General features: G+C 40.8%; 2 protein-coding genes across 2 annotated transcripts in view; one reads left to right on the forward strand and one right to left on the reverse strand.

Annotated features, from left to right (window-relative positions):
• The first annotated feature begins 8,657 nt into the window (after window positions 1–8,657).
• Window positions 8,658–53,734, forward strand: CCDC93 (coiled-coil domain containing 93). Its single transcript, XM_054176793.1, has 23 exons — window positions 8,658–8,958; window positions 10,133–10,246; window positions 12,178–12,272; window positions 14,612–14,723; window positions 18,698–18,796; window positions 19,946–20,002; window positions 22,998–23,098; window positions 26,346–26,385; window positions 27,776–27,868; window positions 28,343–28,393; window positions 29,296–29,382; window positions 32,972–33,088; window positions 38,242–38,304; window positions 38,497–38,570; window positions 39,117–39,198; window positions 40,485–40,556; window positions 41,850–41,921; window positions 42,209–42,317; window positions 45,100–45,182; window positions 47,013–47,050; window positions 48,506–48,590; window positions 51,710–51,823; window positions 52,821–53,734. Exons 1-23 carry the CDS (start codon window positions 8,917–8,919, stop codon window positions 52,872–52,874), a joined length of 1,854 nt encoding a protein of 617 aa, XP_054032768.1. The 5' UTR covers window positions 8,658–8,916; the 3' UTR covers window positions 52,875–53,734.
• A 6,616-nt stretch (window positions 53,735–60,350) lies between these two features.
• LOC104303755 (5-hydroxytryptamine receptor 5A-like) overlaps window positions 60,351–71,854 on the reverse strand; it is a 12,040-nt gene continuing 536 nt past the window's right edge. Inside the window, exons 1-2 of the mRNA XM_009904428.2 lie at window positions 71,562–71,854; window positions 60,351–62,149 (exon numbers count right to left, since the gene is read on the reverse strand). The exon at window positions 71,562–71,854 is cut by the window's right edge and continues 536 nt beyond it. Coding sequence (XP_009902730.2) covers window positions 61,817–62,149; window positions 71,562–71,854 — 626 coding nt within the window. The 3' untranslated portion in view covers window positions 60,351–61,816. The remainder of the gene's footprint in view (window positions 62,150–71,561) is intronic.

The following is a 71,854-nucleotide window of genomic DNA, read 5'->3' on the forward strand; positions in this document are numbered from 1 at the left end:
AGTGGTTTTGATATAGAATTCGGGGGGGTGGGGGGGTGGGGGGGTGGTAGGAAATAAAGCAGCATAATGAACACCAGCATGACAGTTCTCAAGTAGAACAACATCCCTTACGGCAACCAGAATTGTATATAAAAAGTATTGTCCAGTATTAGGTTACCTGTTAGCAGGAGGGTGTGTTGTGGTGGACAGAACATACTAACAGTCATACTCATGTCCAGATTGCCTGAAAAAAACACTGTATGAGCCATAGAACAAAATACTCTTGAAAGAATTAAGTAAAACAATTTGGAAAGATATTGGTCTACAGCTGACCAAGGTCAAAGGGCAGAGATTTAATCCTACCTTCAAAATCAGAAATTTTTAAGATTTTCTCCTGCTATACAAAGGGACAGGCATCGTGGAAGGACTGACTACAAGGCAGCTAGGCAAGGAGAGACTGACAAAAAAAGAAAATGCATTGCCAGATTTTTCTCTAACTCTGCAGTAAAAAGAGACCTGGGAGTGATGCTAGCCAGAAGAGATGAAGGCAGTGAAGTAACCTCAAGCTCAGTAGGACAATAGTCAAAGTAAAAGGTTAATTATTCTCTCTGTGGAAGTTCTAGTCTCTGAGCTAAAGGCAGCAACTGCATCTTCCACCCAGAAGCAGTTACTGGATTTGATCATTTCTACTCCACACAGCCTGTGCAGACACTGCTAACAGCACTGTTCAATGCAGTCACAGGTTGTCACAGCCAGGGGTATGGTTCTAAAGGAGCACCAGTAAACTCTAAGAGCAGGTCCAAGAGATAGGATGTTGGAAGAGATTATATTCCCTACACAAAGGCCAATTTAGGAAAGAAGAGATCTTGCATATCTACTTCTGACACCAAGCAAAAGTAACATGGATCCCAAGAAAAAAGGTAGGAACAGCAGCAGCAATAGGAAGCAGAGCTTGATGGAGATTTTAGTGCTTGCTTTGTGAATGAGACACCATTTGAATAGCCATTCCAAACAAACACAACTGGACATCACACAGCATAGCCCAGATGCTCATGTACCTGTAGGAACCTTGTTCCTAGCTTCAAGCCATGGAAGTTACAAGGCATCCTTTTCCATCTTCAGTTTCTAGAAGGTGTGATCACTGATAAATGGGCATACTTTGCAGATATGCAGCATAACTCAAAAAGAATTATTATTTCCATCCTTTCAAACTCCCAAGAATATGAACTGCTGGAGAGAGTGGAGAAATTGCTAGGAGAATTCTACAACAAAAAGACCTCATTAGCCTTGAACTATAAAAAATTCCAACATAATCACTGGAGTCAGGCAAACTGCTCCTTTTCAGTTGACTGATAAGAAAAATGCTAACCACCTTAGAGGTAAATCTTTGTCCTAAGTGGCCCTGCATAAAGGATGTGAAGCAGTGTAATAAGGCATTGCCATTTTTCCCTGTTTTATTATGGTCCTCACAATATTTGATGTTTGTTTAAGCCCCAGCTCCCAGAATCAAGAGACTGGGAGGCAGGGGCGAATCTCTGTTTTAATTAAGAAACAAACAAGAAAGGTTTTCTGCATTTTGTGGTTGCTGTTAAAAAAAACATCTCCAAAGGTGCAAAAGTGCAAAAAAACCCCAACAAACAACAAAACAAACAAAAAAGGCAGATAGAAAACTCTTCATTTCTATATATGGTTTAGATATATTAAATCACCTGATTTAAGCTGATTACATTATTTACAGAGACTGAATGACTAGATTTTTATTCATTGTTCAGTAACTAATGTTGTTCAAACCAAAAGGAGGTTTGTTTTCTGAATGATCTATCCTTTAGTTAGCAAAAAAAAACCCAGCTTCAAAGAGATCCAAGTTCAAGTCATCACAGAATCATAGAATTTTTGGGGCTGGAAAGGAACTCCAGAAATCATTCAGTCCAACCCTCCTGCCAAAGCAGGATCACCTAGGGCAGGCTGCACAAGAACACAGCCAGGTGGGTTTTGAAAGTCTCCAGAGAAGGAGAATGCACAACATCTCTGGGCAGCCTGTTCTAGTACTCCATCATCCACACCATAAAAAAGTGTCTCCTTGTGTCTCATGAGATAGAACCTTATGTGCTCTAGCTTGTACCCATTTTTCCTAGTAGGTGGCTTTTTAACAACTGAATTAGAATCTGGGTCTTCTGGACTTGGGTTTCTCTTGCCTTCTATTTTTGATGACTTCTTCTCTAAGAAGGCTTCAAAGCCTTGTACAAATTGGAAAGTGAAGGTTTTGGAGATGTTTTCTAAGTTACTGTTTAGTATGAATGGTTATTCTCTGACTCAACAATTTCTGCAGTCTTCCTCTATATTCCTCATGGCACAAAACAGTAGACACCAGCTGGATGTTTCTGCTGCAGTATGTTCACCATTGAAACAAACTTCATATTTTTAGATGGCATCACAGGCTGAAGATTCACCATCCCACTGCTGTGAGATGGTGGGAGGAAGCAGGGCATACCACTTTTCTTCAGGATCACCACCATACACTATCAGCAGATGTAATCAGACATGCTGTACAGTTTTATGCTAGATGACATTCTGATGGTTGTCTTTACACCATCTTTGGAGATGTGATGCATTATTGTCTCATTATATAAAAGATCCAATCAAAATGATGTGGACCAGAATCATCATATGAGAAAATAAAAAATAACTTGGTAACATGTTTTTCATGAATTATATGCTTGAGTCCCATGTAACAGTTAGGAACTTCCATGGTTCTTGACCTGTATCTAATGTTCCCCGACACCTAGAGGTTTTGCACAGCTTTCAAAGTGTGAGAGGGTTAGTCTGCACAAACCACAGCATTGGAAAAACTACATTTTTCCAGACTAAAATCCCAGGAAGTGTTTCCTAAGCCTATTATAATAGCTAACTGCTTTTGTTATTCCCTAGGTCAGGTCACATTAACCTTAATGAAATGGGTGCCATCAGCATTGTGGGGAAAAACTGAAAGAACCTATGGAGAAAAATCACATATTTTATTTGTTAGCATATTCAGGTTCAATTTGTGCTGACATTAGCTGTGATTTGCAAAAAAATAGTCAGGTTAAGATCTATTCTTTTCCTTACCCCTGAACATCTAGAATGGTAAAAGAGAATTCATTTTTCTTAGTAATTGCTTCTGTGGAAAAATCTTTGAAAAGACAGCTAAGCCAAGTTTCTTGAACACTGTAAGAAAATACTTGGATCACACAGAGAAAAACCTTGAAATATCCAGTGCAATAAAACTTGGGACTGCATTTCATGGTGCCCATAAAATCTGCTCCAAAGCCTAAAAAAAAAATGGCTCAGAACAATTCAGAAAATGTTGATTCAAATTAAAAGAACTTCCCAGTGATTTAAGGGGCAGCAGAGAAAAGGCGACAGTCAGCTCAGATTGGTTGTCTAGAAGATCACTCTTGTACTCCTTATGTGTAACTGAATAATGAATTAAAACAGATTAAAACACATTGAGACAGGCTTTCAAAACACAGGCTCGACACCATAAACGTATCTTGTAATGGTGGCAGAATATAGTGATGTGCCTGGTGTCACCAGATGGTGCTCTTCCACCATTTGTCAAAGTGTTTGCTGCAGTATAAGCAAGATTTGATCCTTTAAAAAGATACCTTGTTGGCAGTTTTGGATTATGCCAGAATCCACTGTGAGAAGCAGTCTGAAGATGGAGGAAGTAGAGTGCCTGGTAGTAAACGTCTTTTGATTTAGAGTCAAGCTGCAATCAGGCTAAAATTCCTAAAAATCAATGCTGTATGAGACTGTTTCATTTCAGAACATAGAATCATAGTACCAATAAGGTTGGAAAAGACCTCAAAGACCATCAAGTCCAACCTGTCACTCAACATCTCATGACTACTAAACCATGGCACCAAGTGCCAGGTCCAATCCCCTCTTGAACACCTCCAGGGATGGTGACTCCACCACCTCCACAGGCAGCCCATTCCAAGGGCTAACAACTCTCTCTGTGAAGAACTTTCTCCTCACCTCGAGTCTAAACTTCCCCTGGTGCAGCTTGAGACTGTGTACTCTTGTTCTGGTGCTGACTGCATGGGAGAAGAGACCAACCCCCTCCTGGCTACAACCTCCCTTCAGGGAGTTGTAGAGAGCAAGAAGGTCTCCACTGAGCCTCCTCTTCTCCAGGCTAAACAATCCCAGCTCCCTCAGCCTCTCCTCATAGGGCTTGTGCTCGAGGCCTCTCACCAGCCTTGTTGCCCTTCTCTGGACACATTCAAGTGTCTCAATGTCCTTCTTAAATTGAGGGGCCCAGAGCTGGACACAGTACTCAATGTGTGGCCTAACCAGTGCTGAGTACAGGGGCACAATGACTTCCCTGCTCCTGCTGTACATGTATAAATTATTTAAGTTAAGCTTGATATCTACCAAGACAGTATGCAGCTAATTTATTCTTTTCTGCCTGCAAGCTGCATTGTAAAGCTTGTCGTAAGAGATCCTGGATATCTTAAAGGTGTGTTATTAGCGTCATAATGAGTCATTAGTAGAAGATGATGGAGTATTTATTAAAGATAACATTTTTCATCCAAGATTTTTAATTTAAAAACTACTGTAGGTTATTTTAAACTTAATGACGTAAAATACTTGTTGATGCAGTGCTTGTAAGTCACGGAAAAGGCAAAATCCTATTTACTTGAAGAAAATAGAAGGCACATAAGTGGGAATGTGTTTGTTCAGTACTTCAGATGTCTTTCCACTCAGTCTTCTGTAAATTTTGCTTTTTGTTTAGCTCTGTTCAAGGTTACTCTTCAAGTGCTTGCCTTGTATCGCTGCCTTTCTGTCTTTTCCACCTCTGCATCACTGATATTTTCTCTTGTTCCTCTTAAGAATTCTCTGCCTTGTCAATTCTCTTTCACAAAGACTGAAATGAAAGAAGAAAAACCAAAGAAATGCCTCCACCTTCTATCATCCTTCCTTTGGGAGCAAGGTGTATCTTTGAGAAGCCTGCTGCAGTTTCAGATTACCTGGCTCTGTTGGAGAAATTAACTGTTCATTCTTACAACTGTTTTAACTGAATCACAGAATACATATCTGGTTGGAAGAGACCTTTAAGGTCATTCAGTCCAACCTTCAACCCAGACGGGGTCATACCTGTCACCATACCAGTAGAACACATAAAAAGTAAAGTCTCAATCCACATATATTGTAAAAGAAAAAAAACTCATGGTGAAAATACACACTTCTCTGCCCCTTTTTAAGATTTTGTTCCAAGACAGCCAGTAACCCAACATCCTATATTATATTGTTCTTTGAACATCCAAAAAGAGAAAAAAATCTTAAAGTGTGATTCTGTTCAGAAAAGTTTGACCTTTATAAAAGTATATTGTAAGTTCTTGGGCTTTCTCCCCTGCCCCCAACATTTCCCAATCAGAGTTTCACAGTCTAAATATAAAACTGAAACAAAACTCTTCTTCCGGGTGCTAGCACCACAGACACAGCTGCAACCTGAAATTTAATATCCTGGCCCAAATCAAGAACTCTGTGATATGTTTACAAGGCAATTGTTCTCATTTTCTTTGTGCCTTCTCAGGTAAAGGCTTAATGACTCAGACTTAATTAGTCCTTTCATGGATGGTACATGAGTCAGAAAAACCCACTTCATTCTCCATAGATTAATTTCTCTTGACTGCAACAAGTACAGATGCCCTGAGACTTTCAGAAGAGAAGAATGTGTAACATCACTGACCCAGACAAACTCCAGTATGGGTAATTATATATTAGGGTGCACTATGCCTGTCCTTCCCTGGACTTTACAAAGAGTAACCCAGTAAAAACCAAGAAACTACTCAGTAGTCTGATATTCAAAGAGGGAACAGTAGGCACTTTCTGAAAATCAGGCCTCTAAAGCAATCCCTGGGATTCTTTCCACTTACTTTGAGATCTGTCCACCACACTTTGTTTTGTAGTAGACATAAAAGAACTTTGTACTCTAAAAAACAGATGCAGTACAAAGGACCATTGTGCAGAGATTTATACTTACTTTATCTTCATTTTTATGTAACTTGTGGAAATAAATCCAGTTTTCAGACCTTATCAGCATAGAGAACATTGGAAAATTACTCAAGTCTATCTATTTATGTAACTATGTCTGTGCAACAGAGAGTGAAGCTCTTGCTGTTGCTGTTACAACCCCATCTCATATTTCAATTCTTGTTACAAGAAAAAGCAAATATGTGTTAAAAGATAGTGAAACCTACTGCCACATTCTCAGTTGTGACCAAGTCTGATGATGTCAGAAGTCCAGGCTGAACAGCAAAATAAATAGTGTGGTTGTAAAAAAGGAAAGGATCACTTTAGCTCAGCTTCATGGGGTCAAGATTAATGAAACTGAAAAATCAGGACAAGATTGTTCAAAGCAGGTACACCAAGAGCCAGACCTTTCTTACCTTCACAGATCAAAATAGAGGAGGGAAAGGGAACACAAAGACTAAAGCTAAACCTGCTAGAGATTTGCAAGCATAAAAGCTAAAGATCTGAAGGAAGGGAGATTTTTCTTTTTCAGACGGTACCCCTCTTGGGACTTCTTAAAAACCTAATTGGTATTTAGAAGATTGATTATCCAAATGTCATAGGGGACAACGGCTCTGTCTGGATAACGGGGTGAATTTGCATCACAATCAGGCATTGGGAAGCAATGCCTTTGCAGAGTATTTTATTGAGGTTCAAGTCATCAAAGATGAGTTGTAATTGCAACAGGATTGCTTTTTTTATTATTATTTTCATGCATTTAATTTTAATTTTATAACCATATACAAGGGGAAATTCCAGCATTCACTGTAGAGAAATGTGTCCAATCCTCATGGTCACAGTGACATAAAGCAAATTAAAGGAACTTACTATATTTCTGTAAGCGTATCATTTCAAGCCAGCTTTCTGATTTAGGAGGTCAGTTGCATGTCAGTTTTAAAGTCTGTAGGACTTTATAAGCCTTGCCTCCCTCCTTTTCTTTAACTATGGTTTTAAAAGCCAGAGAAACAGTAAAGTTATCCTGCTCCAGTTTGATACTCAGTTATTACTTAAGACCCTAGTTTATTGTACCCTTGCCTTTTTATTTATCCTTTTTCTTTAACATGTTTCTTAGAAAAGGTGTTTTATGACCACATCATGGCTCAGGAAGCCTTTCTCCAAGATGATATTTGTTTTCAGCAGTTACCTTACAACCTGAGCTGGTGGCTGCATCTGAAGGTCACATGCATCCCTTCCTAATACTCTTCTGTTTCAACCCCTCTTGTTGTCCCTGGGTTGGTTTGTTTGAGTTTTCCTCTCCATAACAATCAAATCAGAGCTGTAGAGTCCTCTGTGAGAAGGCAGACAAAAAGCAGAAAGCCTGAATTGCTCTAGTGAGCATGTTAGTCTCTGGGGCTGCATAACAGTTTTCTGCAACTCTAATTAAGACGTGGCCTGTGGTTACACCAGTAAGTAGCCTGAGCCAGACTGGCATATTTTTTTGCTTTTATTATTACTGTTTTGACTCTGTCAGGGCAGCAGTCGGAATGGACTGGCTCGCGTGTGATCTGCTGCCCTCCGATGGACGGAAACGCTCCAGTATGGCTTTCCATGTACCTTCACCTTCTGACACACCTCTAGTCTCAGCCTAACAGCTTCATAGAATCATAGAATTGTCAGGGTTGGAAGAGACCTCAAGGATCATCTAGTTCCAACCCCTCTGCCATGGGCAGGGACCCCTCACACTAGACCAGGTTGCTCTGAGCCACATCCAGCCTGGCCTTAAAAACCTCCAGGGATGGGGCTTCTATCACCTCCCTTTTTTATGCTCTGTGCATGGTGAAGAGGCTAGAAATTGAACACCTGTGGCAGATTTGGAGAGACTGCTGTCAGGTATTTCCAAAGTCGTCATTGACAAGAAAGGCTACTCCACTTCCAATCTGTGGATTATTACCAAGTTATCACCCAGTAAATCCTTCATCAGTATAATTTAATTCACTAGTCCAAAGTGTGATGGAGGTGGAGCAAGGTGTGGGCAACTCGACTGGTGCCCGAGTGCGGCTTTCCAGCCCCTGGCCCTTGCCGAGGTGCTGCCATCATGTCACATGGTGCCGGTGTGGGATGGGGCACTAGGCTCAAGCACACCATATAGATACCAAAGATGTGCCCACTGCCAGGAAGCCAAGGTAGCACCAGATCAAGAGGGTGCAAGGGGCAGCACCAGATCAAGGAGGTGCAAAGGTTCCCAAGCGATGGGACCGGCACACAGGACAGAAAACATTGTTAACACCCCCCCACCTCGGCTGTTAGGTCGCTCAACGAGACCTTCCTGCTAATGAATGGTGCCAGTGCCCTGTGTGGCGTGAGAAGCTGTGAGGCATCCCTCAGGCCACAGAGTACTCAGCAGCTTGTCCTCCATGCTGGGGAGAGGCCCCAAGTCCCATTGCAACACCGAAAAGAAGAATTAAGAGAAGGACAAGCGCCAGCGTAAATCAGCGGAAGTGCCCAGGATCGGCGGGTGCAGGCGGGGAGGAGACAGACTGAGAGGGGACGCCTACGCGGCCCACCCCGAAGCCCAGGCGCGGCCCTGGGAACGGGGACACCCAGAGGGACATCCAGAGAGGCCCCCAGCGGCGCCGCCCGTGGGCACGGACGAGAAGAGAAGGGGCGGGCCGGCGCTCCGGCGGTTGCGCTCCATGCAGTCAGTCACATGAGCCGCCGGGGAGTCGTGCAGCCCCCGCCCTCCTTCCCCCGCACCCCTTTGGCCGTGAATGGCACGGCCCGGATGAGCTTGTACGCAAGGAGGGTACGGGCGAACCATTGAGCGGGGGCGGGGGAACCCGGCAGCCACCGGCGTGAGACTATCCCTTCGCCCGGGCGTTGCGGCGGGGGGAGCGGACGTGACAGGCTGAGCGGCTGGGCGCAGGCTGCCGGAGACGGAGGGCGATGGTCGTCCCGAAGGGACAGGAGTACCAGGCCCCCCAGGAGGTACCGTAGCGGCGACTCTTCCAGTCTCCTCCGCCTCAGGCGCAGCGTTGGCGAGGCGCGGGCCGCCCGCTGTTCCTCTGGCCCCACTGCACTGGCTTCCCCGGGTTTCCCCTTTGCTCCTTCTCCTCCTTGTCTCCCCGCGGACTGGGCGCTGACCAGCCCTAGGCGCCGCGCCGAGGCTGTGCCGGGAGCCCTGGGGTCAGCACTGTACCGCGGGCCCGACCCTGCGCCCTTCCCCGCGGGCAGCCCACGGCCCCGCGAGGTGGGGTCTCTCGGGTATGAGGAGCCGGGCCCCTCTCCGCCCAGGGCTGGGGGAGGCCCTGTGGGGCTGCAGGCAGCGCCTGTGTAGGTCGCCTTCTGTACACCTCTGCGTTTCCGCGTCCCCTCTGCTTGCGAGGCGTTTCAGGTTTCCGTGCGAAGGAGAGGAGGATGGTGAAAAGCTGCGGAACAGGGGAGAAGAGCGGGGCGGGGGAGGGGGTGAATGGGAGTGGGTCCCTGCAGCCTCTGAGGAGGAGACCCAGAGCCCCATTAGCTGTCCCTCTCACCTAGGTCTGAGGTTTTTGGGTGCTCTGTGGCTCCAGTAAATCATGTCTATTCTTGGAACTGTGAGGTTTCATCCTGTAACGTGGGGACAAAGGCACTCTGACAAGATTGCTGTGCTGATAAAGCTTGGGAGCATTGAAGCTGTGCAGGCTGCCCGTCAGAGTTTGCTTTTTGTTGCTGTCAGACTTTGAGTATGCTTAAAATTGCATTACCCAACAGTGGAGTTCCACGTGAATTTCTGCCCCTGTTGTGAAAAATTATAGAAGCATTACATTGAGATGTATGATTTTTGTGAACCCTGAAATGGGAAGAAGTGTGCAAAATGGAGAATAAATTAACTGTCTTTTGGCAATAGGAGCAATCTGTGTAGCCGGAGGCAAGCAGGGGACTAGGAGCTTGAACAATAAAATCAGATTAAAGTATTTAACTGGGTGAAAAAAAACCATAATATTAAACCCATGTAGAAATGCATTGCCTATTTATTTAATGTCTTTCAAATTAACAGCCAAGTTGCTAATGGAAGTCAAGGGTTTCCCTGATACGTCAGGTATGTTAGGATAAAGTTTGGGAAGTATCTTTGTGAAGAATGAAGGAGAAATACTGAATTAGTTCTGCATTGTTTGTTTGTCAGGTTGAAACAAGAGAAGATGAGGAGCAAAACATCAAGTTGACTGAAATTTTGGAACTCTTGGTGGCTGCTGGGTATTTTCGAGCAAGAATCAAGGGGTTATCGCCCTTTGACAAGGTGATGCATTTACATATTTTTTGCTAATTAGCTTAGCAGTGTTAAGTGATTTTTTTTTTTTTAATTTATTTGTTTTCTTAGGACACTTGCAATGCATGAGACTTTCCTGTGTAAATAATTCTTCAGGTGACCTGGTTTCAAACAGTCTGGAAAACTGATTTTGTGCAGCAAGGCCTGCTTTAAAGAGGATAGTTGGATGCAAGCTTATTGCTGATGTGCTTTCTGATGGGTGTTAGGGCCTAAAGCATAGTTATACATGGGGAATTTTGCCCCTCTTCCAACTGCAGTCAAAATACCTAGGAAAGACTTAATACTTGGAGATAGCTAGAAATGAGGAAATGCTTGTCTTGAGGGGCTCTATGTAATAATGGAACAGTTAGTCTAGTGAGATTATTTTGGGGCTGTTTTTATGTATCTTCAGAATGTCATATATGTTAACCTTTCATTGTCCTGGACAGGAAGTATGTGATGCAGACAGTGAGCAAAGTCCAGGTTGAAAAGAGACTTCCGAAATACTTATTGCTGATTCTGTGAGAAATTCCTGAAGCAAGGTTTGATAACACAGAACTACAGCAGCCTTGACATGAGCTCTTCTGTTTTCTGCTCTTTCTGTGATCATAGCACAGCCTCACTTTGCAAGGCAATTTTAGTTTCTTTAGACTCCTTGACATGAGTGATCTGAGCTGCTTGGGAGGCTGTGCACACAGATGCTAAGCAGTTTTGAGGGAGACAGCCTTAGGATATAATATTGTTGCATTGCATTTATGTGTAGGAATGGATGCATCAGGTTTATACTTGCCCAAATACAATTGCAAAGTTACCATTTCATGACAATGCCCAACCTTTGCTCGAATGAGCATTGCTATTGAAAATGATGTAGCTGCTAGTATAGAAGTGATACTGGTCACCTGTTTCAGAGGGGAATGTGAGAGGAGTAATGCATTGGGAAACTTTGTACAGAACACCTTAATTTGCTGTGTGACATTGGTAAGTTATTCCACATTTTGATTCCTTGCTCTCTTCTTTGCCTTTGTATACATCTAGATTATCTTGCATGTATTTGTGCAAGGTTGTCTTTAGATGTTTATGTAGTTCATGTGAAGTTGATGAAATGGCCCAAGTTGCCTAAGCATCTCTAGGAATAGGGTCTGAAACAAAGATTTCTACAGAGCTGGAGATTTCCACTGTAATATTGATGCTGTGCCTATCAGTCAGTGTTGCACATGTCAACAAGCAAAGAACAGGAGTGGCAAAGGAATATATATAAAGGTAAATGTATGTATGTAAAAATTATGGTCCTTGATAAAATTTTGATACAGTCAAGTTTTGCAGGTCATGACATTTAACATACTATTGTGTTTCATCTATTATTTGTTGGTTTCTTTTATTTTTTTAATCTGGCAACTGTTTCAAAACTGATACATAAAGCTAAGAGAGGGATTTGGAATGTTACTAACTGCTGGAGTTTGTGTCTTCTATAGAATAGAATAGAATAGAATAGAATAGAATAGAATAGAATAGACCAGGTTGGAAGAGACCTTCAAGATCATCATGTCCAACCTATTATCCAACACCACCTAATCAACTAAACCATGCAACCAAGCACCCTATCAAGTCTCCTCCTGAACACCTCCAATGATGGTGCCTCCACCACCCCCCCAGGCAGCCCATTCCAGTGGGCAATCACTCTCTCTGTGTAGAACTTCGTCCTAACCTCCAGCCTAAACCTCCCCTGGCGCAGCTTGAGACTGTGTCCTCTATGTGTATTGTACATAGAAGTTGGTATATGTATGCTGTCTGTGTGTATTTCACTCTATATAATACTAAGGATGGAGAAAACACTAAGCTGTAGTTTCTAAAACAAAGCCTTTAGGATGTGTTTGGTCTTATCTCTTCAAATGAAACTGACCATGCTGTTGCTCTTTTGCTAGGTGGTAGGCGGCATGACGTGGTGTATCACTACTTGCAACTTCGATATCGATGTTGATTTATTGTTTCAGGAAAACTCTACTATTGGTCAAAAAATGTAAGTTGATTAAATGGCAAGTGTGATTATTTTTTTGTTTTGTTTTGTTCTTCTTTTTCTCAGGTGAAGTGGGTAGGTGGGAAGTTACTTGGTATTTGCTTGTTTATAAGAGAGATTCTTAGTTCATGTTTCCTGCTTCTCAAGACCACTCATCTGCAAAACGCTGCACTGCTTTCAGGGTTTCTTGACCTCTAAAACCAGGAAGAAGCTTCTTCCAAGAAGTAAAAAGAAACCCAATAAATACATTTTAAAAAGACAGTGCTAGTTCCCCCTGGGCTGCCATGTTCTTATGTACATACTAAGCAGAGAAAGCATTTATGTGGCCTGACATTGAACTGGTTTGGGAACTGATCCAGATTAAAACCTACTGGAAAAAGAAGAAAAATAAGGAAAATAGTTTTAACGTGAATCAGTTCCTGGATCCAGTTCTCTATGCAGCTGTACACATGCTTGTGCTGGCACAAGGGGATGATACAGAGGCCAATACAAAGGGCAGATGGAGACCACACTGCTGGAAACTACAGTGCAACATTAGAGGACCCTCCTTGAGTCTTCTGCCTGCAGTTCTGCTTTGTAAATAATCTCCGAGTCCCTTTTATGGATCTGGGTTGGAAGTGTAGGCATCAGCAAACAGAAATTAAAGCATGGCACTGTTGCTGAAACCGTTACCTTCCCCATACTGAGGGTGACCTGATGACACCGTTTTGGTTTGATGAATTCTTTTATGCATAGAATTTTCTCATAAGGTAGCCAGTTCCTCTATTAGGGAGGTTGTAAATATTTTTTTTTTGTACTGAGAAAGGGAATATGTTCTCAAGTACAGCATTTCTTTATGCATTTCTGTGATCAGTTAAAGAATGAAATTTTGGAGGAAGAATAAGCTGTCAAGTTACAGTTTTATGAAGAGACTTGTTTTCTCACTGTAGTCGAAAAGAACCTCTTTCTGTGCTGTTTTCTTGAAAGTCATTTTTGCATCAGCCAAACTAAGGCATTTTAAAAAATTGGTAGCTATTGCCATTAAACTTGGAGACACTCAAATCATCATAGATAGTAACTACATAAAGCATTGTTAAGTGCACAGAATTAAGTAGAGGGTAGGAATGAAGGTGGTGGCAGTTTTTGCAATTGCCAAGTGTTTATAATTACTTTCTTTGTTACCCTTAGCAGTAGCAGGATAGGAAGCAGTGAAGGTGTTCTCTTATCTTTCCAGCTGACTGGATGCAAAATTGGCAAAACAGAACCCAGGCTTCTCTCCTAAAACAGCAGCAGGGATTTATTTGTAGTTCTGAAGTGTTCAGAGTTGCACAGGCATGTGCTGGTTTTGATGTCCACATATTGTTTATATTGGTGGTGGCTCGGTGGTTCTGTGATGTTCTCAAGAGAAGGAAAAGTAAAGTTGTGTTTTCTCAGTATTATTCTGAAGGCATTTTGATGGTGTCATGTTATTGCTGGGTTGAAATGAACATAAAAGTATCTATTAGGAGAGATCTTGCTTCTGTTGGGTAAATAAGATTTTCCTTGGGTTTTTTTATATTGTATTTACTCTGGCTGTGCAGAGTCGTGCTACTGTTTCCATGTTGTAGAATATTGTTGTAGTGCCATAGTGGAAATTGCCTTACAAGAATTACATCCAAGTTTTCACTTCTTAAGGAAGTGTAACTTTTCAGGCTCTCTTCCCAGAGTTTGCCCTCTGTCTTCTATCTCCTGCTCCCCTTTTGTTGTCCATTTAGACAGCGCTGAATACCTCTGAGGTCAGTACTGGAACAGTTTTTGGGTTTTTATTTCTTTCATGGAAAAATAATTCAAGTTTTGCTAGTAGTGGTCATCCTCACTGCTGACACCTGCTTTAAAAGCATGCTTTGACAGCATTGGCAGCAAAAAAATACCTTGCTGTAAAATAAGGAAACAGGGTGATGTTCTTGCAGATGAACCCCTGGCATTAGGATATTCCTTTCCCTTTACTAGCTCTTACCTCAAAAACCTTCAAAAACATGTGAAGTGTAATATTTGTTTAGCTTTTAGGTGTAATACATATTTAAACTCATAAAGTTTCAGTAATAATGTCAAGATATATTTTGGGAGTTCTCTTAATTTGATTCTGGACATGGAGTGCCTATCTTTTACTTACTTATTCTAACTTTATATATATATATATATGTATGTGTGTGTGTGTATATATATATATATATATATGTAAAAGTTAGTTTGTGAAAGCTGTATACAGTGGAAGCCACTAGAGGGAACCTTCTAACAGCTAACTGTTTTTGCAAAAATAATTTGTAATTTACAAAATAAAATCATGGCATACATACATGTGTGTTTTTGTTGTTTTATAATAGTGCCTTAACTGAAAAAATTGTGTCAGTATTACCCAAAATGAAGTGCCCTCATCGTTTGGAACCACATCAGATCCAGGGACTGGATTTCATTCATATATTTCCTGTTGTACAGGTAATCATTTTGTTGACTCTTTGCTGAAAAAGGCCATAGAACTTGCATTCAAATTTTAACCAATATTTATTCAATTTTGGAACGAATAATCATGGAGAAGTTGTTTAAATGAATGCTTTTAAAGAGTTTAGTGGTGTTTTGGATGATAGAATTTTTAAGTATTGTTTGATCCTGTTTCATGAAAATGCAAAAATCCCTCTTTAAATTCTTTTGAATGCAGTTGGATTCTGCCTTTGTGGAATCACTACTTAAAGAAACTAAAGTTCAAGCTTGTTTTTTGAATCTGCTAATATACTTTGCCAGACTAGAAAATTGAGCAAATATCTTACAGTTCATGTTTAAGCTTATGGAGTAAGTTCTGCAGATATGAATAAGGTGAAAGCCAGTTGAGGCTGTTTCATTAGGCATAGTTTGTCCTTCATTTATATCACTTCATAACTGTATGGATGGAAAAATAAATGGCTCTGACATGCAAACCTAATACTGTGTCTTTCTTGAGCGCCTCTCACTGACCGTGTGCATGCTCATAGTTCTCCATTTGATTAAGGTTTAAGCTAGCATGTGATGTGTTCCACTTCTGTGTGGCATCTTAAGAATCCTTGGCATGTCATTATCAGGTTTGTTTATTTTCTTTCAACTACACACAGAAATATTACCTGGATAAATAGGGAAAATAGGCTGTTAAGGAAAATGCCTTTTCATGAAATGTCTCCTTGCCTTTTGCTTATGAAAGAATTCAGCAAGTAAGACTTTACTCTAAATTGCTGTTTGTAAGAAATGGGGAAAAAAATCCTTCTCATTATTCTACAGTAGGAGGCTCCTGAAGAAGCTAAACTGCAGTCCCCACAAAAAGTTGTGGTGTGTGCTACTGTTACACAGCTTTCAAGCTGTGCTGATGGTGCCTATGTGGAAAGGATGTATCATCTTAATGTGAGGTTTTTAATTCTAAACCTGTATTTTCCTACCAGGAAAAAAAAAAAAAGAAATCCCAACCCAGGTTAATTTTCTGCCCTGTTCACTTGGTGATAATAATGATGACAATGAATGATTACATTTGTCAAATAGGGGACTTCTCATTCAGGAAAAATAATTCCTCTTCTACAGTGAGAATATGAACTGTTATTCCTGCTGTAAAAACTAGAGCACTAAGTATTTTATTTCTCTGACTAAAATCCTGATTTGGTATATTACCTCTGGAACGAAGAAACATTAATTCTAAGCAGGGACAAAATTTGCTTCTAGATTTCTCTCGGAGCAGTGATTCTCGATATTAGTAGCTGGCCAGTAGGTGGTATATTTAATGCATATTTGATGAAGAAATATTTCTTGGTGAGCTTAGTTTTTTGTATGTAGAGGATTTGGTTTTAGAAATTGTAGCTTTCTGTCAGGTCCCTGTGAAATTCTACCTGCTCCAAATACTGATGATTCATAATTTTATCCTGAGATGGGCTTTCAAAAAACCCTTTTGTTGGTGTCCACAGTTCACTGTGTTCTAAAAAATACATGCAAGAGCTGTAACAGGCTGATAATGATGTTTTCCTCAATACTCTGTTAAACTTGAGATTTTACTTGCTATCTGGAGATCTCAAATAAATCCCCAAATGATACAGAAGCTCTTTTCTCCACCTGGTATGTGTCCCAATAGGACTAGCACTGTGCAGGCTAGTCCAGTGAACGTGACATGAGGAATTTAGATGAATCCTTCCCTATAGGAAGAAATGAGATTGATTTGGCTCTCTGCCATAGATGGTAGCAGAACTGTAAAAAAAAAAAATAAAACAGTAATAAAAAGACTGACAATTATTCCAGTGTGCATAAATGATGCTGTTCTTCCTAGTAAGTTCTGCTTATGTTCAAAGAGTATGCACACACTCTTGTGTTGAGATGTGCTTCATAATAGTCTCCATTTTCATTTCTCTCCTTGTCATCATCATCCCCTCACTTTCCAGGGGTTCATGGTTATAACACAGAGAACAGTTGCTGGCTCAAACATGGATTGTGAGATTGATCTGATCTTTTATATGACCTCCTGCACAGGCTGTCAACAACCCACAAGATTTATCTTCTCCAGTGTTGCTTAAACTGTACTTCAATCTTTTGTGGCTTTTTGTGTGGGCTTATAAATGTCAAAAGAAGCCTTTTCTTCTTATATGAGCATGTGGTTCTTCTTCAACACTTCATAGCCTTGCAGATCTGTTTTCTCACAGCAGAACTATGGTTTTTGAAAGCAATAAGTGATCTATGATAGGAAAAATTGATATAAATACATATAACCAATGTATGGATGTTACTAATGGCTTCCTCTTGGGGTACAGCTTAATTTTAATAAGAGGTCATGTTTCACGTGGTGTCTTCCGTGAGAGTATAGTGGGCATTGCTGGATCCTGGCACTGAGAACCCAGAAAATTTTCTATTCAACTTTGAATTGCTTCAAATTCCAGCAGGCCTCCAGCCTATCTCTTCCCACTCAGACTGACAGAGATGGGTGCTGTGAACAGTTCAGACTTGCTTTGTAGAAGGATGACCATGCCATAACTCACAGGCTGTATAAAAACCACCTGGACAATGCATTTGTTTTAAAGTACGCTGCCGTGGGCTTTTTCAGAGTAGAGAGGGATGAACCTGTGTGAATGGAGACTATGATTGCAGTTTTTTATAGGTAATGTACATCCAATGCTTCCTACAGCTGAGGGATTTGATGCACAAGCATGACAAGGCTGACAGCTTTTAGTGTACAGCAGAGTTTTGAGGGTTTTGAACATGGACTAGGATGTATATTTTGCAAGCTCATACAGCTCAGCTCTTGGTCTGGTGAGTTGTGAGGTGTGCTGGCAGTTCCATTGTATAGCTGAAAACAAAAAGCCAGAAAATGAACATTCCTTTGCTTTGTGACCTACTGCTGTCTATTTTTCTGTATTATATATTATTCTGTATTTTGGTAACAATGTTATTAATGGTTAACAAATAATAACAATGAATACTACCCATATATTTTGGGCTTTGTTTTTTAGCCTAAGTAGTACATTTCTTCTGCTAGGATGTAGGGTTTATGCAACTTTGATTTTTGGGAAGACACTTTAGGGTTGGGTTTCTTTGAGGGTGGCAGAAGTACTTTTTAAATTACTTTTTACTCCTTCTTGACGATGCAAATTAAATATGGTTAAAGTGGCCCACATCCAGTTTTATTCCACAGATGCTCTTAATTTTCCTCTCTGGAATGGTTTTATTGAAGATGCAAATAGTTGAAGTACAGAAATGTATATGGCAAGATTCCATTGAACTTTGCCTATGCTTGTAAAGATTTCATATGTTTTTGTTTATAAATGAATTTTTTCAACTAAGAATTCCTAGTAGGTGAAATTTACAATCAGATTTTCTTTCCATACTTACTGATTAGAATGTAAAAGGAATTGGTATATAAGAAGCTACAGTGCAACCTAAATAAAGGGGAAATTATAAAACAAAATAATTTTGCAGTATATTATTTACCAATAACATTGAGAAAAGTGGATTTTTTTGGGACACCAGGCTCTACTCCAAGACTCTTTTAAGGGAAGGCTGTTTTATCTCCTTTGGACTATTAAATCCCACTGTAGTGTGAGCAATATGACTCATTGAGATTTATCTCGTTCAGTATAGGTCAAGAATAGGAAGAATACATGGGGTTTTATTTCTAAAACTTTGATTACAGCAAAACCCACATGGTTTCTTAGCTTATGCATTATCTGAGTGCTCTATTGAGCTTCTAGTACAAAGAGGTTTCTGAAGTAGCTAATGCTGAGTCATTTCTTAGAAGTACATCCCTGAGTTACCATGTTTACAAATGAATATTCTTGCTCATGTACATAAAGTGTGCTTACACCTTTGACCATGTATTAAAAACAATTGTGCAGTAGTTACATATTTTCTGTTGTTATTCCTCCTCTTTCCACTGATAAAACTTTACAACCCTCTTTTTTTTTCCCCCTCCCCAGTGGCTGGTGAAACGTGCAATAGAAACAAGGGAAGAAATGGGAGACTATATCCGTTCCTACTCTATATCACAGTTTCAGAAAACTCATAGGCTACCGGAGGTAAGATCAAGCTGCTTCTTGTTTCTGCTAGAAAGTGTCCAATGCTCAGGTGCAGTACCAGCTCCACAGCTGTGAAATCTGCATAGGGTATCACAGTAGTTTTTCCATGGCTATCATTTTGTTAAATCAATCCTAAAGGAATCCATGTGCAAATTCATCCAGGGGAAAAGAATTGAAACATTATTATGACAGAAAGTTCATAGGTATTGGTTAACTTTAGCTTAAGAGGAGCCTTGTTTTTTCTGCAATATTTCTGGGTCACTCAGTTTAGGAAAGATGTTGAATTGCTGGAACATGTCCAGGGAAGGGCAACAAAGCTGGTGAGGGATTTGGAGCACAAGCCCTGTGAGGAGAGGCTGAGGGAGCTGGGGTTGCTTAGCCTGGAGAAGAGGAGGCTCAGAGGAGACCTTCTTGCTCTCTACAACTACCTGAAGGGAGGTTGTAGCCAGGAGGGGATTGGTCTCTTCTCCCAGGCAACCAGCACCAGAACAAGAGGACACAGTCTCAAGCTGTGCCAGGGGAGTTTAGGCTGGATGTTAGGAAGAAGTTCTTCACAGAAAGAGTAATTTGCCATTGGAATGGGCTGCCCAGGGAGGTGTTTAGGAAGAGACTGGATGGAGCACTTGGTGCCATGGTTTAGTTGATTAGATGGTGTTGAGTGATAGGTTGGACTTGATGATCTTGAAGGTCTTTTCCAACCTGGTCTGGTCTGGTCTATTCTGTAGTTCTTTGTTGGTCTGGCTTGGCAAGTACCTCACTTTTGGAGTGCCTATAGAGTTTTGTGCAGTGGATCCAGGCAACCATGTGACTGGAGCTGCTTTGCCTGAAATCTGTTCTAAACCACACAGAGTTATGTGGAGAAGCTGATTTAGCTGAGTGAGAATCTGTATGCTGGTAATGCTGTATAACTAGGGATACTGTTGAAGCAGAGAGCAGAGAGATTGCCTATCTAGATACAGTCATAAAGATCTTCCTGCCTATCTTATGAGAGAAGTAAATATGTCTATGTTACATGAAGTCACCACATTGCACTGAATAACTGAGCTCCTCAGAAACTATTTGACAACTTTGTTTGCTATATTAACTATAACGGTTGAGATTTAATCCCCATTCCTGGTATTTTTAATCACCTCTGTTAATGTCTTGCAGGATGAAGAATTTATGCAAAGAAAAGAGAAGGCTATCAAAACTGTTACTGACATCTATGTGAGTATGTTAGATATTTATGATCAAAGAGCAAATGGTTTTAGTGATGGAAACAATTGCTGCTGGTGGTTAATTCTGCTTAATGCAGCCAGTCCTGGGCTTTCTCATCAGAGGGTCCCAATCAAGTTACGCATGGAGCTTTGTTTTTAGATCAGGTGTCAAATGCCAACATAGCAAACTGAAAATCTTTTAGGTGTGCACTGTATAAGCAGGTAAATCGTATCAACTGCCTGCACAGAGAGTGTGCAATTCCTCTCTATCAAACAAAAGCCACAAGGTAGCTTACAGCTGTCTCACAGACTGAAGCTATCAGCAATTTGACTGCTTATCTTGAAATTAATCAAAATGGGGGTGATCTCCTCAATTTAAATGTCTGCATTTCAGAACTTTTTTACTTCTTACAATTAACAATGAAAATGCACACCCCACTTCAGAAGTGCTTTTTCAAGTGGCTATTGTTGGTTGGGAAAGTTTGCCTTCTCCCTCTTCAGATGCAGATGTTTTAACTCTTGGATAAACTGTTTGCTTGTATTTTCTTCAAAGCTTGTTTGTGAATGCTGCCAAGAGTGATATATAAAATGCATGGGATATATCACTGTCTCGTAACTGAATTCAGATGCTTTGAGTTTCTGTCCTTGCTTTTTCTCTAATTTCCCTCTTTGCTTGGGGTTATCACTTGATTATTTCTAACCCTGACAGTTTGCTGCTGCTTGGGTGGTTGTTTTTTGGGTGGTGTTTTCCTGGGTTTGACCATCTTGATAAATTCATAGATCGGTATTTGAAAAGGGATGGGAAATCTAGGTATGTTTTCAGTGGAACACTTCCAAGGTGAAACACCACTCTTCTGAGAAAATCACTGCTATTTCAAGTAGTTCTGGCCAGGCAGAATTCTTCATCCATAGATGAAATGCCAGTGTAACGAGGTGTATGCCTATTGTGTAATGTAGCAGACAAGTCATCTTACTCTTTTGTCATGTTTTGTAGGTAGTTGTTTTTCCATGTTAATGCCCTGAATGCTACTGAGCCTAATTTATGTGGTTGAATGCAGTGTATGTTTGTAGAAAAACATTAGTGTGCCAGGTGCCTTTGAGGATGCTGGCTGCTCTGCCCAGTTTGGATCTATCTGCAGGGTTCATGAAGGTGTATTCTGTCTTCTCTGGATCACAGATCTCTAGTTTTTGAGTGCATCTTCATAGCAGATAAAACTTTGACAATTGTTCATCACTGCCTAGCCTATCCTAGACAAACTTCTCTTCCTTAACTATATGAGCTCTCTCTGAATTATATCTTCTACAAGCTCGTGCCAGATCTGCTTAACAAAAGATTAGTTTATGAGATCTCTTACAGCATCAAGGCATGAGTGTGGTCTAGAAGAACACACTGATTTTTCAGGGCAGAAAGTGCTCAAGCTTTCCTATCTGTTCAAAGGAACTGGAAGAAGGTGAACATGGCTGTTAGATGAAAGGTCTTTTGCGGGTCACCTTTAAATGATGATGCATTGGAGTTGGAGGAGAAATCCACTTTCCTAAAAGAGGACCAGCAAGTGTGAAAGATTAGGCTGTTGTCTGAATTCATTATTGTAACTGTGGTCTAAGGACCTACCCTTCTCTTCTCAAGGGGACAATACAGTGAGATTTATGGCTATGATCAGTTCTAAAGGTTAGAAAAGGGAATATTAAATATCAGTAATGGCTATTGGTATAAGAACTACTGCTGCTGAAAGGTGTCTATTGAGTGAATTGAGATTATCTTGCAGTGGCTTTGTTCAACTACTCATTTATCTGATGCCAAGACAAATGTTTATGGTATGATGCCTACACTTTATCTAGCACAGGAACGACATCATAAAAGCTATAATTTTTTTACTGAGGTTGCTTTTCTGTGGGTGTGAAAGTACATTTTGTGGGAAATTCTTAATCATATAAAGATTTTTGATGTGACAGTCAAAAATGTAGCATGACTTAATAGCTGGAAACAAAGATGACAGAAATTGAGATTAAAAATGAAGTAAAAATTGCAGAGGATAACAGACAAGTTCAGGAGAAACTTGCCAAGGAATGCTATTTGCACTTGTTCAAAATCTCTACTATGGGATTACAGGTCTCTGAAAAAGATTGAAAGCTGTTTCAGCAATGTTATGGTGCAGGAATTGCTTGTAGAAAATAATAGTTTGTGTTGTACAAAAAGTCAGATCAAGCCAAAAGTAATTTTCCTTTTGCATTTTCTTTTAGAGTCATTGCAGCTTCTTTTGTTGAATCTTTTATCCCATGTGAATAGGATTTTCTGAAGTTATGTGTATATGTGGAAAGCCCAGGCTTGGCTTTAATTTCTTTTTGTTTGGGTGTTTTTTTTGGGGGGGGTGGGTTATGGGGGTTGGTTTCTTTGTTTCGGGGTTTTGTTTGTTTAAAAAACCCTATGTTCTTAGCATGGAACAGGCTGCCCAGAGAGGTTGTGGGGTCTCCTCCTCTGGAGACATTAGAAACCCAGTGATCCTGCTTTGGCCAGGGAATTAGATTTGATCTCTGGAGGCCCCTTCTAACCCCTAAAATTCTGTGATTCTGTGACTATCAGCTAATTAAAGTGATTTATTTTTATTTGTTTATTTACTATTATTTATTATTTTATTTCTTTACTTTTAGTAATAGTGGATTGTGTTATTTCTGACTCTTCTTTCAAATGTAATGGAGGAGATGGTTGAAGAAATTGTTTTTGTTGTTAAATACCTATTTTTAACTTTTCTTTAAACCTGGCAAGACAGCTCCTAGAGCAAATTAGTGAGAAGTAAATTCAGTAAGATTTTTATCATGTAATTCCAAAAAGAGAAAGTGAAGGATGTTTATTTGGGTAAGAGTTGTCCTGGAAGATATCAACTAAATCAAGCATAAAGAGTTGGAAAGCACACAGTGGTGTGTTTAGATAGATAGATAGGTAATAATTAATGATTTGTTTTCAAAAAGCTTTTTCACAAGCTGTGAATTCATCCACTGTCTTACAGGAGGTTTACAAACCCCAGAGAAAATACAAACGCCAGAAGGGAGCTGAAGAGCTGTCAGATGAGGAATCAAAAGTTCATTCTACACTTCTGGAATATGGCAGGTGAAAGGCTTCATTGAATTGTCTGGGGGGGTTGCATCGTGTGTATTTAGAAGCATTCTGTATAAAAATTCAATTGTCAGAGGTTGTTTTTTTCTAATGCTACTTGAGAATCAAACTGTTCCAGATTCGCTTCTGTTGGGTTTCAAATTCTGTTTACTTATCCTGTAAATTCTTGGGGGCCTGGAACGTGTCCAGAGAAGGGCAACAAAGCTTATGAGGGGGTTGGAGCACAAGCCCTGTGAAGAAAGGCTGGGGGAGCTGGGGTTGCTTAGCCTGGAGAAGAGGAGGCTCAGAGGAGACCTTCTTGCTGTCTACAACTACCTGAAGGGAGGTTGTAGCCAGGTGGGGGTTGGTCTCTTCTCCCAGACACCCAGCACCAGACCAAGAGGACAGTCTCAAGCTGCACCAAGGGAGGTTTAGGCTGGATGATAGGAAGAAATTCTTCACAGAAAGAGTGACTGGCCATTGGAATGGGCTGCCCCGGGGAGGTGGTGGAGTTACCATCACTGGAGGTGTTCAAGAAGAGACTGGATATGGCACTTGGTGCCATGATTTAGTTGATTGGATAGTGTTGGGTGATAGGGTGGACTCGATGATCTCAAAGGTCTTTTCCAACCTGGTTAATTCTACTCTATTTATGTGTGAACAATCAGCCAAAGTTCTGACTTTACACTGCTAGTAGCTTATAGTTATTTAACACTGATGTTCTTTACTTCATGAAAGTGGCTGCTATTCATAATGCTTCTAGATAGTGTCTGTCCATCAGTATTGCCTATTTGCAAGTATTCTCAGAAGGGGGGGTGGGGGAGAGGGAAGGAGTTCAAGTTGTCGGTCTAATGTGGATTTTTCATCAGCAGATTGAATCATGGTTTAGTGCTTCATCTTCTTACTTTCTGAAACTTCTATATATAGTTACCAATTTTGCACTTATTGATGATCTTTGGAAGTCCCTCTGTTTAACTGAGAGCTCTCCAATTTAATGTTACAGAGTTTGTTTTCTTTTCATAGTTTACTGCTGTGTACAGCTTGTCTGCTGTCTGAGCTCTTAGTGCTTAATGAGTGCAATGGCATTTTAATTTGTTTTTATCTTCTGTGGCTTCTTCTCCCCCTAAAGCCATACTTTTTTGGTTTGGTTTGGGGTTATTTTTGTGCATTTCATAGACTCAACAAGGTTGGAAAAGACCTCAAAGATCATCAAGTCCAACTTGTCACCCAACACCTCATGACTACTAGACCATAGCACGTACTGCCACGTCCAGTCCCCTCTTGAACACCTCCAGGGATGGTGACTCCACCACCCCCCTGGGCAGCCAGTGGCCAATCACTTTTTCTGTGAAGAACTTTCTCCTCACCTTGAGCCTAAACTTCCCCTGGCGCAGCTTGAGATTGTGTTCTCTTGATGCACAGTTGAAATCAGCCACCTGCTTACAGTCTTCCTTTTTCATTTATGGTGGTGCTCTCTGAAGGCAGGGTGGACAAATTAACATCTTATTTTCCAGTGAAGTGTGGTGAAGTCCTATGTGTGTTCCTAGTGTAATGAAACTTGAGAGACACCTGGGTGTCTTGTTCCTCAGCAGAGGTGTTCTGTCATTGCATAAATGTTATATACAAATGTTTAACAGTGGAACTTTTCCCTTGCTTCCACCACCAGTGCAGTTATCTGCAGTACAGCAAGGTGATTTAAAAGTCTAAGATGACTGACTACTCTAACAAGTTTAATCTATTCAAAACACAGAGAGCTACCAGGAAATGCAGTGCCTCTTCTATAGATGTTGATATATATTATGTTAATAAAATTAGCTGTTTAACATATATAAGCACAGTTAGCATTCACACATTCTGTGGGTCTTACTGTTTTTCTAATGCTTGTAAGGATTTTTATCCCTGGAGGTGTTCAAGTGGGGACTGGACGTGGCACTTGGTGCCAGGGTTTAGTAGTCATGAGGTCTTGGGTGACAGGTTGGACTTGGTGATCTTTGAAGTCTCTTCCAACCTTATTGATTCTATGATTTAGGCTTGATTTACATCATCCATTTTAGAGTCCAGTTGCTCTCTCCTCAGTCAAAATTCATTTTGCAAGTTGGTGCCAGTGTCAGGAAGATTAGCTTTCTAGAGTAGTTTAACACTTTAAGTGGGGGGGAAAGGCAAAACTTGAAATCATTATACAGCTTACAAATTTAAATAACTAAAAGATAGTGTCTATAGATCCTCAAGATTCATTTTAGCTGTAGGTACTGTGAAACAGTTGAGACCTAAGTAAAGGTCATTTCTGCTGGAAAAACAGACATAACTTTAATGTAAAAACAATGAAAACGAATGAGGGAGAAAGGTAGTGCTCTGTCATGTTCTTTGTGTTGCTTAGCTTTAAAATGCAGAAGAAACTTAATGTTGGGGAACTCTTGAAAGCTTGGAGTTAAGCTGTAGAAAAATGTGACTGAATTTCCCTAGTAAGTGGGAGTGTTGAATAAGGAGGGAACTGGTGATAGTTGATATTGCTGCTGAGGATCACTTGACTTTCAGCCATAAAATGCTTATAAACAGTCCTGCTTCTGCAGTGTCAAGGAATTAAACAGTTGTAGCTGTTGGTCAATCAGGAGCATCACAAATTTTCATGTCTGTGTACATGTTGAGTTTAGTGCTTACTGAAGATAATTGCATGTATTAAAATGTCTTTGTACCTGTTTTTTTCCTTTTAAGACAGTATTCCCCAAATACAGTGTTTCCAAAGTAATGTCAGTTTTCCCTCTCCCTCAAAAAAAACAACAACCCAAACAGAGATGTAAAATAAGTTGATTTAAAGCTCTGAACACCGTGCTTCAGAAGGAAATTGCAGATTCATCAAAGCACACAGAGCATGAGTGTTCTCTTGGGAGTAGAGGCAATTACCTGGGAGCCTTCCAGAATTCAGTAGTGTATAGTTAATATCTCAAGGTTAACTTCCAAATGGAAAGAGCATCACTTTGTGCTTCTGTAAGCTTTACATGGCGATATTTTATCAACAGTCTAGATTTGCAGATCATGATGGAAGGATTAGATGGAACTGAAATTATTCTGTAAATGTGCTGCAGTACTTGCTTACTTAGTTTATTTGAAGCATTCCAAAACTAACCTCACCCTGGCTCTTGGTTTGGTTGAAGGGGTCACATTTTAGTGCATTCTTTCTGTTGAAAACGGACAGTCACTTAATGGATTTGTGAAAGTTGTAAACCGCTATGTATTTCTTTCATGTTATGTTTTGGGTTTTTAGGAGATATGGATTTAGCAGACAAGCAGGGAAAGCAGAACAGGTAAAAAAACCTTACATACTAATTTTAAATGCGTTGTGGGAAGGATTGGATTGGTTTAATTGAAGTGTTGGTTACTGTAAGATCTTAAAGGAATACAACAGGATAAACATCTGTAACTTCTATTGTAACCATCTCTTGAAAATGGCTGACTGGAACTAAAAATCAGCATGCCATGAAAGATGCAAAACCCTCTTTTAAAAGGCTCCTTTTATCTGTACTCAAAAGATCTCATCTTGCAAATATTTTTTGCTTAGAAGAGAGGGGGCTGGCATGTTCTGGTTTTTAATGTGAGGTAGCTATGTAGCCTGTCTACTTTATGAGTAACTTTTAACAAAGTTTCACTTGATGTGATCAATAAAGGCTTTTTTCTTTTCTTTCTGGTAAGAAATTTTGTAGGCATTTATGACATAACATGTTATTTAATTGAATAGAGAAACATGATGCCATAGTATAAATAAATCTTAGGGCCTCTTACAAAGTAGCATCCTTGCTGTGCTTTTGGTGGCTGTGGACTCATAAAATGTCCTTGACACAGTACTTGCAGTTTTATAATTTCAGTGAAGGTATTACTTTGGCTACAAGTTTTTATTACAGAGAACAATAATGAAGAAATGCATTAAGCATCTCAAGGGCCTAGCAATACACTGAGTATATTAAAGTTGTCCTCCTTCATTATCTCAATGTTCCACATACAAATTTAGCATTTAAATTTTATAAGTGGAAGTGTTTCCTGTTGCTACCTCTTTTTTCCTCAAAGTAACTGCTGGACTGCAGAGTTCATGTTGTGTCTTCAAAAATGTAACTGGCTTTGGAATATTGTGTATCAGGTGTTCATCATGTTTGTGTTTGAATTGAGCCTGCCTTTGAATTGAGCCTCCAGTAAGGCAGAAGTAGAAGATTAAATTCTTAAGTTAGTGGTGCAGTAGAATGACCTACAAACTGAGTCCATGTGCCACCAGTTGCCGTTAGTTTAATGGTGCTAGTTCTGGGACTGAACTAGGCAATTTAATACTCATATTATGCATTTGTTATACCAATATTCAGTTATAAAAAATTATGCATGTAAAAAAATAGTTCATCTCTCTCTTGTATAGCAGACATCATATTCTGGGGTAGCTAATTGTCTTGTGAGGTTGATAGTTCTCAGAAGGCTGTGGGGTAAGGTTTCCTTGCCCCACGTATTTTCATAACAAGCCAGTGACACTGAAATGTCTGGAATACTTGTGCAGTGACGGAGGGTTACACTTCAGTTGGTATAAGCTGGAGTGTGAGGAGCTGAGAAGTAGTCATATAAACAGAACATCTATATTCCAATTTTCTCCTTGCTGTTTTTCTTATACTTTAGATTACTGGAACTAGATATAATACTTTCTTAAATTTTCTTTAAAAGGCTGAAGATAAAAAAATTGTGCTACCTCCAGGGCTTGCAGGAGCAGGGAAAGCTGAGCCTTGTGATGAAGAGGACCTTCAGGCTGCTGAAGAGGTGTGACACATACATAGTAGGCATAGATGTTACTAAGTTGGGGGGGAGACCAGCAGTTATCACTGCCCAGTCATTCTCTGCAGGAAGGCAAATTTCCATGCTTAGCTGGAGAGTTGCTTCCCACAGGACAATATGAAACTTGAAACTGATGCGCAAATTTAAATGTTTCTTGATGGTTCCAAAACAAAAGTTAAATTTTTTTGGTATCTGAGCATTTTTGAAAGGTCACTTTTAATTTGACAGTGGGAGCTGAATACTCTGAGTGAATCTGTACTGTTACAACTAATATTCCTTAAATTTGGTTAACTTCAACCACCTCTTCTTTAGTTTTCATTGACTTACTGTCCCATTAGGTGCATTAAAATGCACCTGGTATATGATATAATTGTCTACATGTGTTCCTGTCACTAGGCAGAAGTAAGTTACATAATGGAAGGTAAATTGTTATGTGTAATTCCTCATGTTTTGCCCTAGCTTCGCATTAAAACTTTGATGACTGGCATGGCTGCAATGGCAACAGAAGAGGTAAGCAACATTTAAAACTGCTGCAGCTTTGTTTAAATTATGGTTGATCATAGAAGCTATTCCTAAAATCAAGTTGATGGTGAGTCTGAAGTCTTGGAATGACTGCATTTAAATTTTCTTCAAGGAAGTGTAGGGAAAGAAGGTTGAGTTAGACTAATTCTTGTGAGGCTGCTATCTTCATAATTTGCCTGGAAATTGTAAAAACAATGTAAATAAGTGCTTCATTCAAATAGTTGTACTAGAGAGAGTGAAGGAAAATTGTATGTGCTTCAAGGTGTTTTTCAAAGTACTGATAAATATTTGTAAACAACACCTAGGCTTAAGATACCTGTCTTGTTTTCTTGATTAGTTGTAGTTAATGATGTAATGGAACTTCTAGGCTGTTGTAATTTTGAAAGGTCTTAATTTTGATTTCTGGGTGAGAGGATTGAAAAAAATTCAGCTGTTAAAACTTGTTTATGCTGAAGTCACAGAAGAAAAGGTAGCAATTAGCCTCATCTGGCATTGATTGACATTTACTGAAATCCACTGTAGAATTCAGTTCTACCCAAAGATTGGGTTTGTACATGCTTACAGTTTGAAACATCTGCATTGTTATGGTTTGGCTCCAAATGTGGTCAGATAGTTATATTACTGTACATTCAAAAATCAGAACACAGAATATAACCAGAAATACTTCAAAATCTTAATTAACATTTATTTGACTGTTTTAACTGAGAAATTTCCATTAGCAAATGTTTTGGGGGGTGGAATGCTTCCTGGTATTTTTTTTTATGCTTAGAGCCTTTTGCTCAGTGTTAAGGTTTTGTACATTACTGTTTAAAAACAGAGCTTGGGGAAACTGCCCTGTAAAAATCACAGGTGGTTCCAAAAGTCCAAATGTTTTCTTGACACACTTGCAGGGCAAGTTGACAGCAAGTACGGTTGGCCAGATTGTTGGACTCCAGTCAGATGAGATCAAGCAAATAGTGTCAGAATATGCTGAAAAGGTAAGTGTGTTACCTGCCTGCCTTTCACCAAGTCACATTTGAGAGCCTGTTGATTTAAGCCTTTACCTTCCAACTTAATTGCCATGATTCTCTAAAATCTGTGGATATATATGTTGTGGGTAGCAACAGTTAGGGGTCAGAAAAGTATTTTAATGGGATTTTAAAAATACACAAGCTTTTGGTGTGATAGTAAATATTCCTAAATTGCATTCATGAGTAGTTTGGATTAAGCACCTACTTAAATGTTTTCATGAATAAAGAAGGACCTGAATTGACCTCTCTTCAAACTAGAAGTCTAAACTCTTAATGCATTTTGAAATGTTCAGTGTTAGGCACAGAAATACAGTTCTCTGGCACTGTACAGAGAAAAATCTAGGCCTCCTCTGCTCAGATTTTCAGACACTAGGATCTTACTTAATTCTCAGTCATGCCATGCATCTCTGTTTCTGAATCTAGTGTCATCAAAACCAAAACTGTTGTTTTTCAGAAGTCGAGGCAGTTAAGTGTGCGTATTAGCACCATTTATTGTGTTCAACTGTGATTATTTTTACAGTAATGTGGAAAGAAAACCTGGCTCTTCAAGCAATTAATACATACAATACATCACTGCCAGATATGAGTTATAGGTCCTTCTTATTTGTCCAATAGTCTTCTTGAGTTTCTTCCTTTGTGTTGACACGTAAGAGGTATAGAGCTTTCCCTTTTGGGAGATAAATCCTATAACTCAACAGAGTCTATAGAAAATTCTTGGCCTTTCTTTATTAGAAAAAAACTGCAAGAACAGAAGCCTAAGGGTCATATTTCAGTTTCTTCTGTTCAAAGTCAGCAGGACCTTGACTATTATGGTAGAACAACGATTAATACTCTGGAAAGTAAGAACTGATTCAAGTCAGACCCAAAGCTTACCACTTATCCCATCTGCTGGATGTGACCAAAAATTCTTCATGTGCATGCTTGCACCAGGAAAAGAGAATTAAGGATGTTTACATTTTATTGAAGCATCAGTAAGCTTATGGATATAGTTCTGTTAGTTTTAACCCATTGTAACTATGCACTGTCTGAAGAGCGCAGCAGTGCTTAGTTGTAGCCAGCCTTGATAGAATCCATGGGCCCAGTGAAGATCGCTGGCAATAAAAATTCTAGATCTGGTGGTGTTGTGTGCTAGGACATTTCCAGGTGGCATTTTGGAGAAGATTAATGCATATAGTTTTCTGCATTTGTCCCTCCTTTCTGCTGCAGTGTCAACTTGGTGGGTAAACTGGAGGGAAGATTGTAGTTTCATTTCTTACTTTCTAAAAAACCTTGGCAGAAAATTATTGACAAAGTTTATATGAGCCAATTTCTCACCAGATTTCTAAGGCAACTTAGTCAAAGTAACATTGATTTTGCTGTCCTACAAAGATTCTTCCTTTGAGAATTTACAAGTACAGTGTGTATATATATATAAAGAGAGAGAGAGAGTACAAACACAGTGTGTGTGTATATATATATATATGTAACAGGTAGTTTTGCTAGGAGCAGAATTGAGCAATTGCACAGAACAGGGAAGAATGCAGAAGTAAATCTACACCTGTCAGTGGTGGGAGTAATGTGTGTTAAACAGTGAAGGATGTGTCCACATATGTGGATATGTAGTTGAAATTCTTGTTTTGATAGAGTAGCAAATTGATGACCTTAAACAGGCAGAGACAGTAGTGCTGAGATGCTGTTTTCTTAAATTATGCTCAAAAGGCAACTGTTGTTTCAGTCTAGTAAGAGACCAAGTAACAACAATAGTGTCAAAAACAAAGTAGCTTCTGTAATGACTGAGTTCTTCCTTCTGTGCTGAGAGTCTCTACAAATTGGAACTTGATTCCTCAGTAACTGTAAAGATGTGGCTTTGCTGCACAGCAGATCCTTAGCCTGCTTTGACTGCATGAGGCTTTTTCATTTGCAGACCAGAAAGGTTCATCTGCTGAAACCTCTGTGTTAGAGAGAGTTGTTTTGCATTTTCAGAGACCTTTTCTTTATGCCAAGGCTGTACTGTAAGGATTCTTACTATTTTTGCAAGATCAGTCTCAGGCTGGTCTAGCTCACGTTTCATTCTCTGGCATTTCCAGTTTTCTTGATTTGGGCTCTATGTGTATTAGATAGGCTAATCACAAGGCGAGAAGGATGGGGACTTGGAATGCCTGACATGATGAGGGAATGTGATTTTGCTACATAACAAGAGGTGTGAGTAAATCTCAGTGTGTATTTGTTGAACAGTACAGTGTTACAGGTGCTGCTTAGGAGCATTTTTCCTTTCCTAACAAATGGATGTAAATTGCTGGGTTAAGATGTCAGAATTGGCCTTTCCAATTACAATTTATTTGTGATTTCCAATTTACAGCTGTGGCTGGAATAGTATAGCAAATCATTAAACTGCTATTCAGTCTGAATAAGATAGAAAATGTAGCAGAGAAAGACAGGTTTTGTCTCTTCAAGTAAAATTAAGCTGTTAATGGAGATCTGCTTACCTGTTTGCCTAGAGTGGTTACCAGGCACAAATATGAGTGAGGAATATTTCTGTAACACTTTTGCTGATTATAGATTGTAGTGCTTGTCAACATTTGGTAATTACACTTAGTATGGAAGTCTTTGAGAGACTCTGCAAATTAACACCTGAAGTACTTGAAATTTAACTGTTTTTCTAATGAAATATTGAAAAATGAATTAACTGGAAAAGCAAGCTTGAGTGCATGAAGTAAATTACTAAGATAAATGGATGTAAGTATTAAAGGGAGGAGTTTCAAAAGGTACAAATGTTTAGGTAAATAATCATTTAGATATTTAGCTATTACAGATTTATTGTTTTATATGTGTATATTTTTTCTTTTGCCTGCAGCAAATATACAATTTCTATTAAAAATACTGTTCCTGGTAAAGACTCTCTCTGGCAGCTTTCCTTTCACAATTCAGAGAGAACAGAAGAGTGGATCCAGATTGCTGTCTTCATTATGTATTTATGAGACACTTTCTTGGCAGTGCATCCTGGATTGTGTAGGTTTCAAAGGCTGGTGTCCGTAGTGTGCACACATACACAAAGATGTTTAGAGTATGTCATTGTCATTCAGCATAAAGATGCATCCAAGACACTATTTCTGAATGTAAATACACATTTTCCAAGGCTTTTGAAAGTTCTAGATCTACTTATTGGAGTACGAAGCATCTCGGATTCATTGAGTTCAGTAAACACCACTGCTTCAGCTGGTGTTTAGCATGTTTGCATTTTTTCCACTTAAGAACTCTGTCAGGTTTAACTGTAATGCTGATGCAAAAAATTCATTCTTTCTTGTAGTATACTATAGTATTTTCTACCTGTCCCAGTGCACCTGACTAATTTTTTAGCTTACTTTACCTGTTACCTTTGAGAATATAACTCAGTCTTTGAGCTGCTTCCTTATCTTGATGTGAGATAAATCACTGAGTCATTCTGTACTGGGTAGTGGGACACAGTTCTCGATAAAGAACATCATAGATATATCCCACTTTGGCATTTCTTGAGCTGCTGAAGAGGCAAAAAGTAATAATGTGAGGTCCAACAGACTTTTGTTACTGTTTGTTTTAGCAATCTGAGCTTTCTGCAGAGGAGCGACCAGAAAGGCTTGGAGCCGCCCAACAACACAGAAGGAAGGTGGCTTCTCTGAATAAGCAGATCTTGCAGAAAACCAAACTCTTGGAAGAGGTAAGTATTGTGTGTGTAATAAAGAAGAAAACATTGATAAATGTGGTTGATCACAAAGTTCTTTGCCGTCCAGAAACAATTTTCAAGCTGTGTTCTGTACCAGCAATTTGTCATGCTGGACGTTCATTTCAGCATCCTGAATGTCTTGCTTGCACATTTATTACTAACAAAATGTGGCTGGGTTTATATTAAAGAAATTGTGTTAGCTCTGTCTGTTAGCTAATCAAAACATGATTTTAGTGATTATTTATTTATTTATTTCATACTTCTCAGAGGAGAGTATCTCCATTTGACATGTTAGCTATAGGGCTGAATGAACTCTTCACCATTTCAAGAAACAATTTATGAATTCACTCTAAAATACACTACAAACAACTTTTTATCACTTCCTGTATTTGATATTATCTCACTAACTGATGTGAAGTTTTTGCTTGTTTGTTTCCTTGCAGGTGTTGTAGCACAGGCACTGCTTGGTTCATGTCTTCCCATTTCTTTTGGGGAGGGGGAAAGGCTTTTAAATTTGTCCTGATGTTCTGGTCATGTTTATAAGCAAGAGCCTGTATTTCAACCTAATTATGCTATTGCTATTTAAACCCAGGAAAGTCTTAAGTGAAAAAGCTGTGCTGCTCATGAAATGCTGCTGTTAATTATGTGGATTGCTGTAATCAGCACCATGCCATTTTTAGCTTGCAGAGTCTGATGAGTGCTTATTGCATCAGAATCAGTAATTGGAAGAGCTTGCCAAAAATCCAATGCTACTTAAGGAAAAGCTGTGTCTGAAGACGTCTGTGGTTGATAATATTGTCAAGTATAGCATTGCTCCAGCTTTCTTCACCTCTTTCATTTTGTTTTGCTCTGCTGCTCTCAGTAATGTCTTAACACCCTACACCTGATTTTACCTATTGAATTTTGGGGGTCCAGGGGCTCTTAATAATAGATGTCTGTATGACACATTTCATGAGACAGTGATCTGTTCAGTCTTACAACAGAGATGAAAAAATGGTATCTTTGAAAGCCTTACTTGTTATGGTACAGCTATGGGAGCACTCAATTTTAAAGCCTTACCTACTATGGTATAGCTATGGGAGCACTCAATTTCAAAGCCATAGAATAGAATTAGCCAGGTTGGAAAAGACCTTTGAGATTGAGTCCAACCCTATCCAACACTATCTAATCAACTAAACCATGGCACCAAGCACCCCATCCAGTCTCCTCCTAAACACCTGCAGTGATGGTGACTCCGCCACCTCCCTGGGCAGCCCATTCCAATGGCCAATCACACTTTCTATGAAGCACTTCTTACTAACATCCAGCCTGAACCTACCCTGGCACAGCTTGAGACTGTGTCCTCTTGTTCTGGTGCTTACCTACTGTGGTACAGCCTATGGGAGCACTCAGTTTAAAAGCCTTACCTACCATGATACAATTATGGGTGCACTCAATTTCAAACCTTCCTGCACAGCCATTTACAAGACCTGACTTATTTTTGACATCCTTATTTTGAAAAAATAAGAACAAAATAGTCTGTGTAAATGCAATAAACTATTCAAAGGATATTTGTGCCTTCAAAACTTAAATCTCCTTTTGGTAGCTGTGGAGCATTTTCTGGAAGTCTTTGACTAACATTGAAGTAATATTAAGTTTAAATAAAGGTATAGAAGTAAAACCTAAGCACACAAAAAAATGGAAAGGCTAAATTGCCTGTCCTGTTCTTTGTTGTGCTCTTCTTATTTATTTTTTTTCCAACCTAAATAAAAAGCTTTATGAAGAACCAGTGCAGATGGTTCTTAAATTTCTTTCCACAAAATCCCCAAACCTTTCAAAGCCTGAAGTATGACAGTGCTTTAACCAGTGAATATTAGAATGCACTTCCTTTGGAACATGTCAAGCTAGCTTTGCTCTTCTTAAACTGATGCATTTCTATTTGTGTTGCATCCCCTATCTGTTAAAAATAGCAATTTTTGCAGTCAGTAACACTACTTTTACTGACTCTATGCACTGACTGTTGCGCTGCACGTTGAATGTAAGCCACGTCTGTCACAATTGCTATCCATTTTAGAGTGAAATATTAGAAAGTATTATGATATGCTGAATATTATTATGACACACTGAAATGGAATAGACTTTCTGAAAAAAAATGAGTTTGTATTCTTTTAACACATTGGGAAGATAAATTTTCCATGTCTATTTATGTCAGACATAACTTTGGTGAGTCTGTCAAGGTGAGTCTGTTAGTAAGAAAATATTGACAATACCTAGACTTAAATGCAGGCTGAAGTGTCAGGCTTTCAAAACCATAATATGGGCTTACAGACAGTTAAACCCTGTGTGATTTCCCTTGTTGGTTTGAGGGTTTTTTCCTGAAGTAGAAACACAAATTACAGAATGAGAACCTTTGGAATTTCAGAAGTGGAGGGAAAAGAAAGAGGATATTCAGTGTATCCTACGTCATTGCAGTACGCTTCTGTCACACTTCAAATCTTATATAAAACCACAAAGGCTTTAAGATTAATACAGGAAATAGAGATGTGCTCCCTGTATATTGTATCATGGAGACAGTTGCAGGCTCTCTCAGCTAGCAAGTTACAAACCTATTCCAAGCAAGAAGCTTTGTTGTCACGACTGACAACAGTTTAGCATTGCCCTATTATAAAAGAGGGCATGTTCTAGGATTCTCTGGTTCTGTGTTTGCTCAGGTTTAAAGATGTTCTAGTACAGTTCTGTGGATTTTGAATGGGTTTTGGTTGTGTCACCAGCTCACATCCATCTGCAGTTTTTCTGCAAGCTGTATGCTGGAGGCATGCTCAGTTGGAGTATGTACCAGAACACTGCTCCACAGCCCTTGCATTCTGAGAACAGTTTGTGTTCTTGGAGGCAGTTTGCTCAAGCTTAATTTGGGGGAATACAGCCTAGGTACAATTATGTAGTAAGAGTGGTATTAGGGAACTGAAACAGCTAGCTCAGGTTTCAAAAAATACCTGCCCATGCTGTTTCTTTGATCCTTCTTGCTGAGCTGAGCAGCAAGCGAGGTTGGTGAGCGAGCTTAGCAGTTGTGGGTGCCCTTTGCAGCTATTCTGTGTTGTGCTGTTGGGATCTGAAGGCAGAAAGAATCCAACAATGTCTGTAAGCAGTCTCAATGACTGAAATGTTCAAAGGTACTTTTTTCTGTACCAGATGGCTCTTATGTTCTGGAGAATTGTAGCATAATGTGTCTGCTGAATGAGTAATACAGAATATGGCTGCAACTAGATCTATATCGAGTGGATCACTTTTTCATGCCTGCTGCAAGTAATTTGATTTTCCAGCTTCCCTGGAATGTGTACAAATGTATTTGCTTGCTTTTCACCTACTGAAGAGGAGAAGAAGGAAGTAGAATAGAATAGAGTATACTAGAGTAGAATAGAATAGACCAGGTTGGAAGAGACCTTTGAGATCATTGTGTCCAACCTACCATCCAACACTGTCTAATCAACCAAACCATGGCACCAAGCACCCCATCAAGTCTCTTCTTAAACACTTCCAGTGATGGTGTCTCCACCACCTCCCTGGGCGGCCCATTCCAACAGGCAATCACTCTCTCTGTGAAGAATTTCTTCCTAACATCCAGCCTAAACCTCCCCTGGCACAGCTTGAGACTGTGTCCTCTTGTTCTGTTGGTAGTTGCCTGGGAGAAGAGACCAGCCTCCACCTGTCTACAACCTCCCTTCAGGTAGTTGTAGAGAGAAATAAGGTCTCCCCTGAGTCTCCTCTTCTCCAGGCTAAGCAACCCCAGCTACCTCAGCCTCTCCTCATAGGGCTTGTGCTCCAAACCCCTCACCAGCTTTGTTGCCCTTGGGCTCATAAGGAAATGTGGTTGTAAACCACACCAAATTGCTTGAGTCCTTACTTCATTACAGATCTGCTTTTAACTGCCAAGCAAACTTCAAAATCTGCAAGAAAGCTTAAGTATTTTCTAAATCTGTTACCATGCTATTTGCCATTTAACAGTTGAGGGCCCCTTGATCCTGTGTTGCTTATTTCCAGTACATACCAGTCCTATTGTCATGTTTTCATATGGGGGGGGAAAAAGTGCTGGCAGCTATAAGTCAAATATAATCCTTTTATCAATTCAGTATAGGGAAAATTTCCTGGCTGAATTCTTTTTCCCAGTTGACAAAGCTTTTGTAATCAGTGACAGCCCCTCCCTTTCTAAAAATGTTTGTGAAGTTCTAGCTTCAGTGCTGCAGGAAATTTTGTCTAGAGTTCTCTCTGTATGGCAATTTTCATGAGATGTGGGCTGCAGGCGTATGTTTTATTGACTTTTCTTTTTAACTAGCTAGAATTCAATCCATTGGTGAAGTATTGGTGAAAAATATGATGAACAATGAAAACTCTTTCTTTCTATAAATTGGGCTGTGGAAAAGGATTGGTGCAGTGTTGTGTCACAGCTCTATGTTGTGAGCAGCAAACTAAACCAGCGTGGAAGAAGTGGAACAGAAAGCCAGATGTGCATTTCTTTGCAATCTGTACTACATTGGTGACCCACATCCCATTTTTGTTGTTACTATTTGCAGCATTGTCTCGAATCATAAGGACTTCAGATAAGGATGTCCTGCTGAAAATAGCTTCAAAAATATGTGACAAGTGAATACTCAGTGGCATTTTGGTAACTGCCTTCTTACTATGCTTCTCAGAGTTACTCAGCAGAAAAGCATAAAGCAGGTTGCTGAGGTAGAATGGGCATCTCTGTGGTATGGTGCCATGGTCACCCAGGCTTACCCAGAGAAGCTCAAAACAGGACTCTGTTCAGCCTGATGTGGAACCAGGACACTATAACCAGGCTAAATGACTTTGAGCAGTGTAGCAGAGATTTTCTGTTCAGTAAGATGCTGTTCTGTGTGCATCCATTTTGTAAAAGCTGTTGTTTATTTTGGGACCTAATACTTCCAGAAGGTCAGGTGGAAAATGTTTGCTGTTACCAATTAAATATGCAATCAGAATTCTTGCATTCAAGTGCTCTCAAGAGTAGATGACATGGAAAAGAGAGATTTGTGATGGTTGACCTATTTTTTAATAGAAAACCATTACTCACAGCTCAAATACTGCTATTCTCCACTTGAGGTGCAATTGTCATGAATATGGAATCAAACTCTTTTCTTTCTCTTTCTTAATAGTTGCAAGCTAAATGTACAGATCTGCAGGCAAAATGTACCGAAGCAAAAAAGACATTAACCGAGGTAATCTTTGCTTCTTTCTCTGTACTGCTTCTAGCTGAATCACTTTCTAGAAGCTCTGTGTTTTGAGGGATATGTTAAATGGTGAAGATGTTTGACAACTCATTGATCCAATGGCGTGGGAAAGCTAAATAGCATGAATCATTGTATGTGGGGGGAAGTGCATTTCAATCTATTACTGATTGCGTCCTTTAGGTTAAGAGTTACAGTGAAAAGCTGGACAAGGAATTGGCAGCCTTAGAAACAATAGAATCCCAAGCAGATGCTAGGTAAGTTTCTTCCTTTGTGATGTTGGAGGTTCTAAAAAAAATAATTGATTTTAAAATGAATCACTCAGTGTTTCTTGCTTTGTCAACCTAAACAAATGCCTCAAATTAAAAAATGAAATAATTCTCCAGCTTGCTTTGCAAAGACAGGAAGATACTACCAGAAAGAAAAGTGTCAATGTGTAGTTGAAAGTGATTGTAGTATTTTAAAGCAGAAGAACCCTAAACACATTTGGCAGGTAGCCCTGATGTTCCTGCTTTATTTTCTTCATATTTGAAGTCTTTATCTTGTGTAGATTAAGTAAGAATTTCTCTCAAAACCTCCACAACAATGAAGTCAGAACGTAGCAAACCCATCAAAAATACTCAGTTTAATCCTACAGTTTTGTTTTGACCTTGGTATATCAGCAGTGATATTTGGGGGGTTTAATTTACACAGATTTTATCAGAAACGTATTTCCAACTAAGCTTTTTTGACTGTCTTTTAGTTCTTCACCTGTTTAAATTAGAAACTAAGTCTAATGTGCTTTACTGGCTCTTCAAATTTAGCATATTACAGAGTCTGCGAGCATTGGTGGCCATGAATGAAAACCTGAAAAGCCAGGAGCAAGAGTTCAAAGCACATTGTAGGGTGAGTTGTAGTTTCTCATATAAGAATTCATTTAAAATCTGCTAAATAAGGATTATGCTTCTTCCTGGAATATTGTCATGTTGTGTGTCCATGTCTGTGTCTTTTCCCCTCCCAACATTTACTGGTGCTTTCAGGCTTACATTGACTATTGCCACCAGCCTGATTTGCTGCCAGTTGCCTAGTTCTGCAGTGTATCGCATCTGCAACAGTGCTTATGACCAAGATGCTTGAAACTGGATTTAACCAGAAGGTCTTGCCCCTTGCCCTGAGGCAGGGAGGTGTGAGGAAGGCTGCCAAGACATCTGAATTAGTGTGGCCTTTGGTGCCTGGGAGTTTAATATGGGGAAGTTCCTAGACATGCACCTGATCAGCCTTGTACTGATTACAGCTGTGGCACTCCTCATTCCTGTTGCCAGTTTGCTGAGGGCAACTTGGGGTGGGTTGATAGGGAGCACTAAAATGTAAGTTTGAGATTGGGCTGCTTTAGAGATCTACCTGTGCTGTTCAGAACCTGAAATGGGTTGTCTCTTCTTGGATAATGCAGCCAACAGTGACCTGAAGAGATGGATGGTGCCAAAGAAGGCCCGTAGCATTGGAGCAACCCACTAAAAGAGATGAACCTGAGATTAAGCTGTTGCAGTTTTCAGAGTATATTTCAGTTTTCCTCCTTAATTGCTGTGTTTTGCTATCCTGTTTACTGCTGTGTTTATGGGCTGCTGGAAATATAATTGGAGAAAATTGGTTTAATGTTCTTCTATGTAAAAAATAGTAGATGGCAGTTAATTGGGATGAAAAGCAGTAAAGATAAATAGTGCCCTGAGGCATAGGCTGAGCCTAGGAACCTCATTTTCCCATACATACTCCCTTGGAAAGCTCTGAAGGATTGCAGTGGAAACTACCTTGCAAGTAACTTTAGGTTCATTCAATTTTACAAATGCCATATGTTGCAGTCCCGTGTCATGCTGTTGCTATGGTAATATTCCTTTGCTTCCTCAGTTTCATTTCCCAACTAATTACTTGTCTTAACTGGATCTAGTATATTTGAGAGTGGGAAATGAATCTGTTCCTGTGTTTGGCAAAAGCAGATAGTTTTGTGTAATGAGTAATAATGGAGGCTGTACCCTTAATCAGGGTTTAGGCTTGCACTTTTAAATAGAAAGCTTGTGCTTAGCCCCACAATTTTGTTAGTGGTGCAAATTGTCAAACTTCCTTTTCTTGCCTATTAAGAGGATGGGTCTCAGGTGAAATCAACATAATTTGTTTGTTTGTCTGCTTTTGTTTTAAAGGAAGAAATGGAGAGACTTCAGCAAAATATTGAGAATTTGAAAGCTGAGGCAGTAGAAAATGGAGAGGAACAGGTAATAGCAAATGTCTAAGCTCTCATTTTCAGTTTGTCTTTTAAAATGTTGGTTTGGGTCCTTTGAACTTTTAGGACATTCTTGTAAACATTAAAGCGTATGTTGCAGTCTCTGAAACATTCTGGTTTCCCCCACAGTTCAGGCTAATAATTGCAGAAATAGAGTGGTTGGCAATTTTCTTCTTTTTTCTTGCAGAATCCATGGGGCTAACTCGTGGATGCTTTTGTGCCTTTTACTTCTTTCTTTGTACTACCAGAGAAGAATCTCTGGATGTTGTGTTAAGGGCAGTGCTTACCCTCTGACAAAAACACATCTTCCCCAGAAAGTGTGTTTGGTTTGGTTGTTGGTTTTTTACTTTTTCCTTAAAAGTGGATTTATTTGAAGGATGAAAGCATGAGTTTTCAGTAGCTCAGTACATTGCATGCCGTGAGCAGCTGTCAGAAGTTAGGCTTTAACAGAAGTGCATCCAGACTGATAGCAATGAATAATGAATGAACAGAAAGGTAAAGCTTGAATGACTTGTATTTTCAGTGGGTAAACATTTGATACATTTATGCCTCTAAAATGAGGTAGATTACAGGTCCGTGATGCTGCTGTCCTTCTGAACACAGCATGGAAAAATAAAAATAGCAGCTTAAATAATAAATTTTTAAACAAGAAAAAAATTATCTTTTGAGTCCACAATACAGAACCTAGAATACATGCCAGAAAGTTTGGGACCCAGCCATTGAATCCAGGTATAAACGTTCAGAGTATGGACAATCTTCTGAATCATGCCTTCATTTAAAGTGTGACTGTTGTAAAGCAGTGGAAAAACTGTTGGCAAATCTTAAAATCTAAAAGCTAGCAAAATGCAATTGTTTACAGTAAAAGATGGCAAGTTTTAAATTCAGATTATAGAATAGAATAGAATAGAATTAACCAGGTTGGAAAAGACTTTTGAGATCATCAAGTCCAACCTATCACCCAACACTATCTAATCAACTAAACCATGGCACCAAGCGCCCTATCAATTCTCTTCCTAAACACCTCCAGTGATGGTGACTCCACCACCTCCCTGGGCAGCACATTCCAATGAATGATTGTTTTATAAAAAACAAACAAACAAATGAAACCAAAACACAAACAAACAAAAAAAAAACCAGACAAAACAAGCAGTAAACAGTGGTGGTATTGGGTGGGACATTAAATAGGAGATAGACAGATACAGAGGATAAACCCAGTCTGCACATTTCTGTGCTGCAGCTCTCATGCTACTCTAACAGACAATTGCTTTGGCCCCTCAAATTCCAGGAGCCAAACAAGGTTATAGAACAGCAGTACAAAGCTGAGAAAGAAAAACTTCAGAAGATCCGACTGCTCTTGGTGAGTGACTCTCTGTAGATCTTCTTGTACAAAATCAATGCTGTTTTGCCTCTGTGTAACTTTTTAATGCTTCTTTTCTTCTGATTTTAAACGTGTTTCTGTCACAAATCAATTACATATAGATTGAAAAAAAAAAAGCCTCAGCCAATGCTTTTGGTTTGTTGGGGTTTTCTTCTTAAAAACTGATTAATTACTAATAACACAATATTGCTGGGGTGGGGCTTCATCCATTTTAAGAAGAGAACAAGAAGAGGCTTTGTTTTCTCCCTTCCTGACTTTCTATTCAGGCACGAAGAAACAGAGAAATAGCCATTTTGCAACGCAAGATTGATGAAGTACCCAGCCGAGCTGAGCTAACACAGTATCAGAAGAGATTTATTGAACTTTACAGTCAGGGTATGTATATCAAGCAGGAACATCCTGCTGGAGGTTAAAGCCCTGAAAGCAGGGCAGTTTCAGTTTAAGCACATGGGATGTAGCGGCAGCACTTGCTAATTTTGTGGTGTTGTAAAGGGTCTGTTGGAATTTTTGTTACACACCCTGTTTTCAAGGTTTTTATAAGCTGGCTGTAACAGTTTTCCTGAGGGTGAAACTTAGTGCACAAGATCACTGGAATAAATTTTTGTCTGCAACAGGTGCAGTCATTTAGGTAATGACCAGTCCATTTAAAAAGTCCTTGATTCACCTTTTACAAATGAGGTTGCTGTGAATTTGAGTCATGTTTAATCAATTGCTCTTTAACAGGAGATTGCTTTCAATGTTTTCATTGACATGAGAATGTTCAGTTCTGAAACAGACTATGTCAGGAACTAGAAAGTTTTTTGAAGGGATTGTTCTCCTTTTTTGATTTGTAAATATTCTGCAGTATCTTGGTAGAATCAAAGTACAAATGGTCTTTAACTGTTTTACCTGAAGGGAGGTTGTAGCCAGGCGCGGGTTGGTCTCTTCTCCCAGGCAACCAGCACCAGAACAAGAGGACACAGTCTTGAGCTGCACCAGGGGAGGTTTAGGCTGGAGGTGAGGAGAAAGTTCTTCCCAGAAAGAGTAATTGGCCATTGGAATGTGCTGCTTAGGGAGGTGGTGGAGTCGCCATCCCTGGGGGTGATCAAAAAGAGACTGAATGTGGCACTTGGAGCCATGGTTTAGTTGTCAGGAGGTGTTGGGTGATAGGTTGGACTTGATGATCTCTCAGGTCTTTTCCAATCTTATTGATTCTATTCTATGAAGTTATAAAATTGGGAACTGTGTTCTGCCACCTTCTTGGATAGGTCTGTTTACTGTGCATGGATGATATGGCATGTGCAAACTGAACAAAAATCTAAGATTTCTGTTCCATTAAACTGATAACAGACCGGTATCTTTACTGGTGTGTATTTAATGTAGCTTGTTTATTAGAACAAGCTAAAATAAGTTTCCCCCAAGAAGAACTAGCTCATGCTTTAAAGATGTTCTGCATTTATTAAGTATGTATGTGAACCAAGCTCTTGAAGTTTGAGCAGTTGTAAAATTAACTAACTTTGATGCAAATCCCTTGCCCTTGTTGAGGCATCTTTGGTAACATAGTCATTTGAATCTTCCATATATGTTGTCTGACTCCATGCATGGTGTTCCCACATAGATGTTCTTTAGCGAGTACAAATCCAGTACTTCCTTCCCCGACATTGCTTCATCAAGTCTAGCTATGAAGACAACTTTGTCTTGCATTAAACTTTCTACAGGTTGTTTTCTCTGTCCCATCTAAGGGAATTCAGACAGTCTCTGGTCAAAGCATCTACCTGCTCAGAAGATGGGGGTTTCATTTGCATGTGAAGTACAGAAAGATTAAGGGCCGCTTTGGGTAGTTTAAGGTTCTTTGTTTCATGGGGCTTGTTTCCTGTAGGACAAAACGTGTAGTAACTTCGGCTTACACTATTGTGGCTAGGAGCCCACACTGTACAGGCTAAGCTTTGTTGAAAAACAAGCTGAAATTCTCTAACAAGTCTTTCTATGAATTGTGGAACTTCTTAGAGGCATTTCATTTAGGCACATTTAGATAATCTTTGAAGTGGTCAAAACCTGGTTTTTTGGAACTTTGATACAAGGGGTGTTGGACACAACAGTCTCCAGTGATGCTTTTCAACCTCGGTGGTTCTTTGCTTCTTTACTAGAGTGCTTTTAAGTTGTAATACACCATGCTTTATTTTTGACCTCACTGAACCTCTTTCCTTGAAAACATTAAGTTGTGGTTTCAAGATAATCAATGAGCCAGCTGGTTTACTCTTGACTTTCTTTGCCTGTCTTGCCTTACATGGGCTCTGGTGTGTGCCCATAGGGCTCTGTAAGCTGGTACAACTTTCCAACTCAGTGGAAATCCTGAAAAGTTTGGGTTTTTTTTCTGTCTGGGTACATGGAATCCACTCATAAAAGATCTGTGACTACCACAGCTGCTGCAGGAAAGGGAAGAGCTGCACGAAGGAAATGGTTTGGGAAAGGTCTATTCCATTTGGCAGCAGTCCTGCAAAACCCAAACTAATTAAGAACACTTATACCCCATATATTTTTATTCCAGGTTCAGGATTCCAGGCAGTGCTTAATATGTATGTAACAACAATAATTTTTGCCAATAGTCTTTTGTTGTTGAACCCTTTTCTTGGGAATCACAGATATCTTGAGTTTCCTTAGGCACTGAAGAATAGAAGAGAAAAAAGGCTTTGAAACAGTAGAAGCTTTCTTGGACATCTTGCACATGCATAATTTGAAACACATAGTGCACTGTTTTTTTTTCCCACACAGTGCTATCAGATTATTTCTTATCTGTCCCTGCTGACCCAGTGCCTCTCTGCCACCATGGGCAAGCCGTGTGAGGGCAGCTGTTAGTAGCACAGCAGCTGTAAGCTGGTGAAGGGTAAAGCTTATAAAGGAAGGATGAACAGAGAATGGTTAAGAAGCAGAGCTGATAGTCCCAGCATAGGTTTGCATAAAGGACTGTCAGCAGTTGTTGCTGCTGTTCTCATAAAATCTGATAGCTGCAAACCCTGCTGGAGATTTACATGCAGAGAGGGAATATACTTCCAGAGTGTATTAAAAAGTGTGTTCCATTATTGATAGTGGAAAGTATATTATGTAAAGCCTATGAAGTATTTTTACAGATTCCATTTCACCTCATGCTCTTATTATTCTACCCTTTTTTTGTTCACAGTCTCAGCAACTCACAAAGAAACGAAGCAGTTCTTTACTCTTTATAATACACTGGATGATAAGAAAGTATATTTGGAAAAGGAGGTAAGAAAATGTTATTACTGTTCCCTAAATATTCAGTCTGTGGGGAAGGAGATAAAAAGTTTTACTTGTCTTTCACCACATTCAGTCATGTCAGAGCAGAGTTAGCCGTCTTTGTAAGTAAAAATGAAAACACTGATTCATATGAGCATTTCTGATGTTGAGGGGGAAATTGTCTGTGGTGTAAAAGAAGTGCTGTTAGTACAGCAGGTTTTAAACACAGAATAGAATCATAGACTACCTCAGACTGAAAGGGAGTCCCTAAGGATCATCAAATCCAATCCCCTGCTCCTCACAGGACTACCTAAACTATACGACTGCAAATATTACCCAGATGCTCCTTGAACTCTGAAAGCATTGGTGCTGTGACTGCTTCCCTGGAGAGCCTATTTCAGTGACCAATCACCCTCTCAGTGAAGAACCATTTCCTAATGTTCAATCTGAACTTCCCCTGGCATACTGCAACAAAAGAGGGGGCTCTGAATACAATCTAGAAGTTTATTTTGTTGCTTCACCCTTTTTGCTAGTAACTTCTTTCACTGTTTTCATTTTCGTATTCAAAACAGTGCAATGTAATCATACCACATCACAGAATAGAATTAACTAGGTTGGAAAAGACCTTCAAGCTCATGAAGTCCAACCTATCACCCAACACCATCTTACCAACTAAGATAACTCCAGGGATGGTGACTCCACCACCTCCCTGGGCAGCACATTCCAATGGCTAACAGCTCTCTCTGTGAAGAACTTTCTCCTCACCTCAAGCCTAAACTTCCCCTGGCACAGCTTGAGGCTGTGTCCTCCTGTTCTAGTGCTGATTTCCTGGGAGAAGAGACCAAACCCCTCCTGGCTACAACCTCCCGTCAGGTAGTTGTAGAAAGCAATAAGGTGTGCCCTGGGCCTCCTCTTCTCCAGACTAAGCAATCCCAGCTCCCTCAGCCTCTCCTCATAGGGCTTGTGCTCAAGGCCTCTCACCAGCCTCATTGCCCTTCCCTGGACTCGTTCAAGAGTCCAAATGTCCTCCTTAAGTTGAAGGGCCCAGAAATGGACACAGTACTCAAGGTGTGGCCTAATCTTCTTTTGTTTGGCTGTGGGAAGTTTTGGCTTGGGTTTTGTTCCAATGATATTTCTTCATTTGCTCTTCTGTCTGACATGTAAGCAGCAAGAATATGCCTAACTGAAATAGTCCTGCTTCATCACTACAAGTAAGACTAATTATGTGAACCTAGCAGAGCCACAACATTAGCTTCTGCACTGTCATTGTTAACACTGGATTGAGTACCTGTAAATTACTTGTAGGTCAAATTTCAAGGCATGTTGGAAGTGTATGTGATACTCTACCTCATTGCTTTAGTTTGGAAAGTCATTGTGCTAGAAGATGCTCAGTGGTATAACTGGGTGTCAGTAAAACTAAAATCTCAGTTGTTGTCCAAGACTTGCTTCTGCTTTCTGTGGCTGCTCTGCTGGCATAGGTTGTACTCATACAAAAGGATCATGATTTCTCTTCAGAAAGAGAGCTCATGATGGTTTACATACAGCTGGCTGCTCTTCAGGGCAATACCTATATATTCAATTTTATTAACTGAATTTGATTTTATTGTCCATGAAAGCTCAAAGCAGTTGGAATGTGCTGCCCAGGGAGGTGGTGGAGTCACCATCCCTGGAGGTGTTGAAGAGGGGATTAGATGTGGCACTTGGTGCCATGGTTTAGTAGTCATGAGGGTCTTGGGTGACAGGTTGGACTTGATGATCTTTGAGGTCTTTTCCAACCTTATTGATTCTATGATTATATGAAAAGATACATTTATATCTTCTTCTTTTTCTAATTTGCAGGTTAACTTACTGAATTCTATTCATGACAACTTTAATGAGTAAGTAATGGTCCTTTTTCTCATAATAGCTGCAATGAGTAGTATGGTTGGTTGGAAAAATGGAAGTGAGCATGAGTTACAGAGACCAAAAACTGTTTGATAAAATAGCTTATTAATTCTGTTTAAGCCAATGTTTGGAGAATTGCAGACTTGAAAATACTTAACATTGATAGTCAACTTACATTTTTAGTGTCTGGCTCTTCACTTGCAATTGTGGAATGAAATCAATTCAGTCATCATTTTGCCTGGCTTTCATTTAAATATGTTCTCCATCTTGTGAAGTTGTAGTTATTACATTATGTACAAACCATTAGTCTCAGACATATTCTAGACATAGTTGTTATAAACTAGCTCTGTATTAAAGGTTTTGATACAGTTTGAAGCCTTTAGGTAGAATCATAATTGTCTTTGGAAACTTGAGGTCAAGTATCAGTCTGTGATGCAGCCAGCATTTATTTGTTTCTGTGGGGTTTTTAATTCAGAAAGAAAAAGCCTAGTATGAATTTTTGCAACAGCACTGCAGTTCAGGAGAGTCATGGGGTAAAGATGGCCATTTAATAGTTTGAAGTATTTTTTCTGTTCTATCTTTATATAATTCTGTTGTGACATTCTAAGTTTTGGGGTGCTGGAGTTTGTTGGTTGGTTGGTTTGGTTTGGTTTTGTGTTGTTTTTTCTCCTGCAGACTAATTATCTCTTGGCTTGCTCCTATATACTTGTGTTCTTGTGTGTATGGTCATAAATGTCAATCTTTGGGTTTTTTTATTAATGATTCTTTGAGACATCAAAAACTTCTAACTGCAATAAAAAATATGAATTGAGTATTTCAGATGCTTTCCTTTGCAGCAGGGACTGTTGATCTGCTTTGCTTAGTGATGAGATCCTTTTGATTCTGTCCACTCATTAGGAATCAGTGCTGCAATTGACAGCTGGGGTTTGGATTGCATTTTTGTTGGGTGGGTGTGCAGGGTGGGTCATATTTTCTTGGGTTTATTTTTCTTAGTCTGTTTAAGATGTGTTACAATTCTAAAATTCCTTCTGGCCTTTCCCTATCTAGGCATGAAATTGTTTTCTAGAGCGATCCCCTAGTTCTGTGCTCTTAATGTTCACAGCAGCTGCTTTTCTCAAAAGTTTGTGCTTTCAGTTGCTTCACAGCCATTTGTTTCTTTGCAACAGATGAGAGAAAGGAACAGACTTGAGCTGAGAGGGACTCGATGATCCTTGAGGTCTCTTCCAACCTTAGTTATACTTTGATACTGTGAACAGTTGTGATGAGCTCTGTAGTCTTTGTACCAGCTGAAAAGCTGCGGTGTTGCCTGAGATCAGTGACTAAACCTGTGAATTTTTACTTAGAACACTAGCAAGGTGAACTCTTGAACATGAATAAATATGCAGGGAAACTGTAGAAGAGACACAGTGTCCACAACCCTGTCAGTTGTTATCTTTTTTTCTTTCCAGAGCAATGGCATCTTCTGGTTCTCGTGAGCAGTTCTTACGGCAGATGGAGCAGATTGTAGAAGGCATCAAACAGAATCGGATGAAGGTCTGAGGCTCTTCTCATTTTCTTTGTTGGAGCCTGGGAATTATTTCAGAAAAGCCTCTTTGATAATAACTGTGCACAGAGGAATCTGTTATGTGAGGTGCAAATTAAGCAAGCCAATAACAAGTGGTACTTCTTTTCACTTTCCTAAGAAACTTTTCCCCATTGGAATGATATGAATAGAGTAGAGCAGAGGTATTGTAACACCTCTCTCTTGGTAGGAAGCTTATATCCCTGAACTTATTTTTAGCAGTGTAGTGACTTAGATGCTTGCAACAACTCTATGCCAGTGAAGTCAGGTGAGAACTCTTCATTTGGTTTGTGTGGGCACAGTCATATCTATGTCTGCTGCCAAAGAGGGTCAGCAGCACATCAGAGTCGTAGCCCTCGGCTTCCCTCGGCCTAGCTGCAGCATTATCTGACACCTTTTGGAATCCACTCAGGTGTTGTTCTGTTGTTTTTATTGTCTTAACCTGGTTTAGAAAAGGCTCTGCATTGCTGATGAGTGTGGTGTGCTGATGAGGGGGTTTGTGGGTGAGCACTTTGTGGATGTGCCTCAGCACTTGTTCAGAGAAGACAGAACTGCATGTGGTAACTTGTGGGAGCTATTTCATAAAGCACAGCCTCACTGGATTTAAGTGATCTTGGAGCAAGCATGACATCCAGCAGCAGCTCCAATTAAAGCTGTCCATGGGCATATATGCATACAATAGGCTTAAGTACTTCTTGATAAATTATAGTTACTAACTTGTAGCTATTGTCTTGTTTCACCTTTTTATTTTTCATATGTGAACATATCCCTACTTTCCTAAGTCCCACAGAGGGGCTCTTGAGTTACTTTTCTCTATAGAGCCAGAAAAATCTTGGTAGTAGATTATAGCTGTTCTTTATTTGAGTTTAAATGGAAGTATGATAGACTGAGTTGATTATGCACAAACAGATGTTAATAGCACTGCAAATGCAAGGAGTGAGAGCAGACAGAACTCTGCTGTGACTGACTTCAGGTTCTTGCAATCGAAGTCTTAAATCTGAAGTCCACAAAATCATTCTGGACTCCCTTACTGTATTCTTAAGTGGAATAAAAAGTTTCAGCTGCTTCATGTGCAGATAAGGGAGAAGGAAATGAATGGGAGCTGTCAAGTCAGATGGATCATTATTTTGATATTAACTTAAGCACTTCTGATAGCTGCTGAAAGCAGTGGCAGCTCATGTCACTTGTGCTGTATTAACACACTGGCAGTTTGGCCACTGGCATATGTGAAAGAGTTCATAAGTGACATTTCATTCCTAGGTGTAGGTGTCTGGATCAGCAGAAGATGGCAGTTAGAACTGATGGAGAAGAGCAAGAGTTTCTGAATGAAAAGGCCAAGCTTATCTCAACTGAGAAAAAAACAATTGTTTATGATGGAGTTGATAATCATTCAGTGACTTGTAACAGTTGATTTCTCAATGCCAGTGAAGATACTGACAAAGAAAGATTTAATAACTCACATGGTTCCTTGGGGGAAAGCTCTGCAGCAAAAGGGAAGGTTTTCTTATTCTTCTGCTAGGAAATGTCTGTTGGATGACTTTTTCAACAGACCGGCACTAGTTGTACCCTGCAAGGGTTATTCATCCCTGTGATGGTTTAGTCTTATCTATTGGAGTACTGTCTGCAGTGCATTAGAAGTGCTCACAGTCAGTTTCATTATTCACTCCTAAAGTACATCCGTTTTCTGTACAGCCCTGGAGACTTTATACCTGAAGAGAAATTTCAGTTTTGAAAGCCCGTCATAATTGTAACTGCATTGTGAAAGAGGCCTGAGGAGACAGACTTGTTACAAGAGCAAGTCACTTGCCAACAAGCATTTCAGTGTGATAACAGAGATTAGCAAGACTTTACAAGGACAGCAGGCCAGTTTCTGCTGAGAGAAGTATGTAGAGAGATTTGTCATGTTCATGCATAACTGAAGCAGTTTATCAAAGTGTAGTAATAGGACCTTATCTCTTCATAAGGATCTAGTTGCTGGATGTTTTAGCAATGCTGGTTTTAGTCTTATCCTAAAGGAATGGGGCACGTGCTAATGCCCTTTTTCTGCTTTAATGCATTTGGTGCTTTTTCTTCTTCAAGCATAACTTTAGAAACCTACTGGCCCTTGTAAGTTCTTTTAGGACAGATTCCCTGATGTTTTGGACATCATCTGGCTTTGTAAAGGAGACACCTTGTTAGCACAGTTCATGCTCAGTTTGGAACCTGCTCATTTCTTTTAGGTGTAAGATAATATCAGGTTAGTGTTGATACCCAAATCTAGAAATACAGCAAGCTGTGCTGCTGTGGAATTACCTGCTTATTTGGGCTTTTACAGCTTTTTGAATTGCATTTTACCTTGTCAAAAATTAGGAGGCAAAAGCCAGGTAGAGAGAACGCACAAATAATCTTTAGGGAGAGGAATATAACAGGCCTGGTTTTGTGCGCTTGTGCCCTAGCACCAGAAGGAGGGAAAATTCACTCTAGACAAGCAGTAAACTTGTTTGTGATGCTGTGGTTGAGAAAGTACCCCTGAGAGGAAGGCAGTCTGTTCTACAATAAGTATCAGTCCTCTTCACATTTACAGGCTTGAGTTATGTTCGTCACAACTCTGGCAAAAGGAGAAGCGCCAAGACAGTTCTTACGTGGGGATCTTGAGCATTGTTATAGGAAGGCAAAGCTGTCTCCTGTCCTCTCCATTTGATACAGCTGAAAAACAATCAAAACAAGTTCACCACGTTGTATCAAAACCCTTTTTCTGGATTGTTTGTCTTTGTTAATAAATGTCATTGTGTCCTCATTGGGCTAGGATTGTTCAGTGAGCAGGATTCCTGGCTGGCAGAGATGTGAGCCTTAGCTTGATTGCAAATCTTCCCTGTAGTGCCTCTTGTACTAAGACTTCATCATTAGGTCTTTTTCTTTTTTACTTTTTTTTTTTACTTTTGAGCTGGCCTAAATGTTCATTGCATTTGAAGCAGGAGCCAGGGGTGGTATTTATGAAGCATCTGCCTCCCATTGTCTCTTCTAGACAGTTGTTCCTTACACAGCATACGCGTGTGTGTGTTTCTTGCACTTCCGCAGTGTATGATCTCTTATCCCATCTGTGTATCAACAGATGGAAAAGAAGAAACAGGAAAACAAAATGCGACGAGACCAGTTGAATGACGAATACCTGGAGCTTCTAGAGAAGCAGAGGCTCTACTTTAAAACAGTGAAAGAATTCAAAGAGGTAAGAACATTTTTGCTAATGTAAACCGTCCAGCGTTCGGTAGCCTGACTTCTGCATGAAAGTATGCACAAGATTTCCTGATACAATCATCATACCATGTTCACAATGTCTCTGTGGGGTTATCTCCATGTGATTCGGCATGAGATTTAACACATCCAAGTGCCGGGTTCTGCACATTGGCCACAGCAACCCCATGCAGTGCTACAGGCTGGGGTCAGAGTGGCTGGAGAACAGCCAGGCAGAGAGGGACCTGGGGGTACTGGTCGATGGTAGGCTGAACATGAGCCTGCAGTGTGCCCAGGCAGCCAAGAAGGCCAATGGCATCCTGGCCTGCATCAGGAACAGTGTGGCCAGCAGGAGCAGGGAGGTCATTCTGCCCCTGTACACTGCACTGGTTAGGCCACGCCTCAAGTACTGTGTCCAGTTCTGGGCCCCTCAGTTTAGGAAGGATGTTGACTTGCTGGAACGTGTCCAGAGAAGGGCAATGAAGTTGGTGAGGGGTTTGGAACACAAGCCCTATGAGGAGAGGCTGAGGGAGCTGGGGTTGCTTACCCTAGAGAGGAGAAGACTCAGGGGTGACCTTATTGCTCTCTACAACTACCTGAAGGGAGGTTGTAGACAGGCGGATGTTGGTCTCTTCTCCCAGGCAAGCAGCACCAGAACAAGAGGACACAGTCTCAGGCTGCACCAGGGGAGGTTTAGGCTGGATGTCAGGAAGAAGTTCTATACAGATAGAGTGATTGCCCATTGGAATGGGCTGCCCGGGGAGGTGGTGGAGTCACCATCATTGGAGGTGTTCAGGAGGAGTCTTTATGGGGTGCTTGGTGCCGTGGGTTAGTTGTTTAGGTGGGTTGGATTGGTTGATGGGTTGGACGTGATGATCTTGAAGGTCTCTTCCAACCTGGTTTATTCTATTCTATTCTTGCACTCTGAATTTGACTCTGGGTATTTTTTTTGTTCACTGCCAGATTAGCAACTGTTTGCTTTCTATTAACAGGAATGCCGTAAGAATGAAATGCTGCAGTCCAAGCTGAATGCTAGTTCTTCCTGAAGAACTCCAGCTGCAGAAGTTTATAGATTGTTCAGTCCATGGAATCTCTTTTGTGAGGTGACAGTTATAACTGCAATGTAGATATATATATATATAGATACATATATATATATAAAATATATATATATATACAGCTGTAAAAGTCTGGGTTTTTTCCAGTATGTATTAAGTTTTACATTCCTTCATCACATGGCTGTACTATCCATTATTGCCTCCACTACACAGTAAAGAGTTAACACAGTACTGCAAAAGAGAAATATTGTCTAATTTTATTTATTTGGGTTTGGGATTATTTTTTTTTCCACAGTTAAGGACAAAGGGGTACTTTTTGTTTGAGTTTTAATGTTGAATTAAGTCAAGATTAATGTAATGTGTAGTATGTCCAGTACCACAGGATGAGCACCGCAGAGTGAGGTGGTTCGTTAATCTTGGCTAAAAAAAACACCCCACAGAATGAGATCCTTGAGACTCTCTTCACCAGCTAATCACTTTGCATTATTGAAATTTTACACTCTAGCCATAGATAATATTCCAAAGGATGAAAATTAATTTCTAATGGTTAAGACATAAGAAAATCAAAACTTAATCTTGAGTAATTCCTGGTGTAAAATTACAGATCTATATTTTTGTAAAGTCTAGCTGCTGTATAAATTTATTTGAAATTTCATTTTTTATATAGAGAGAGCGTGCTTGTTAATAGCTCCAGGGGGAAAAATAAAACAACAACAAAACACACCATAATCAATAGGACCATCAAGTTTTCCCTGGCTGGGATGATAAACAGTCTGTCTCATGTATAATACAGGACGGTAAAGGTTCAGACATTCTGCTCAGTGAACTGATGCTCACCTTTGCAGACCACAACCCTGCTGAAGATTTGCTCTCGAAAGTTTAGAAACTTTGTGGAATGCTTTCTGAAACATTTTTTTATATCTGTATATACAGTATTTTATAATTCAGACAGTTGCTTTTTTTTGTACTTAACATCAGGATTTTTGGACTGACTTCTTAATGTACGCCACATCTTTGGGGGGAAGAAAACCCACGTTCTCTTCTCCCACTAACACTGATGACAGTGCTGTTTGATTACTTTCTATGGCAGCAAATACAAAATAAAGAATGTTTGGAATCTGGTGACCTTCTGCTATTGTGTTTTTAAGGTGGAACTTGCTTTAGAAGCCTTAATATGCTTTTGAATTGTGTGTGCATTTAAAGATGACTTGTATCAATATTCACTCAGAAAGGCTGCTTCCCTGTGCCAACCATCACATAGTTGATATGCCATTAAACAGCACAGTACCATCAATGCCTTAAGCCATTTCCCCAGAGTGACAGATCGCACCACAGGGTACTCTGTAGGGAACATAAGTGCATAAAATGCTGAAGGTCTTGTGGAGTGTAACCAGCAATACAATGCAACCAGAAAAGCAAATGCCTTAACATGAAGGGAAACATGTTAGAGCAAATGTGGGGTGAACAAATTTAGTCTAACAGAATTGAGTTCTCTTGTTACCTCAACTTGATCCCCAGGCTCCTCCAGCTCGCACCTCACATTGGGAGCCAAATATGGACTGTCCTGGTTTTAACTTGGCCAGCAGTTGAGTCCCTGCAGTCCAGTTACAACAGAGGGGTTTTCTCCTGCACCCCCCTCCATACACACACACACACACACACACACTCTCCCCTCTGGGTGGGCAAGGAGGAAAGGAGCTGGAAAAGCCGAGATGTCAGCTAAGGACAGTTTACTGCTCTGTTGCGGGGATATCAAATTACACAAAGGGAAAACAAAGAAAACAGGAGAAAAGGTCTCAGCCGAGGAAACTTCCAAAACCTCTGCCACCACTTGCAAACCAAAACTGGGACAAAAGGGCAAAGCCCAGCCTAGAAACTGGGGAAGAAACACAAAAAACCTGGAACAGGAAACTTTTACAAGCTATAGAATATATTACAAGTCCCATTATTCCCAGGTAACCCCTTTTCTGTAATGCAGCGAGCATGATGTAGAATACATGATCCAGTTTGCTCTGTGCCACTGGGTGGGAGTACCTCAGTCCCCTTATCCCTTGTCCTTCAGCCAGGGGCCAGTCAGCTTAAACCAGTACAGTTACTTTTCCCCACACACTGTGTGGTGACTGAATGTCCACATGCTGCTCCTCTTGTATCTCTTCAAAAGGTCAGTCTTCCTAGAGCTATTGAAATAATGAAGACAAAATTCCAATTACCTTCAAAGGAGGAAAAAATTCCCATTCAGAGTGCTGCCTCGGAAGGAAATTTGCATTGAATGCTATTTGCAGACTTTTTGTAGTCAGCTTTGATACTAGGAGACATTATTTATGCCTGCAAACTTTGCCCTCTGTTGAAATGATAGTTGTTTTCCTTTCTGATTTGTACATTGAATAATTTGACTTCGGCACCCAGGTAACTTGTTTGTGAAATCAAGCTGTGATGTATTTGCATACCATGCACTTCTGAAAAAACAAAACACAACAACTGGAATAGACATTTCAGTATGGGTTTATTATTTTCATCAGTATTGCTTTGCCATCAAGCAAAATTTCCTAAGTAGGGTAAGTAATGAGCTTACAGGTAGAATAAATTTTGTGATTATTTGCTTCAAACACAGTGACCTGGAGACTTTGACATGAAATATAAAAAATACTAGCTTGGGCTAGGAGCTAGTGATTTTGACTAAGATGTAAATCTGGGGGTTGTGAGGAGATGCAGTTATTGCTCATAGAAAATAAATCAGAGTCCAGATCATACCTTATTGTAACAAGCCAGTTTCTCTCTAAAGTAGACTGAAATCCAGGGCAGATGGACACTATCTTTGCTTACAGATCCTGGTGTGAAAATGAGAAGAGGCTGGAGATGTATGGAAAATGTCAGCTGCTCCTTCCTTTCTGTCACAGGCTGTATATGATGGTACCATTTCTTCTGATACTTGGGGAGGAATCAAAAGAAGAGAAACACTTCTCCTAATAGTCAGCTTTGTTCCACCTCTTCCTTCACTTGATGGCTGTCAGGCTTAACTGTTATATTAGGCTGTCCACAGTTTGTGTGGAGGCACAAGTACACATCATGCCATGGCTCCTCGTGGGAAGGTGATTTTGGGGAACTGTATCCAAGATGCTTTGGCATTATAGAACATGACAGTCCTGCTAAACAGAAACAGCTGAGTTCATTTTGCCTTCACTGTGTCAAAGTGAAGGGCAGTGTCAGCAACTAACTTTTAAGTGGAATAAAAAATTAACCAGTTGGAAAAGACCTTCAAGATCATGGAGTCCAACCTACCACCCAATACCATCTAAGCAACTAAACCATGGCACCAAGTGCCTCATCCAGTCTCTTTTTAAATGCTTCCAGTGATGGTGACTCCACCACCTCCCTGGGCAGCACATTCCAATGGCCAATCACTCTTCCTGTGAAGAATTTCTTCCTGACATCCAGCCTAAACTTTCCCTGGCACAGCTTGAGACTCTGTCCTCTTGTTCTGTTACTTGTTACCTTGGAAGAAGACACTGATGCCCTCCAGGCTAAGACATTACAAAGAAAGGAAAGCAATGCTTTAAAGTCAACATACTTGGATGTGTACCATTGACTTTGCTGGATAATTAAGGCTTCTCTGCATCATTATTCCATTATTTTTTTTTCTCCAAAATTAAAATTATTTTTAATGCCCATAGTTTGGAGCTTTGCAGCTGAGTCCCTGGATTCTGAGTGTAAATGTGTGTATGTGAAGGAGTATACAAACCTATAGCAAGCAGAATCTGTCATAATTCTCCATTTCAACTGGCTGCAAGGGAGGAGCTAAGAGTTTCTTCAGGAGTTTACCTCAGTATTGCTGTTTTTCTTCGACTAGTAAAAGGGAAAGTCTTTGCCTTGAATTAATTTTGTATTACCAGGCATTTACAGAACCTGTAGAAAAAGTTGTTTTTCTTTCAATTGATGGAGCCTTCTAAGAGCTTTAATTTGAATTTCAGTACATTCAGTTGTTTTTTTAATATGCTGATGAATAAACTACTGTAAAGTCTGCTCTTTGTTTCAGAAGCTGAACTGTCCCTACCTACTATCCAGCAAAACCCCAGCCAAGGGAACGGGCTTGGCAGAATCAGCGAGGAAAGAAGACCCTGTTGAGCTTGACTCTAGTCTGGCCCTGTGAAAACATTTCAAAGGCATAGCCTAAAACTACCACAGAGTCTCAGAACTCAAGGCATTCACTTACCTTTCAAACTGTCACAGCTTTCTTTAAATGTAGTTCTACAAGTGCACTTGTAAAATGTCTTTCGAGAGTGAAATCAGTGACTTACACCTATTCCAAGCATGGTAAAATCCAGACAATCTTTATGTTACAGCATAGCAAAATGAATGGAGTACTGCACCCAGTTGCTATTGACTTAAATAGATCTTGGAAGGCAAGTTAAATTGTGACACTTTTTTTTCCCTTTTATTTTTCCCCCTCTTTATGTCATTGGATCACAGAAGCATTCAGGTTGAAAAAGACCCTGTATCATTTATCTTGGTTCACATGGGAGTTGTATTTGTCATATTTCCTTTGGTCCATCCTGAAGCCAAAGATAACAACACAGCAGTAATGTAAGATCTAAACTCTAGTGCATGAAGTGCCAGAAAGAACCATGCTTGCATGCCTGATTTTCCTCATTTTCTATTAAAATGAAGTTGCAAGTTTTAATAATGAGAGCAATTAATCACAGAAATAAGGTAACAAGGGAGGTAGGAAATGAGCCAGAGTTCCAACTTCTGTTAATCGAGGCTGATGCCTATCCAGCAGTTAATGCTCCCACTGCACCAGGTTAGTGGGTCTGGTGCACAAACCCCTGGGTGAGACACTGTAGAACAGAATAGAAATTAAATAGAATAGGATTAGGAATGGAATGGAATGGAATGGAATGGAATGGAATGGAATAGAATAGAATAGAATAGAATAGAATAGAATAGAATAGAATAGAATAGAATAGAATAGAATAGAATTAAGAATAAGAATAGAATAGACCAGGTTGGAAGAGACCTTTGAGATCATCAAGTCCAACCCAGAAGGCCAGGATGTGTGTGCTATGCAGAAGGCCAGGGGATGCTAATGCCTTCTGTGGCTTTAAGTGGGAAGCAGCATCCACCAGGTTATGGTATAACTCCAGTTAACATATTTCTTTCCCCCATACTAAGCTCAGATTCAGTGTGATTAAAATCCAGGGTTATTTTAATCTTCCAAATGCAGGCATGCACAGAGACGGTGTGGGAAGCCAATTTTGTTAAGAGCTTTCTTAAACCACTGTTGTGAAATGAAAGCTCTGCTTGTTTCTCGTTGCCTCTGGGTGAATATGAAAGCAGGCTGCTTTTGGTGGAAGCCTGTCACTCTTAACAACTCACTGCTGTCACAGATGCTTGGGTGGGCAGAGCACTAAACTAGTTATCCTGAGAACTTCTCAGAGTAAAATTACAGAGGCTCAGATTCACCTCCTAAGGAAGTTAAATTAATCTTTGAGGAGGTGGAGAGCTACATTGTGTGCTGCAGCAGTAGCACTGCTACAGTTCTTGAGCTAGCTGAAAACAGCCCTGCTGGATCTTCAGCATTTGCTGGAATATCAGTGTAGAGCACAGCCTACAGTATGCTGCACAGCACTCTTCTGGCTTGATGGTGTTCTCTCAAGTTCCAGATGCCAAGCCATGGTAAAACCTGTGCCAAAATCCGTGTTGCTTCTTGGAAGGGTTCTTGCACCCCAACTGGAGCCTGGTGTTCCTCCAGTCAGCTGGCATTTTGCCTTGGAACAAATGTCTGCTGCTGCAGCCACAGACTGTGATGGGCCTGAACTTGGGTGCAGTGGGGTTGATACTAGATCTGCATGCTAGTAATGGCTCATTCTCCCTGGCAGATGGGGTACAGGCACTAAAATTTGACCACAGTTTGGTTATTGGAAACTTCAGGAGTGGCCACATACAATTTGTATGCTTTTCAACCACCGTCCTAAGGTGACCTCATCATTTTGTCCTTCCATGCCGTCTGTTTGGATTTTAAGGATTTTAGAGCAGTGACTGTCTTCCATGAAAAATTCAGTTCACTAGAAAAATTCATCAGTGGCTGCGTGTAAGGTCTGCAGGCTTTCATAACTTTTGGACTCTTACATATGTCTCTTCCTTCTGGTTTAATTAGGCCTCCAAATGCTAGTTTGAAGTGCAGCTATTCCATATGCAGGCAAATTGAGATTCACAAGGGAGGCAGTTACTGAAGCTGGCATTTAGAAGTCTGAACCACTATCTAACAACTCTTTGAAATTCTAGGCTATGAAGAAATCTCAATTCCCATTGAAACTGAGAGAAGCATCCTCTGCATGAGTTTAAGATACATAGGTAGCTGTGGCTACAGACACAGCAGGTCACACTGGAATGTTGAAGTACTGCAGTGTGATGTACAGCAGTGCTGATCTCACCACACTGCTGGTGAGATGAAGCTGGGCAGTTCCTTTCAGGAACTGGAGGAATGTGCTTCAATGGCATTTGTGTAAATCACTTTAGAAAGGAGACAAAACTTGCTTTGGTCTAAGCTGCCTGATGCCTGACATTAAGCTCAACTTGATGTCACCAGGTACATAGAATCATAGAAACATTGTTAAGGTTGGAAGGGACCTCAGGGATCATCTGGTTCCAGTCCCCTGCCATGGGCAGGGACACCTCACACTAGATCAGGTTGCTCAGAGCCACATCCAGCCTGGCCTTAAAAACCTCCAGGGATGGAGCTTCTACCACCTCCCTGGGCAACCTGTTCCAGTGTCTCACCACCCTTATGGTGAATAACTTTTTCTTAACATCCAATCTGAATCTACCCATTTCTATTTTTGTTCCATTCCCCCTAGTGCTATCATTACCAGACACCCTAAAGAGGCCCTCCCCAGCTTTCTTGTAGGCCCCCTTAAGATACTGGAAGGTCACAACAAGGTCTTCTCAGAGCCTTCTCTTCTGCAGATTGAACAGCCTCAACTCCCTCAGTCTGTCCTCACAGGAGAGGTGCTCCAGCCCTCTGATCATCCATCGTTCATACATGAATCACTTTAGGCTACACTGCAGCAAACTCCACTTTATGTTAAGCAAGTAAAGGCTCCATCATTTTTTTGGTTTTCAGACTACATGATACAGGCATTTGATAATCTCTCTGACATAGCTGTTAAGTACATGAGTCCCTAGCAGAGGGGCACGCACCTAGCTGCTGCTGCCCGTGAGAGCCTGCCAGGATACCAAGACTTGGTAGGAGCTTTGTGGCCACCACTTGTGTCAATGTGATGCCCATTAACTTGGTGCCATCATAGATGAAGCTGAGGGTGTGATGCACTGCAGTGAGATCAAGATGCCAGTGGTGCATATTGCTGGAGCTGAAATTTGTGACAGTCATTCGGTGCAGTTTGTGTTGTTTGCCTGAGGGTACACTTTGAATCAAAGGGTTGGGTAAGCAGCAGAAAACATAAAACTGGCAGAGAAAAGGAGTGTAAAACATGAAACCTCAGCTTCAGAAGGAGCTGTGATGTTGTCCAGCCCCATTGCAGCTATGCTGTTTTGCCCTTACAGTATTGAAATTAGTATTAGGAGGTGATAGGAGAGGGTGCTGGGACTCTGTTGTCAGTAAAAGGCTGCCAAGCTAAAAATACTCAAGAGATGCTCTCAGCATCCCTCTTCGGGGAAGGGAAGGAAGTAAAAACACACTAGAGCAATATGGATAGAGAGAGATTTGGCAGTATGCATGGAAATACTTGTCTTATTTATATTTGTATTGCTGGGACAGGGGGGATATGTTTGTTAGGTCTTGGGAAAACGATTTAAGGATTGCTGTTGAGTAAATTGAGAGTTTCTGGAGTCACTTAGACTCTCTTACAGTAAGAGGATGCTGATGTAAGCTGACAGATTGTGGACTTCACTCAGGTGAGATGATGAATACAGTTGTGATGCAAGGACCTCTGACAACACAGTGCAGGTACTGGCCTACCACAGCTAAGCAGACAGGTGCTGCTGCCAGCAAACCTGTGATTGAATACAATATGTTTGGAGTTTGCAAAACAAATGAGTGTTTATGGCAGCATGACAAAAATAATGCAGACAGGCCCCCTTCACTTGGAGGTGTCAGGTGTCCATCTTGAGCTCACCTGGGTTTCAGAAAACAGGAAGAGCCTGAGCCCTGCAGAGTGAGAGAGTACAATGCAAGTGAGAACTCCACACTGTATCCTCCTCCCATGCAAGTGATGTGAGCACGTTGTCAGTAGCTCCGAATAATTTTACACTTGGCTCTAAAATGTCACTTAACCCCAGGGGGCATAACAGACCTGTATTTCACCAAGACTTCCCATCAAGAACTGCTGCTTGCTAGAGAACATGCAGCCCTTCAATCATACCAGGGCATGGTTCTGAGCTGCTTAGTCATCCATTTTAATTTCATGTCAGTTCAAACACTGATTGAATACAGCATGTTTATTCCCTTCCAAATAAATCTCCAAAAGGAAGCCAGCATCCTGCCCACCTCACAAACATTTCACTATAGCTCAATTAGCAGTTCCCACCGGTGCCTTTGCTAACGATGAGAGGACTACAGAATGGCACTCGTAGCTGTTAGATGAGATCAGTCCAGTTAAGATTTGACAGTCATGGTATTGGACACATGCAGTGCTTCACTTGCAGACCTTAACACATATTGATTCGAAGAGCAGACGGGAGGTCTTCACTGCTTCATCCTTCTTTGCCAAGCACTGGAGCAGCATATGTCTTTCCAAGGGGCAACTGTAAACTGTCCAAAAGGTTTGTATCCAAACATCATCCATCTTCTTTCACTCTTCTGAAATCCCCTCAAGTAGCTCTCACGCATGAAAACTCTGAATACCACAGGCATGTTTCCTTCGAGAACTCTGTGTTATGCAATAAAGGAATCGTTTCCTCCACCATGTGCCCTTTTATCTCTGCTTCACAAAAAGGTTCTTGAAGGCATTGTTGTAATTTTTGTTAAATGCTGTATAAATGAGAGGATTAAAGAAAGAATTGGAGTAGCCAAGCCAAAGAAAGATGCTTTTCCAGACGGGTGGGATGTTGCAGGAACAGAGAGGACTTATTAGTTCCGTGATGAAAAAAGGGATCCAGCACAGTACAAAAACTCCAATTAAGATGCCAACCATCAGAGCTGCCTTTTTCTCTTTTTGTTCTCTCCACGTTTCTCCATCTGTCTGGAAAGTGATAGCTGCATGACGAGCTGTAAACACCATCTGTGGTTCACGCGAAACTTCCTTCACCTCAAAACAAAAGCAAACATGGATTCTTACCAAGACAATTTGTGTGAGTGAAGCATTACTTGTAAATGACAGCACGACATCTGTGCTCCTACCACAAAAGGCCCCAACTCCCTTCCTTCCGTGCTACAAGAAAGAAAATGCTCCAGAGTGCCAACATTACCACACTACTCATCATGTTGGAAAAGCTGCTGAATGGGACTGACAAACAAAGCTAAATAAAGAGTAACTGATGCCACGTGGCGCGTGTGGTGGGCATTCTTTTTCACCTTCTGTTACCGGATGCCTTGATACCTAGTGGGAAATCAGATTGTTGCAGGAGGCTAACAAAGGCAGGAGCCTTCTCTCTATCCCTAAAGCACGCTTTCTAGGCTGCTACATGACCTTTAGGGTTTCTCAGGCTTGAATCATGAATGAATTTCGTTCTGCTGCAGGCCCTTTGGGTCATTTCCCTAAGGTATTAGGGAGGCGCCTGCTACAAATGCCTGCTCATCAGCTAATTCCCTCAGCCTAACTTTCTTCAAAATCCCCTCCTTGGTGGGTACAGCAGCTTGGCCTTACCACTTGTTCTGCAGAAGGGACAGAGCACACCCCAAAAAAACTCAGCTAAATCTGCAGGATTTTTTTTTTCCCCATGAGAAATGAAAGTCTGGGATTTTGGTTTGAGGAACTTTTAAGAAATGTGTCCTGGCCAGCATCAGGAATAGTGCGGCCAGCAGGAGCAGGGAGGTCATTCTGTCCCTGTACTCAGCACTGGTTAGACCACACCTTGAGTACTGTGTCCAGTTTAAGAAGGACATCGAGACACTTGGACATGTCCAGAGAAGGGCACAACGAAGCTGGGGAGAGGTCTCGAGCACAAGCCCTATGAGGAGAGGCTGAGGGAACTGGGGTTACTTAGCCTGGAGAAGAGGAGGATCAGGGGAGACCTTATTGCTCTCTACAACTACCTGAAGGGAGGTTGTAGCCAGGAGGGGGTTGGTCTCTTCTCCCAGGCAATCAGCACCAGAACAAGAGGACACAGTCTCAAGCTGTGCCAGGGGAAGTTTAGACTCGAGGTGAGGAGAAAGTTCTTCACTGAGAGAGTTGTTAGCCATTGGAATGGGCTGCCCATGGAGATGGTGGAGTCACCATCCCTGGAGGTGTTCAAAAGGGACTGGACGTGGCACTTGGTGCCATGGTTTAGTAGTCATGAGGTGTTGGGTGACAGGTTGGACTTGATGATCTTTGAGGTCTTTTCCAACCTTGTTGATTCTATGATCTTTGGGAAATGCTGATAGTTCATTATCCCTCCCAAAATCATAAAAGCCTGAAAGAAAAGTGAATACCTTGGAAATATGTCTGTGTAAAGTAAACCCATCAAGAAGAGCCTCCTACAAAAGACTCCTTGACAGAGCCTATCTCATCACAGGCACATCTTCCTCCTGGAGAGGGATGGAGCATCATATTGTACCAGCTGCAGCCTGGGCTCAGTGCCAACACAGTACATGACACTGGGAGCAGCAGGAAGCACCTGAAGATGATGTATCCTCAGGCACTGTGCCACCATTTTGAGGTAGCTCATAATATAGTCTGGTTATAATCAAAGAAAAGCTTTGCTGGAGAAGCAGAATTTTCTGGTCCTCACTTTCTCTCCTCTGTCACCTGTCCTTTATTTCACTCAGATCTGCTTAATATTCTCACAAAAAAAAAAAAACTCCATTGCCAGAAAACCACCATTTCAATCAGCCCTTGGTTCACACTAAGGCTTCAGCAGAAGTTACACAAGGAGGGGGGGGGGGGGGGAAATGTCAGCTGCTCAAGCCACCAACAATGCTTCGTGTCTCTTCCCTTGCTAAGGCAAGACATTCATCTGCACTGTGAGCACAGTACAGTGCTCTGGGTGGCAGGGAGACTGGCAAAGAGTTTCTGGGCATAAGCTATTAATGTGCTTAGAGTCTATCCAAAAATCCCTTGTGATTTTACTCTGCAGATTAAAATATCCCCATGTTTAAAGTTCTTCTAGGCACTGCAGTTACAGAGACCACACAGTAAAATAAACATTCTAAGGATGCAACCTGAGGCCTAAAAATTTGCTTAAGTGATAATTCACAGGCACTGCAAGACTTTGACACCACCCCAAAGTTGGCTTGGTTTTAGATTAGCTACATACTCCACATGCACATGACACCTTTCTGCAAGCCTTATAATAGCTGGAGGGCCTCCATTTAATATGAGCACAGCAGCTCAGCAAGGGAAGTGCTGGCAGCGACTGGACAATCACTCTTCAAGATGGATATCCCTGTCTTCACCCTCAGATGAGAGACATGGCTGCAGAATGTAAGAGCAGCAGATCATTGGAGCAGGCAGATAATGGAGGAAAATGAAAATCACATCTGTCCTGACAATTAAAATGGGACACCCCTCATGTAGCAAGGATCACACCATTTGTCTGCAGAAGGACTTGCTCTGCACATCCTTAATCACACTCAGCAAAAAGGGATGAATGTATGACATTAGGACAAATTTGTGACAAGCAGCCCTGAAAGATTATGTTTTAGCCCTGAGGAATAGCTACATAAGTAAGCCTCTTGGGAAGAGCCATACAAAGAACTTTGTCACTAGCACCGGGCATAGTTTGGCACTACATTTAACCTTCAGCTCTTACTCAAAAGGCAGAGCTTGCAGTGTGTCATCATCAGATCAGAGCCTTCTCTTTCCAGTTCTTCAGGTTTTGGAAGGCTCATAACTGAACTGCTGAGTTTACTAGAAGTGACTCTTTTCTCATTTAATTTCACAGTGTGAGAAAAAGTTATTGAATTTATTTTCATAGAAGATGCCCCAGTCCTTCAGCTGTTTTTCCTAATGAAGCATTTACAACTCGGTCAGAAAACTCAGAGGAGTTTCCACAAACTCCACTTGTCTCTAGATACTAAAGAGTAACTGAAAATAGATTTTTCTTTAATTATTATTTTAATTACAGAACAGCAGTTGTCTTCCTATCTACTTTCTTTCTTCTACTTTCTTTGATGTTGTAGCTATTTTTTCAATCATTTTTTTTTTCCTGCCTGGGACTTCTAAATAATGTTGTAATAACAGTAATCATAATGAAAGTGCAAACAGAATCCTGGTGCTTTAGGAACAATAATGAGATCTCCCATGCAACCTTTCCTTAAGTAAACTATGTAAATATCCCTGGCAGACTGGAGATAGTTTGCTTGAGTTTTCCATGAGAAATCCTTTGGAAAGGATACACAAAACGTTCTTGAAAAGGTGACTAGTATGCCTTAGCAACTTCCTTCAGCCTGGGCCTTCACCAGGACTTACATGAGCAGTTAAACCTTAGAAGCTGCAGGAAAGCTCAGCTTTCCATGATCATCAGTGTCTAATGCTCACCCAGTGTGCTGTTTCCAGCCGACCAGCCATGCACACTGTGAACAGCCCTCTCTCAGCTGGCTCTCCATCAGGCTCACCTGCAATGACACTTGCCTCTTGGGCACTTCTGGCATGGGGTACCGTTCCAAGTGCCAGCCCTTGGCGTGAGTGCTGCCACTTGGCAGGCCTGCAATCCACTGGCCAGCTGCTCCTGGCTTGCATGATTGCAAAAGTGACCATACTCTACAGAGGGTTTCTAGTGAGGCCCCTGTGAGTGCTCCAGCTCTGCCGTACTGCACGCCCTCCCTGCCTGGGCACCATATACAACTACTGCAGCACTGCCAGCATCTCATCCCTGCTGTGGGCACTGAGTCATTAGGGGACAGTTCCACCAGATTTGAAAAGTAAAACATGGATTTAACCTCAAGTGCTGTTCATGTCAGGAAATATGTGTCGGTGCAAACTGCAAAGCTGGAAAAGTCCAACCTTTCATTATCATTTCAGTGTTTAAATTTGTTATTGCTCTCTACATGATTTGCTGCAGATCTGACTCATCTCCCTGGCCAGGTTGGTGTAAGATTATCCTTGCTACAACTGCCAGCCCCCAAGACTGTGTTGTCAAGGCTGTTTGTTACAAGCCAACCCACAGAACGAACATGGAAAGAAATTGGTCTACTGCAGGCAAGTGCTGCTGCAGCACACAGTGCTGGCAGGGGAACCAAACTGAAGGATTCCTCTTCTTATGTAGGCATAGGGTAATCCACTGTAAGTTGGCATTGTCTGAACAAGAGCACGAGCCAAAAAGATTATGTAGCTGCTTTCCAGCCTTGCCAGTTGTGATTTTCTTGAACTACAAACAGCTTTGACTACACCAATTCTGCAGCTTCCAGTGTCAGTCCTTGAGGCTTTGCATGACTCTAGTTTCTACTGTAAGTCACAATACAGAATACAGAATTAACCAGGTTGTAAAAGACCTTCAAGATCATCAAGTCCAACCTATCACCCAACACCATCTAACCAACTAAACCATGGCACCAAGTGCCTCATCCAGTCTCTTTTGAAACACTTCCAATGCTGGTGACTCCACCACCTCCCTGGGCAGCACATTCCAATGGCCAATCACTCTGTGAAGAATTTCAGCCTAACCTCCAGCCTAAACCTCCCCTGGTACAGCTTGAGACTGTGTGCTCTCGTTCTGTCACAGGTTCCCTGTGCTACAGGGATGAAAAGGCAAGCCCAGTATAAAACCTTTCCCCCCACTTGGGGCCTACTGATGAATGCTGTGCTGGTCACAGACTGTAAATTAAAGGAATCCGTGAAGACGCCTTCATTTATGCTGGAGAGATCTCTTGTGTGTGAGCATCTCTGCATGGTGTTGTCTCTCAGTGGCTAGTAGCACACTACTCTTTGGGCACAAATGTCTTTAACTCTGCCCAAGCTCTGCTCCAGGAGGTGTAATTCAGTGGATAAAATAGCTGGTATGAAAGGACTGATACTCTGAGGCCAGAATCATACTCTGAAATGGTGACATCAGCTATTTCCAAGACTATAGGCTCTGTAAAGTGCAGAGACAACCACAGTTGAGAGTATGACAAAGAAAGTCAAATGAAGGAAAAGACCTCTCTAATACAAATTCTTCCTCAGACACAAAGGAGTTTGGGTTTAGTTTCAGAATTCATTCTTTTGTATGCTGATCAGTAGTTATACTTCAATGACACTTCTGTTGTTCTGTTCCTAGAGCTGTATGAGCCCAGTTCTTGTGTTCCTAGCACAACCATGAAACACATGACACCAAGGAGCTTCTGACAAAATCCCTTGATTTTAAATGTTCCTTATAGATTTAAGGATTGTTATTACTGGTCTTTCATGGCAGGTACTGTCTGTGTTTGTCCTGTACATCCAGGGTCTGCAGTAACAAAACTAACAGTAAAGATGCTAAGCATCAAGCAAACCTGGCTTACTACCCCAAATTCAGTTTTGCCTTTTACACTGTGATTCAGCAAAGATCATTACTGCCTCAGAGCAGCTTTGGCATACTTTCTGCTCTTTGAACAAGAGTATGAGAAACTGAAATCCACAGGGAATGATCAAAACATAAGAATGGCTACACTATCTTGGATGCTTCACCAATATGACAAATGGTACATCTGCTAGGGAAAAGCACAGCTCCTTTCTCCCACAGGATCTTTTTTTTTCTGCTGTAAGCAGGAAGAGCTCTGCATTCCTCCCAGGAGAGCACTGGCCAATTTACTTTGCTTCCTGCCTCCCTTCATATCTGACACCTGCTGCCACTCTTTTGGACACTGGCACTTTGTTTCCTGCCCCATCTTTTCTACTTGTACAGTCAGGAGCAGAAATGAGAAACAGAAGGCCTGTAACTCCTTCAGAGTCTTTTCTCACTCATATTGCCCCGACTGGTGACATGAGTCGGAGAGGCTGAATGAGCCAACACACAGAACACCACTGCACCATTGGAGCTCTGAGGCCTGATATTATCTCAAGTGGGAAGGACTCTCACAAAACTGGGAAGGTTTGGATCAGGCCTGCTTAGCCATAGACTATATGGAAGGCACTTTGAGAGGGAAGAAAGAAACAGAACAAAAATAATCCAAAACCCAACCTTCAACAAAACTTCATTTTTAACTCTTCACATGGAAATTCAATCCTGACCCTGCAATTACTGTAAGTAATCCTGACATGTAGATTCTGCCATCCTTGGTTTTGCTGGGCTGCAAGTGGCTGATTTAAATGGGCGCTATCCAGCAATATCTGCTGCTCTTCAGGCAGGTTCACAGTATCACAGTATCACCAAGGTTGGAAGAGACCTCGAGGATCATCGAGTCCAACCTGTCTCCACAGACTTCATGACTAGACCATGGCATCAAGTGCCACGTCCAATCTCCTCTTAAACAGTCTCGTTTATTTCAATTGGACTATTTGCCTACTGTCAACAAGGTGTGTCAGGGTATAGCTCCTATCAGTGATGGTATGCCTCTGTCACCCACATCAATATTGACTCCAGAATTCACTTTTTAAGGGGCTTCAAAATTAGCAAACAAATAATTATACAAGCATGAACACAAACTTAGGGCCCCAGTTCTGCATTTTCTTTCAAGAGAAAATAAGAAACAAGCTCTTGGTAAAACCAGAACCGCCTCAGATGTTTCATGTCCACCTCCCTCACATGATTATTTTTTTCAATATCTTAGAAAAATGTTTCTCACTTGCTCAAGTAAAATTTTAAACAAAAATTACTTAGAATAGTTATGTTGTAACTATTTGATTCAGAACCTCTCTACGAGTATAGTAACATAAAGTACATATGCCAGCTTTGAGCTTGGAGACAGCTGCCCTTTCTCTGTATATCTATCTATCTATCTATCTGTATAGATAGATATACATATATGTGTATATATATACACATACACACATAAACATGCACACTGTCAACCTACAAAGCACTTTAGTTGGCTGAAAAGCACTGTACCAAAACATCAAGGCGCCATCACAACTGTTCGACTTGCATCATTTTCCTCAAGGCATTTCTACTGGCATAGGAGAACTATGACCTCAAATCTTTTCCTCCTTAAATTAACTTGCTAGTATTAGCCAGCTACACTGCTGGCTATACCTCAGGCCATAAGCTGCAGTCCTGGCATGCAGTTCCACCTCAGCACTACCTGACAGCTAATTCCTGAGTGCAACCCAGCTGGGACCACTGCTACTACTGCTCATCTCCGGACTGGAAAATGCTGCCAGCCTTCAGCACCAGGTGCTGAAAGACCCTCCAGTGTTACTTGGATGAGCTAATGTAAGGCACTCAGGATGAGAACTGACAGAGACCAGAGAGCGCTTTACCCTCAGAGTAACACTGACAAAAGAGCAATGCTGCATCTGGAGATTCTTCTCCAGAATTCACTGAGGAACTGATACTGTTCCTATGGACATGATAGACCCTGCTCCTGTAAAGCTTAAATAGGGTCAGGATAAAACTTTGTGAGCAAGAAAACTGAGAAAAAAACTCATCTTGAATGCCAGCTCCCCTGATCCATGGGTTCATTTAACATGCATATGTGCGGATGGGCCCCAGCTCTTCCTTTAGATGAGTGAAGGCTTGCACAGACATCACAAAAGTCTTTTTATTTAAGTCAGCCAATAAAGCTGTTGGGACAATAGGGAAGTTTGCCACTTTATACCAATTGCAGATGCAAGAATCAGAATTATGAAAGAAGAGGCTAATATGTCAATCACTACTAATGTAAGGAAGAGGAAGAACTGTTGGCTTGAACATTTGCTGGTATTGCAGTAACAGCTGTACTGTCACCCCCTCCAAAATGGGCATTCAGCTCACACTGACAGGAGCTCTTTTGTCAGTAGAGCTTCCAGACACTGCATCGGCAAAACCCACTCACCTGCCAGCCTAGCTGTGCCCACACAAGGGCTGTTGCAGACAGAACTATGAAAGGAGCCATACTTTTCCATATTAAAACTGACATATCAACAATGTGTCTCTGTATAGCCTAAAAATTAAGCAGCAACATTCTCATCTCATTTAGCTTCCCAGAACTTCGTGCATGTAAAAAGTAAGGCACGCAAAAAAGGCTGTGAATATTCAGTTATCTTTTGTGCTTGGAAAGATTATGCATTAACTCCAAGCACTACACTCATCAAACTTACAACCACTTGGAAACAAATTCAGTGCAAACAAGCAATGAAAGCTGCAAGAAAAGAAACAAACAAACAAATAAACAAACAAACAACAACAACAAAGGAAAAACCCTACCAGAGGAGACATTCTCATCTTTACTAACACAGCCTCTGCTTTTGCAGGGAAGACAGCTTAAGACAGCTTCATAAATTAGCTTCATAAATCAGTTTACATCTTCAAGACATCAGGGCCCAAATCTGCAAGTCTCATCACATATAATTACTGATGCTGTCATCTCTTGTTAGAATTGCAGGACACAAACTACAAACTTTTATTTGTGACCACAATAATATTTCCGAGCATGATTCCAAACCAAAGTGAGAGGGATTTAGCAGAAGAGTGAGGCTCTGCAGAATTAGCCCCAGTTGAACAGAAAGGGTGCATGTCTCATTCTGTAGGCATCTCTAACATCCACACAACTCATTTTTTGTCTTTGGGAAGGGACTGGATGTAGCAAGTAAAACACACAGTCACAAAAACATACTGTAAAGAATCACCTCCACAGATAGGAGCAAGAGTCAGAGTAGATGACAGAACGTGGAAGGAATTTACATAAACCACTACCATGGCAGCATGACATGGGTGACAGTGTCATCATGAAGGACATGAGGCTGACATCATGGGACACAGGGGGACAACCTCAACCTTTTCACAGGGACAGAGCTTTCCTGTTCGCCAGGTGTATCCCCCAAATGAATGAGAATTCCCACACGAGTAGGGCTTTGTGGGGTTACAGGCAAAGTTTAGGATAATAATAATAAGAAGGACGTGATTTTTAAGACAGATGAGAATTTCAAAACAGGCACAAATCATTGGTCATTGTTTCAATAGTATGCAGTGAGCAGTGTGTTCCCAATATGCAAGGTAAAATAGCTCAAACACACAAATAAAATCTATAATTTGCTCATTAAATTCTATTCAGACAATGATAGATCCTATACAAAGTCCATGCTGGTAGGTAAATATGCATACATTTACTCAGTACATTATCTACAGAGCTGTTTGTGTCATTGCTTACCCCATCAATACTGTAAAGGAACGATAAATTCAGACCAGATACAAATTTTAAATGGCTCCTCAGAGTGGCAGTGAATGCACCTGTCACTTTTATGGCACACTGAAGAAAAAAAAAACTGAGAATAAAACTCTTCTCCGAGAGTAACACTTTTTGACTGGCTAATTACTGCTCATGTCCAGCCTGTAACAAAGCTAAACTCACACGATAGCCCCAGGGCACATTCCAGTTGTCTCAGCTGTGCCGAAACCACCAATGCAGGGTGACATGATGGCTAAGAGCAGAGCTAGTGCCTGGAGGAGATAATAGGAGCCCTCTTCCCCATTCCCCACCCTTACCTGGGCAGTCTTGGGCAGGGGCATCACGGCGTTGCTCCTGCGGCCTCCCACGCGGAACTTGGCTGCCTTATAGATTTTCCAGTAGACAAAGAGCACCACGCAGAGGGGCAGATAGAATGCCCCACCAGTGGAGACGATGGTATATGATGGCTCCTGGCTGACCTGACAAAGCTCCTGCTCAGGGCTGTAGGTCTCCCCCCAGCCAAAGAGGGGAGCAAGGGAGATGGCAGCAGAGAGTGCCCAGGTAAGAGCAATCATGATGTTGGAGATGCGGCGGCGGGTGAGCAGTGTGT

Source organism: Dryobates pubescens, chromosome 2, assembly GCF_014839835.1.
Source record: "Dryobates pubescens isolate bDryPub1 chromosome 2, bDryPub1.pri, whole genome shotgun sequence".
NCBI classification, from domain to species: Eukaryota; Metazoa; Chordata; class Aves; order Piciformes; family Picidae; genus Dryobates; species Dryobates pubescens.

What these genes read in the sequence shown, in the direction of transcription:
- CCDC93 (XM_054176793.1), top strand. Translation starts at nt 8,917, where the DNA reads ATGGTCGTCCCGAAGGGACAGGAGTACCAGGCCCCCCAGGAG. An exon ending in CTGCAATGGCAACAGAAGAG is followed by an intron (nt 28,394 to 29,295) that starts GTAAGCAACATT and finishes ACACACTTGCAG; the next exon opens with GGCAAGTTGACAGCAAGTAC. An exon ending in AAGTATATTTGGAAAAGGAG is followed by an intron (nt 45,183 to 47,012) that starts GTAAGAAAATGT and finishes TCTAATTTGCAG; the next exon opens with GTTAACTTACTGAATTCTAT.